The sequence below is a fragment of the Cheilinus undulatus genome, linkage group 22 (assembly GCF_018320785.1).
Source record: "Cheilinus undulatus linkage group 22, ASM1832078v1, whole genome shotgun sequence".
In the NCBI taxonomy this organism is placed as follows: domain Eukaryota; kingdom Metazoa; phylum Chordata; class Actinopteri; order Labriformes; family Labridae; genus Cheilinus; species Cheilinus undulatus.
In genome coordinates this window covers 23,821,419-23,893,507 of record NC_054886.1, presented here as the reverse complement: position 1 = coordinate 23,893,507, position 72,089 = coordinate 23,821,419, and the positions used below count along the sequence as shown (strand labels likewise).

At 37.9% G+C, this 72,089-nt stretch overlaps 1 protein-coding gene and 1 non-coding gene across 2 annotated transcripts; both read right to left on the bottom strand.

Annotated features, from left to right (window-relative positions):
• Positions 1-5,284: 5,284 nt before the first annotated feature.
• trnan-guu lies at positions 5,285-5,358 on the bottom strand. The gene has a single exon. It is a non-coding gene; the product is annotated as a tRNA-Asn (tRNA).
• Positions 5,359-30,280: 24,922 nt separating this feature from the next.
• Positions 30,281-70,855, bottom strand: vax2 (ventral anterior homeobox 2). The gene is made up of 3 exons (XM_041778957.1): positions 70,448-70,855; positions 66,147-66,334; positions 30,281-33,870 (listed from the first exon to the last, which is right to left on the bottom strand). Exons 1-3 carry the CDS (start codon positions 70,680-70,682, stop codon positions 33,373-33,375), a joined length of 921 nt encoding a protein of 306 aa, XP_041634891.1. The 5' UTR covers positions 70,683-70,855; the 3' UTR covers positions 30,281-33,372.
• Between the last annotated feature and the right edge of the window lie 1,234 nt (positions 70,856-72,089).

The window sequence follows — 72,089 nt, the reverse complement described above, 5'->3', positions numbered from 1 at the left end:
AAAAGGCATGTGAGACCCTCCGTGGCAAGTTGAAGAAAGTTTCTTTGGTCTGATGACACCAAAATGGTGCTTTTTGACCTTAAGACACCAAACAGTTCACATCACTACAAACACACCATCACTACTGTGAAGCATGGTGGTGGCAGCATCATGCTGTGGGGATGCTTTTCAGCAGCCAGCCCTGGAAGGCTTGTAAAAGGCACAGGGCAAAATGAATCTGGCAAAATATAGGAAAATCCTGGAGGACAATCTTATTTAGTCTGCAAGAGAACTAAGGCTTGGGAGAAGAATTATTTTCCTGCAAGACAATGACCTGAAGAATACAGCAAAAGCTACACAGAAATGATTTATAGACAACAAGGTGAATGTCAGGGTGGTTGCATCAAAGACCAGACCTCAATCCAATAGAGAATTTGTAGCTTGACTTGAAAAGGACAGTTCATGCCAGAACTCACAACCTGACAGAGCTTGAGTGGTTTTGCAAAGAAGAATGGAGCAAAATTGTCCAGATGTGCAAGCCTGACTGAGACCTATCCACACAGACACAGTAAGGTGATTGCAGCCAAAGGTGCATCTACTAATAATGACTTGAAGAGGGTGAATATTTTTACTTTGTAGAAATTGGATATCATTTTAACATTGGAGAGTTTTTCTGTAAAAAAAAGCCAAATTATATTGACCATGATTGATTTATAAAATCAATAAAAGTACAAAACATTCATGGGGATGAATACTTTTAAAAGCCACTTTCATTTTCATTGGCAAGCGATGAACATGAAGCCCAAGCCCATGACCTCTGACCTCCAAAATCAGTTCATCCTTGAGTCAAAGTAGACATTTGAGCATATTTAGAAGAAAATCCTTACAAGCTTTCTTGTTTTGCAAGAACTTCTCAGACTTACGGATAGACAAGTATCGGGCTCGGCAGTCGCCAGCGTAGAGGCATGAGAAAAAAGGCCTTCATTTTTTACATTTTCCTCTCTGGTCTGTTTCCTCCAGTCTCACTTGTTCTTACAAGATTACACTCCAAGAACAATGAACAAATTATACCTTGTACTCATATACTCCTTAACAAGCCAGTCCTTTACATTTTGTTTAATCAAGTATTCAGTCTTTATTTTGAGTCTAAGTAAAAGAATTAAAAGTGCTTGTTCTTTGACAGAATACCCTTTTTCATCATGTTAGATTAGCTTTTTGCTGATTATCATGTCACAAGCAGGATGAAACAGTTAATCAAGAGACATCACGCTCGATGAGAGTCTGAGGCCTAGTCCACACGTAGGTGGGTATTTTAGAAAACAAAGGTTTCTCTGTGTTTTCATCTTTCATACACCTCCTTCCAGAGGGAAGGTTTTTATAAATTCTGCTTACAGCAGGGGTGTCCAAACTATGGCCTGGGGGCCAAATGTGGCCTGGGGCTTATTTTTGACTGGCCCACCAAAAATTGTTTAAAGTAAATGAAATATGGCCCTCAACAGAGCATGAAGCTTGTGCCAGACTGTATTAATCCTCTTAGTTTCAACACAAGGCAGTGCTACCATGCTAATGCAGTAAACAAACATTTTGACAAGTTTTTATGTTTTTTTTTCAGGACTTAATTGAGACAACACTATAAACAGTAAAAAAATGACAATCAAAATAATAAAGATATCTTGATTTATAATGCCCTTTTGAATTACAGCAGCAAAAAACAGCACCAATGATGTTCCAGGGGCAGAGCCAGTGGTAGCCAGAGCCAACCAGGGCCCCGTGAAATCCTTAAGATTATTTTCTATGTGCCTTGTCAGCCATCAACTAGCCATTTAAGCACACCCAATCACTGAGCATATCTTCACCTACATTAGATTGGTTTTACAAACTTAAATATCAAGGTGAGGTATATAAGTGGCCCCACTGTCCTTATATATTTCTGTTTGTGACCCCCAATGGAAAAAGTTTGGACACCCCTGGTTTACAGAGATTATGTGAGGATGAGAAAAACAAAGTTCTAGGCTTGTAACGTCACACTGTGCGCTGGTTTCTCCATGGTTTGATGTCACTGTTGTGCATGCTGGTGTTAATGCTGCTAAATGGAATTTTGACTGTTGATGAAGAGAGACACCTAAATGAACTGAGGTTACTCCATTAATGACGGCAGCTTTGGACAAGACAGGTTAGAGGACTAACAAATGAAGAAGAACATTTGTTTTCAGCCTACGTTTGGATTGGGCCTTTTTGTTACTGCTGTGGTTCAGTCTTAGACACGAGGCAGCCAGTGCTGAAGATACTCACCATTTTTTTGCACCAAAAAGGGATACTAAATGAAATATGACACCCACTAAAGACCTTTAGTCTATGGGGTCCCCTAAAACCTGGAAATGTGTTAGCATTTTAGCACTTCTACTTCCAACATCATCTTGAAGTCTATGGAATTTCAAATCAGAATTCAGATTTTAAAGCAAGTATCTTGGGTGCGCAGATGGTTGAGTAGTTTAAGATGTTACCCATGTATGCAGGCAGCCAGGGTTCAAATCTGACCTGTGGCCCTTCACCACATGTCTCTTCACTGTCCTTCCTCTATCTAATACAGGCCTAAAAAATCAATCTTTAAAGTGAGCATCTTTTCAACAACATGAGTTTGTCAGGGACAAAACGAACACTTCTAGAGTGTTTAATCCGAAGTGTCCAACTCCTCTGACTAAGATTGTTGGTCACGCTAAAGAAGTCAGTCTTTTATCAAAGAGGTAAGAGTGCGATTAAATGTTAGAAGCTTAGTGGTGTCGTTGATGTCAGTAGACTGTGGCGTTGCTCCTTTGTAGCCAAACATCATAATGCATTTCATTCACCAGTGCTTTTCACAGCATTCAAGGTCAGCGTACACAGTAAAGTTAAAACAACACACATAAATATGTAACTAAACTCTGAATAAAAACATTGTGTAGGTCTGCAAAAGGAAAACAATGGGACTGAAAGTGTCTGTTTAAAAATAAAGGTTTTAAAGACAGGTGTGGTGGGAGGGAGTTCAGAGTCAGGGAGCAGAGTGGCTAAAGGCTCTAGATCCCATGTAGGTGAAGAGGACAGGTGGAAAAGTGAGGCAGACAGTAGACCTGAGAGTGTGGGAGGGTGTGCTGATGTGCAACATAAACTATTTACGCTTAAAAGATGATGAAAGTAGTGTTCATTTGTGAAGATAATCATGAACAAAACAAGTGGCATACATTTTTATTACCATAGAGTTTATGTTCAGCAAAAATCTCAAACTCACAGATACAAACACATGGTTTTTATGGAAGGAGCCTGTGTGATGCTAGTCTCCGAGCTGGCCTATGAAAATACATCACCTCTTCAGCACCCATTGGTCAGAGACATATCCTGTGATATTACTGCATTTTTCAAATGCTGAAAATGTTCAGTTAATCTCAGGATTTCTGTAGTTAATCATGATTAATCTCCCCTTTTTATCACATTGTGATAACACACTATTTTGCATGTAAACCAGTGGCGGGCAACTGGTGGCCCAGGGGCCACATGCAGCCCTCTTCTCTACTCAATGTGGCCAACAAGCGGCCCACAAGTTAATGAAAAGATAAGTTATAAACATGGACAAAACATGATAAATAATAATAAAAAAAGAAAAATTTAGATATTTATATAATTACAATTTATTACTGTTATATATTTGCAAGAAAATAGAGTTATAATTGACTTTAATTGTTGCTGCAGCAATCTTTATTTCCATCTCCATCTCCATCTCCATCTTCTTCCGCTTATCCGAGATCGGGTCGCGATTATTTAAACCATTAAATGTATTTGTATCAAAAACAAGATATGATTGTAAAATAAGGTTAATTATTACATTCATTTAAATCATTGCTTTAAATTCTCCAGGTTTTAATTTTTTATACTAAAATTGGTGTGTTTCTTTTCATGAAGAACGAAAAATGACAAAACTGAAAATAAATAGATAAATAAATAAAGAAATAAATACAGAAAAAAGTGCACATAAAAATGTGATACATCTATTAATATATTTATTGTTGCATTTATGGCTATATTCAATTATTTATTTATGTATTTTTACATTTACATATTTCCTCATTCATGTATTTATTTCTGCTTTTATTTATTCATTAATTTATGTAATTCCACACTTATTTATTTCCACATTTATTTCTGTATTTCTGTGTCAATGCTGGGTTTGACTAAAGGAAATATGTAAATTAGGTGGGTGGTCATCAGTTAACCTGAAGCATGATTGGTTACATCTCAAAACCAGGCAAAGGTAATTGATCTCTGTATCATCTACCCTTTTTGTCTCAGTGCCATGATCACATCGATGTAACCAATCCCACTTCATGTTGATGTGGGGAGCAGCCAACTAATTTACATATTTACTTTCTGAGCACAGCATGATCATTATGGACCAAAATTGAAAAGACTAAAAATAAAGAAATAAATGAATAAATAAAAATAGAAAGAAATTCATAAAAAGCAAAGAAATCTAAAATATGTATTATCTATGTCATTTTTTTTTAACCTCGCCAGACCCTTTTTTAATATATTTTTTCTTTATTTCTAAGTTATTTTCAGATTTATTTACTTATATATTTCTGTATTAAGGATTAGTTAGATTGATGCGATCATAGGATCAACGGTAGATGATACACAGATCGATTGTTTCTGCCTGGTTTTGAGATGTGACCGATCACGCTTCGTTGTGAAGTAAGAATCACCCACCTAATTTTTATATTTCTTTTACTCAAACCCAGCATGGACACAGAAATACAAAAAAATATGTGGAAATAAATAAAGGTGGAATTACAGAAACAAATAATTAAATAAATAAAAGAGGAATATTAATTAATTAATTAATTAATGGATAAATATAAAAATACATAAATAAATAATTAAATATTTCCTTTTATTTATTTATCCATTTATCTATGTATTTTTCTCTTCATATTTTGTTAATTTATTTATTTAGTTTTGTCATTTTTAGTCCATCATATGTTTTGAGATGAGAAATACACACTTCAAAACTGTCATCATTCTCTACATTTTCCTTGATAACAAAGTTGCACAGGCAGTGATGAAAACCAGTAGGTTGTCCATTTTGGTGGCGTGTCTCCATGCAGAAATCATTACTTGTCTCCCAAATGAGTGTCTCCACTGCTGCAAAGAACGAATAGGACAATGGTTACAGTGAGACATCTGCTCCATTTTCTCTACCCTTTGCCCCTCATCCCAGATAACAGGTTACACATTGACATGGCATCTTTGAGCATGTGTAGCTGAAAAAGCACTGCGTCCCTGGGTGGGCTCGAACCACCAACCTTTCGGTTAACAGCCGAACGCGCTAACCGATTGCGCCACAGAGACAACTACATGTTATTCATATCACCGTGGCTGCTGCAATATGTTGTAGTGGCTTGACTGGACAAAAAAGCATTCAATATATCACATTTTTAAAAATGTATTTAATAATTATAAACCTTAAATAATCGCAGGGATGAATTAATGCTGACAGGCCTTGATGTTATTTTTCTTTTTAAATATACTCAAAAGGACAGGGTAATACAAATACAGTAAAGGGGCCTATTGTTTGATAGTAAATAGTGTCTGTAAAAAGTATTTCACTCTCCTGTAACTGTGACACAAAAATTTTAAGCAATCAAAATGAAGGTCATGTTGGACAATCGTCGTAGTAAAAGCTGGAATTTGAAGGTTAGAGGTGGAGACTGGAGAAGGCCAATTGGCTGTACCCATTTCTCCTCCTCTCCTTCAATCTGTATCTCACCATCCTTCAGTCACAACATCCCTCCTCCCTCTCCGTGCATGTTCTCATAAATCCCATAAATCTAAAAATGTCCCCCTTTCATCCATACCCGTAGCATTTTCTCTTTCCCTCACTCAGTCCATCTTGGCCAGTGTTCTTTGATTTTTAAAGTCTCTTTCTTGCTTTTTTCTCCAACTCCCAACAGGGGTATTAACAATGTGTTAACATCGATATTTTCACTGTTATGTCTTCTGTTCCAGCACATCCTCTTTTCCTATTTTTCCACCTCAGTCTTTATTTACTCTTCATCTTTTTTCCTACATCTCCCTCCTCCTCCTCCTCGGTGCAGCTGGTGGGGCCCGTCCATTAGTCCTGACATGCAGAGGCACTGATTCTGTAAAGGTCTTGACCCCTCGCAGCGGGCTTCACCGGGGCTTAGTCCTTCACACTCACACATCTGCGTGCCCCGGGATGCCCGCCGCATGCATAACTTACTACACACATACACACATTTCTGCAGAGTAGATGTACATAGTGACACAAAAACGCAGAAATTCACACACACAACTGCGGCCTGCTTTCATCATGCGGATCAGACTTAACCCCTCCCTCGACAGCACCAACTGACTGCACAGCTGCTGGGTCTGTGAGTGTCTATGTGTGTGAAATCCTGCTTAATTGGACTGCTGCAGGCTTGAGAAAACCAACAGACACTCTCTACTTCTCTCTGTTTTTGTCCGCTGCTTTTGTCCACCTGTACTCGTTTGAACCTGAGCTTGTTTGTTTGTGTTCAGTGGTTGAACAGTAAACTTATACTTCAATCAAAGATCCTTGTCCTTTGATTCAAAGGAGAAGCAGCAGGTGTTCACATTTCTCCACATTTATCAGGTTTGTGCCATTCAAACATCAAAGGATGAGATCAAAAGGTGAGCAAAAAGTTTTTAATTCTTCACAAATGAAATTTAATGAATGAAATTTAGATCAAAACAGGCATGGAAACTAAACGAAGTACAAAAAAAAATCAATATAAATTTGGTCTTATTGATGCTGGAGTCCTTACAAAGTTACATTTTCCACTATTTGATGGTTTGAATGTGACATTTTTGCATGTTCACTTGAAACATTTCTCTAAAGGCACTTTATGGAGTTTTTATTGATCATATATAATAAATATAAGGCATATTATACATGGTATATTCAAAAAGTCTTCAGACCCCCTTCATTTTTTTCTGATGCTACAGTCAATTAAATTTATTAAATTTATTAAATTAAATTTATCTACACTCAGTACTCCATCATGACAAATTGCCAACAGATTTTTAGAAATTTTTCTAAATCAATTAAAAATAGAAAAAGGAAATATCACATGGACATCAGTATTCAGTCAGTTATAAAAACACTTGTAATTTGACTCAGGTGCCTCCAGTGATGGGTAGAGTACACAGTTACAGTACTCAAGTAAAAGTACTATTACTTAACAATAAGTAGGAGGAAGTAAAAGTACTCATTAAAATAAGTACTTGAATAAGAGTACATTAGTACTTTTTTTCAAAGACTACTCAAGTAGTGAGTAACTTCATGAGTAACTTCATTTTGTGCAGTTTATTAAAACGTTTTGCATTACGACATATTATTCAGGGGTAGTAATGTAAATTGCACATTGTCACAAATAAAGTAGCATAACTTGCCAAAAATAAAAAAAAAGACATAAAAAACTTAACTTAATACATAAGGCAGCAGTCAAATTATGTTTGTTAATCACAATTATGGGATGAAAAATTTAATATAAGGAGAATAAACTGACTCTTTCTCTCATAACAGTTATCTTATTTCTACATGAGGATTTTAATCTCACATACATGAATTTGTACCTTGTAGTTTTTACTTTTTAATCACATTATATTTATTTTATCATGTGTTAATGATTTTTGGCTAATATTAATGAAATTAATTTTATAAACTGGCCTCATTTTTGACTTTTTGCCCTTTTTTATTTAATTCTCATTTTTTAGCTCCAATTTATGAATTTTTATCCTGATTATCACTCAACAAATTTGGCCCACTAGCCCCACGTTATAACCAGGTTAGATATAATCACTGACGAGATATACCGCACACACGATATAGTGTCACCTACGACGTAACGTTAAATGCCAGGTAAAATCACATTTGTGGCAGAGTTGCAGAGGTGGTTGGACGTGTGACGTCATTTATCACTGAGACAACTGTGTCTTTACAGCCTGTAAGTTAAAACGGAGATTTGAACTTATACGTTTAGCTAACGAGCAGTGCAGTCATTAGCTTGCTTAGCTTACTTACCATATCGGGCTTTCTTAGATTTGACGTGCTATCTTTGAAGCTTTGGAGATTTCCACCGTTTTAGGTAGACACAGTAGGCAGCCCATTTATGTGGCTGTTGTTCCTCGTTGTTTGAAAGGCAAAGAGTCTTGATGTTGGGATGAACATGCTCCTCTGAAGGAGACGCAGGTATTACATCTTCAGCCATTATCTCCAACTGTTGACAGTTAAGGGGGAGGAGACACTCCTCCGTTTACTCTGTGGTGCTGAGGATTTTACCTCACTCTGCTGTGAGAGCTCAGCTGAGTGTAAAAGAAATACTTCGTGAAAATAAATAATAGACAAGTTAAAGTAGCGACCAGTGTATTACCAAATGTAACGGAGGAGATGTACTGTTTTTTAATCACAAATGTAACGAAGTAGGAGTAAAAAGTACCCTGTTCAAAAACTACTCTCAGAAGTAGGATATATATATATATATATATATATATATATATATATATATATATATATATATATATATATATAAAATTTATCAAGTACATGAAACGGAGTAAATGTAATGCATTACTACCCACCTCTGGGTGCCTCCCGTTTCTCTTAATCTTTGCTGAGATGTTTCTACACCTTGATTGGAGTCCACTTGTGGTAGATTGGTCATGATTTGGAAAGGCACACGCCTCTTCTTACATCTTACAATGAATATCAGAGCAAAAACCAAGCCACGAGGTCAAAGGAACTGAAGCTCCTTTGACCTCCTGGTCAAAGGAACAGATCTGGGGAAGACTACAAAAACATTTCTGCTGTACTGAAGATTTCCAAGTGCTCAGTGGCTTCCAATGGAAAGAGTCTGGTACAACCAGGACTCTTCCAAGAGACGGTGGCCGAACCAAATTGAGCAATTGCAGGAGAAGGGCCTTAGACAGAGAGGTGACCAAGAAACCAGTGGTCAGTCTGCCTGAGCTCCGGAGATCCTGTGTAGAGATGGGACAAAGTTCTAGAAGGACAACCATCACTGTAGCCCTCAACTGATCTGGGCTTTATGGCAGAGTGGCTCAGCAGAAGCCTGGCAAAAACTCCAAATGAAAACCAGTGGAGAATAAAAAGGAGGCTTTGAGAGGAGGAGTTGAGATCTCTGCTGGGACGGATCCAGCAGTAGTCCAACAGGACCCCCTGAAATGTGATTGGAAACCCTACAATCATTGACAATGATCAGCATTTTTCAATCACTAAGTATATCTTAACCTATACTGGATTGCTGCAAGCCTACTTTGCTGTTGTGGGCACGTAAGAAATGGACTTCAGGCCATTTTATGTTTTAATGCAGACGCTAGTCTGCATTAAAACATGAATATAATTAAATGATATGAAAAATCACAACTGTTTATGGAGCAAATTCTGCAGATTAAAGCCTATGACTTTTTATACATTATCAATGTCTTTATTATTAGTGAGGTTAAAGCTAAAATTAAGTTTTTTAGGTTCAGTGTGAAGCCCCTGAGGAGTGTGTCTGTAGGTCTCACATTTGTGTGCTCTCTCGTCAATCTGAGTAACACCCAAACATATAAAGCTCTTTTTTGTGAATGAAACCTCCAGACTCTGCATAGTTCCATGCTACACCCCCTTTTTCCCTCCCAGTTTATGTCTTTACTTCATTTTAGCACTGTTTCATCCACTGAACATCACCAGATTTCCTCTTTCATCTCAGTCATCACTCCCCTCCTCTCTCCCCCTCTCCCTCCCCCCTTCTCGGAGCCTGTCGCTTCTCACTGTAACTGGCAACTTTTCTTCTCTCCCCTTTTGTGGCGGGGACAAAGGGGGCCGGTGCCCTCTCGCAGGCTATGTTACAGGCTGTCACATGAGGCGGACACTCTTGGACGGCCCAGCGTTATCTGCTGTGACAACTCAGATTACTTCCACAGCCTCCCATCTGATCAGCACATCCAATTCAATTAGTGGCAATTAGTCCTGGTCCTCCCCTCCCCCTCCTCCCCCTCCGCTGCCACCACCCTCCTCACCCACCCGCTGCGTCTCTCCCAAAAAGCAAAGCTGCCGAGCTTTGAGCAACTCGCTCAACCTGGCAGGCTGGCTGGTGCACAACTTTGGAGCGACTTGTAGCCCCCCCTTCAGCTTCCAATTACCCTCGCACACACACACACAATGACTCATTCACACATTCATACTCATATTCAGCGGCAGAGCACATATTCAAAGTGACACATCACACAGAAAGCACAGTTTTCTGCACACAAACTCCCACAGATCCCATTCAGAAGCAGCACAGATGGGATGTACTGCCATGCAAGATCTGCACCTGAATATACACAGAAAAACAGCAGTTTTTACACCATTTGTACCTTCATCTTTTATCAATTCATAATGTACAACTAAAAGAACTATCTTAGGCAGGCCAAAAATATGGGGACTTTGCTTATGTTTTTTACTTTACCCTCAACTCAATTGATTATTTTAGATTCTTAAAGCTAATTTTTTTGGAATAAAATTTGGTGTTTTAGCGCTGTTTTTTTTTTTTTAAACACAAATTGCACCTTTTTTATGTCTTTTTCAAGAAAAAGCTACTGTACACTAGCAACTTGCACAACACCACAACCAAGTAAAGTAAGCTGCAAGCTTGTAAAAACAGTTGAGGAAAGATGCTAGAGAGGCTATATCAATGGATTGTTGTATGCTAGTTTAAAAACACAGAAAAGAGTCAGAATCTAGCTTGCAAAAACAGGAAAAAGCTGATGAATATTTCCCAGAGTAGTTGGTGGAGACCAAAAGTGGAGCTAAAGATACAGAATCACAAATTAATATGCGTATGCTAGCTGCAATGTACTGGACCGGTTAGTCACTAGCTAGTGAAAATAGAAGAGAAATTAAAAGTAAGGAAGCTGATATTCCTTTAAGTAGCTTGCTAAAGGCTAACATAGCACTCAAAGCAAGTGAAGTGTAGATAGATCTTTTATGTTATTTCTCTAACAGAATGTTAAACACAGTTAGCTGCTAGCTTGTAAAAGTAAAGGAACATTCAAAGTAAAAGCTTTCTGTTTGCAGGTACTGGAGACCAAAGATAAAGCTTTAAAGACTGAGTTAAAGATGTATGTTAGCTGACTGGCAACAAGCAAGCTAGCAGCTAGCTTGTGAAAATAGAAAAGCATCTAGCATCTAAATGCTAAAAAGTAGGATATTTCCCACTTAAGTTGATGGACACTAAATTTAGAGCTTAAAGAAATAACACAGAAATGTATGAATGTGGAATGCCACTCATAACAAAGAAGTAAGCTGCTAATTTAAAGCTCTATGAGACCAAAATGTTCTTTAGCTAATGAAAGTGATATTTCTTTAAGTATAAGGACAGGAAATTTAGCCATTAAGAGACTAAATACAAGAGAAATTTGTGTATTAGCGTCTTTTGCTTTGAATGCTCTGCTACTTTTACAAGTTAGCGGCTGACAGTGTTTATCACTCTGTATTTTCCCAAGCCACCTGCTTACTGTTTTCCCCAGTACTAGGTAGCTGTAAGCAGATGTTGGAGGCCAAAGATAGAGCTTTAAAGACTGAATTATAAATGTATGTAGGCTGCCTGTTGGCAACAAGCAATGTAAGCTAGCTGCTAGCTTGTGAAAATAGAGAAGCCTCCAGAGCTTGAATACTAAAGTGTGATATTTCTAAAATAAGTTAGTGGAGACTAAAACCAGAGCTTAAAGAAATAACAGAAATGTGTGTATCTGAATTGCCACTTAGAGTAACATAGAAGCTGTGATTTTGAAACTTTTGTTCGGAAAAGGTGTTCTTAAACTAATCAAGGTGATGTTCCTTTAAGTAAAAGAACAGAAGATTCAGATATATGACACTTTTGTTAGCATACTGTATTACAGTACACTTAGATGCAGTACAGAGCACTCAATTACGGCAGGATAGGTTGTCTCATATCGTGCACTGCCATTTTGCAATAACAGTATGTGATGATTTTTAACCAGACATCTATCAGATGTTAGGTGATCATAATAAAAATTTGACAGCTGTTGTCACTTCTCATGAATTAATTAAACTTGTATTTTGTGTTAACATGATACACTTCAATAAAACAAATGCAATTTGCCTTAAATGCCATTTTCTTGATTGAAATATGCTGGTGTTTCTAATAAAATGTCAGAATGCTAGTGCACTAGCTTACATATGCTAACATTAGCTAGTGCACTAGCATGCTAAATTTTAGCATTTTAACTGCCATACATGCTAACAAAGAATTCAAGCTGCTTTTTTCCCAAGTGCTCTGATAAACTGGATATCATGTGTACTTTCTGCCAAGCATCGAAAAAAAAGAAAAAGTTAACAGCTAGCCTGGGAAAATAGAGGAGCCCGCAGAAGCTTAGGAGCCATGTAAGCTATACAGACAAAGTCAGGTGTTAGCTTTAAAGAAAGGTGTGCTAACACAGTTAGCTGCTAACTTGGAAAATTAGAGGATCATTCAAAGTCAAAGATGCCAATACTTCTGTAAGACATTGGTGGAGAACAAAAAAAAATAGCCAAAGAGTGTGTCATTATTGACACACTCTGATTACTTAGCTGCCTTGTATGGCTAACAGCATTGTAAGCTAGCGACTAGCTTGTGAAAATAAAGTATTCTAGAAGCTAAATGGGAGATTTTTCACTTATAAACTGGTGAAGACAAAGAAATGTGCTGTCAGACTTAACTACAAAAACATTGGTAGCTGCCATGCACAATTGTAATCATCAGTTAGCCACTAGCCTGAGAAAATGCAGAACACAAAAGAATTAAACTTAGAGAAAATTTGAATTGGATGCTAACTTGAGCATTTCAACTGCCATACATAATAACAGAGAAGTGAGATGCTTTTTCAAGCTTTTACGAGAAACATGCATTCTTAAACTAGCTAAAAACTAGGTACTAGTTAAAAATAGCTAAAAGGCCATTCCTGCATGCTAGCCATCGTGTATATGGACAAAGCTACTAGCTTTTCGGAAAGACATTGTGATTGCAAGCTATTAAAGATTGTCCTGAAGGCAGGGGAGCTTAAAGGTTTATTTCAAGGCAGGAAAAACAGCAAAAACAAGCTGTAGTCATCAAGACCACCCTAAGCACTAAATACCCCTCCAGATGTTGCCTAACTTCTACTTTTACCATTCCTTTTTGCTGTTTATATTTTTCTTCAAAATGTTTTGATGAAGTCATGATACAGCTAACAGACAGTGTTTTTTCAAAACAAAAGTCAGTGTTCATCCAAACAGAGGGGGAAGTCATCTTAGCTTACAACAGTGTGCAGATTCAAAATTAAGCAAAACAAGTACCTGTTTCCTCAGAAAACCTTAAATGCAAATAGTTAACCTTGGCTGGGTTACTTGCAACGGTTATTTATCTAAGACTGGTTGGTGGAGGACAAAACTGAGCTTAAACAGTATCACAGACAGATTTGATAATGCTAGCTGTAACAAAACAAAGTTAGTTTCTAGCCTGGGAAAATAGAGGAGCAATCAGAATCCAAAGGGCGAAATATTTTAGTGATTAGGGACCAAAGAAAGAGCAAAAAGCTAATAAATTTTGGACTTAAAGAGTGGCAAAATACCTACAAGCAATTACGTGTTACTTGATGTCTTTTGACATCTACCAACCACTTGGAAAATATGTACCCAAAATGAGTGCAATAGGCTTTTTTTCAGCCTCCTGGTGGCCAACAAATACCTTTAACCCAAGGTTAAGGTACCAACATTAGTGATTCCAAACAGTCTTGGGACGCAAAGCCCTTTAGCCTCTATTTCATCAAAATAGAGCATAAAGAGGTCATTGCTGAGTCTTTAATTCTGAAAAAATGAGAAAGGAAAATGGTACCGGAAATATGTTTTCATCTCCCTCTAAGCATCTCACGACCCATGTTTTGGATTGAGAAATTAAACCGTTACAATAAAACAGAAAAACATTCAAACACATAAATGACTTGAGAGAAAATTCCTGAATATAGTCTGCACCAATGCCCTTCGTTTTGTGGGACCCCTTTGTGTGCCGCCCACCCGTTCTTCCCCCCCTTACTGTGGGTCCGCGCACACCTGGCCTTCACAAATTAGGGCCCTGGAAAACCAGCGAGCGGAGAGAAAAGCGGGATGCGTGGTGGAGCGAGGGGAAGGCAGCGGAGGGGAAGGCGAAGGGGGGCATTTGGTCGACGGGGTCTTTCAGCATTCCGATGGAGCAAAAAGTTAATGACGGGCCTTTTGTGTTGTGAGAAAGCCGGCCGGAGGAGAAGTGTTACAGGGAATCACGGCCTGTGCCAGTGAGCAGTGACAAAAGGGGGCCGGCCATAAGCTGCGTTGAGTTTTTACCATATTTATATCGCTTACATGGTCGCTTTATGTCACGCTGAAAAAGTGCACTCACCCATCCTCTCTTCCGCTAACAATATAAATTTGTTTGGAGCGGCAAATAATGAGACGACTTTGTTTTCCTGAGATGAACAAAACAAACACTGAAAGCACTGGATCAGTTCTTCGACTCGAGAAAAAATGTAAGAATTTTTTAGCATATATGAGATTTTTTTGGACGTATGTAATCATTTTCTCACTCCTTAACTCCCTCTCTTGCCTCCCTCTTTATAAAAGCCGCCCTAACACGCCCGCCTTCCCTGCAGGCCTTAATGCATGCTGACAGCTTCACTCTGTAATTGGTGATCACACCCAGATGGATGGTTCCTTAATTTGCTGTTCCCAATAAAGCTGCGCAGCTCAGAGGAAAAGGGGCAGCAGGGGGAGTCGAGCTGTGGAGTTGGTGCTGTTGGTGGGATCCTTGATTTGTTGGTTATGGATACAAGAGCAGTAAACACCAGAGGTTGCGGGCCCAACAGTTTGACCGCGCTTTTGTTTACACATCCGTTAGAAAGAAGAAGGCGGGTCCTCCACCTTACCCTCCTCCTCCTTCTCCTTTCCTTTCCCTAAATAATCCCGTTCTGAGCCCCTGCTTCGCTTCTCTCACTAGCTCCCTCTGTTTTCAGTCCAGGCCGGAAACGCTCTGCGTGAGCACTGGAGGATGTACCAATGTGTGTGTGGGCGTCTGGGTCTGAGCCGAGGAAATGATCTCTAGTGCTCATATGTGTCTTTTCCCTTTTTAATGACTAAACAGATTGCAGGAGTCCAAGCGAATGAAGTATGAATGGATGCTGATGAAAAGGTGAAGTTCTCAGGGTTATAGGTTATGATCTACGCAGGAACCTCGGTTCATGTGTGGTCGATTTGGCTCTATTAGAGAGGACACAAATAGGGTGACAGACTGGGTCGACTTAGAGACCCCCTGTTTCTAATGAGGGCAACCTGCAGTGACCTCAGGGGGCCGAGGGTCAAGCTGAGCCTGACGGGATGATCCAAGTGAGCGGTTGAAATCAGGATACAGAAACTGAACAGTTTTATATGAGATGAAAATGAAAACAGAAAGAATTTCGGAGTTTCATTTAAATTCAGACTTGATAAAAGTAAGACCAGTTTTATTTATAGAGTACTATTCATCTAGAGAGCAGCTCGCACAATTAAAAATTACATTGAGAATATAACTGGGCAAAAGCAAGACAATTAAAATACAGAGATATTAACCCCACTTCTGTAGAAGAGACACCTTTAAGCCGGACTGAAGTATGCTAAAGAAAACCTGGAGAAAGATTCTGCATACTGGAGGTGTGTCCTTTGGTCAGATGAGACCAAACCAGAGCTCTTTTGTCATAGAGAAGTTAGTATCTTTAGAGAAAGAAGGGAGAGGCGTATCACCCAAAGAACACCATCCTCACAGTAAAACAGAGCTGTGGGAGTATTATGGAGTGAGGATGCTTCAGTGTGTCTGGAACCGGGAATCTCATTAAGGGGAAAGGAACATGAAGAAAGAAGGATAGTGAAGATTCTGGAGGAAACCCTCAAGTAGTCAGCAGAAAAACTGGGTCTGGCTTGTCTTCCAACACAACGGACCAAACATCCAGGTGATGAAGTACATCCAGAAGACCAGCGTGGATGTTATTGACTGGCCTGCACAAAGCTCTGACCTAAATCTCATTGAAAATCTATGAGGGGAACTGTGGACTGAGGTCCAAGCCAGAAGACCATCATGTTTGGAGGTGGTTGAGAGATTCACCAAAGAAGAATGGGCTGGGATTTCTCAGGAGATGGGGGGTGTTTGGAAAAGCTGCGTTAAAAAATTCCTTTGTCTGTTTAACAGCACTTGGAAAATACTTAGGAAAACTGGAACTTTACTGAAGCAGAGTAACTACCGAAAAAAAAATTACTGGGAACATACAACCCTTTGAAGACATCTCCTGAATAAGAATAATTCAGAAGAGATGGGCCAATGATATTAGAACCAAAGAAACATAGAAAATATGTTTTCTAGCCTCAGTCGTTAGCATTCTTGCCGTGACCCATCATGTCTGTAGCTAACAAGATCATATTCAATCCTATTAACAAGGTTTCCTGAAAAATAAGTGAGCTGAAAGCATAATAAGGTCTGCTGAAGCATAAGTTTTTTGCCGACTCATGGAGCCAGGACTAGCTTGATATAGCCAGCTATAACTAGCAAGTCTTGCTAGCTTCCATCAGCACAACAGCTAACTAAAGTCACCAAGCAGTAAAATCTGGGCTTCTCTTTTATTAAATGAAGTCAGACAGAAATTTTCTATTGAATGTAAAAATAAATCAGCACTGTTAATATGATAATTAGATGCTTAGATAAAAAGACACGACCAGGCTAGTTACCACATGGCAGGTAGGCTGTTTTCCTCAGACACGCTGCCTTCAAATGGACCTGAGGTTGTGCTTTGAAGTCGTGTAGAGGAAAGGCAGGGCCTTCAAGTGGTAACAGTGAGGGAACACCATAGGCAACAGCAACATGGACGCCACAAGACAGCAGTTCTCCTCCTAGCTATCAGTATGAACATGGCAGAACAAGAGACAAGATGTCAAAGGTGGCATTCAAGATGAACATTTACCTCCTTTTGGGCACCACAGTTTCTAAAAACATCATCAAACACGTCACAACAAACACAATGAACAGATAAAATGTTTATATATTTATTCATGGTGGTAGTGTGGAGATTGAGGATCTTCTTTGGTCACAACAGCTAATGTAATGTGCTGCAACCTTTGCAGTGTTGACCTTTGCCCTGCAGATATGGAAGCTTCTGTTTGTTGTTCATCCTGGTGAATTGTTGTTGTTTGCTGGTGAAGACCGGAAAAGCTTGTCTCTGATGTCATCGTACGATGGGCAGGGGGTTAGAAAGTGCAGCTCCGTTTCAACCTACTGTTGGCTGCAGTGGGTGCACAGTCTTTCCTCTTTTGGGGCCCAGCTTTGTCGATGGCATCCTGTCCCAATGGTGAGGTTGTGTTAACCGAGTCTATACCAGATCAAACATTTCCTCAGCTGTGGATCAGTCACATGGTTGTGGACTATATTATATTATAGTTAATGGCTGATTCAGCTCTTTGAAACATGTCTCAAAGCAAAATCAAGTGAAAACATTCATTCATAAACAGAAAATATAGTTAACACAGTTTAATGAAGGGAGCAGATGAAATTCTTGATGGCGATAAAAGAAGACAATAGCTCAAAATGCTTTAGAAATGAAACCAGGATCAATCAATATGTGACTAAAGACACACTGAAGGGAGATGAACACCCTCAGAAAACTTCATTCATTTGAGACGAGTGCCCTTAAGCTTTCTATTCTCCCAAAGACTCCAGTGTAGCAACAAGTGACTGATATTCAGACATACAAGGACACACACTCTCTCTATTAAGATTGTCTTATACAAAACCTTAAGTACTTCCTTCGTTCCGTTCATTCTTTAAGACAAAATGGCACATTTTCCAACAACTGCACTCTGCTCATCACCCCAGCCGTTATTTTGAAAGCACTTCATGGTGCAGTTGAAATGTAATTAGCTATTGTGGATTTGCCTTGGATGCCTCACCCATCTTAAGGTATGTGGTGATAAAATATAAGAAGCTTTCAGTGCATTCATTAGTCGAAGAAGCACTCTTTACCCTTGTCTGAAGGATGAGGAAGAAAGTGAAAGATGTTGGATTTAAAAGCAGAGCTTATCAAGTTGTCTCTCTTAGAGAAAGTCCAAGGTTTGTTTGCGCTGGTTTATTTAATGGAGAAAGATCATTACTTGACAGACCAGGTGCATTGTGGCCTGGGAGACAAATGAAGGTGCTGCGTTGTGTCCTTGAGCTGTGGTCACTGTCTGGAAATCCACTGACCTAATCAAGGAGGATAGCGGCCTCCACAAAAGCAACCTCACACCCAAGGCCGAGCGTACCCAGACAATCTAAAGCTCTGTCCACTGATTTACAGCACAATGCAAAACAAAGCTAGGGCGCTCTTAGTGCACTTATTGCTTGTTTCGCATAATATCAAAGCCATCCTACCAGAGCGAAGGCTAAACAGGCATAAACGCAGAAGAAGAGGTGATGTGAATGTCGCCTCCTCCTGCGTTTAGCTTCACAGACTTAACAAGAGCCAAGAGGGAGGCGTCCTTGAATCCTGCCTTGACAGAAAAGTGTTAATTGAAGACTTTGGGTCTTGAAAAGAAGGTTTAGGTGGCAGAGGCACAGTCATCCATGAAAAAAAAGGAGCAGAAGGGCAAATACGACATGTAATCTCAACTTTTTGTGTCTTCAGCCACGCGTCTTTGTATGCAGAGGCAACATCCATTCAGCTCTGTGAAAGGTGGAGAAATTGAAAATGGGAACAGTGCAGGGATGTTTTGTCATGTGTGAACGTGCCTGTGTCACAATGCCACAAAACACGACTAAGATAGCTCACCCACAACTTCTGGCTCTAAATGCCCACATGTTCGTGCTGCATTAGCCCTTGATTGGACTGAAATACGCTTTAGAAATGTTTTCGTCCTGTGAGCTTGTCATTTCACAGCAACGAATCAGCAACCCCTCTGAATGTGACTGGTGAAAACAGCCAGCTGTAATGTAAAAGAAATATGTGTAATAAAACATTATATAAAGATAATATGGGGTGATAAAACTGCATCTAAAACCGAAACAAAAAAATTCTGTACTTTCTCTATTCTTCACATTTGATATATTATAAATATATAAGCACAATTATTGTAATAAATTACAAATATGTAAAATAACAAGGTTTAGTTATGTTTACCCTTTGCTTGTGAATGGTATTAGTCAGTAATTTTCAATCTTTTTTGTTGCCAAGGCACACCTAAGATTAAGCCAAAATTTCAAGGCACACCAAAACCATATTTATACAAAATAACCTCATACAGGCAGGCTACAGATTCAAATGCTGCCATATACTGTAACCGAGATCAGCTGATCGTCATTTATTCAGCACGCTATTGGTAAATCACACTCATGCTGCCATATTTAAACTGCTCTTGCCTGGCTATGCTTTGCTGCTCCTTCTGCAAGGCACTTTCTACAACCTCCCTCCACCCCAGCTCCTCCTTTATTCTGCCTCTGACTTGACGAGTGTTTTTATGTTGTCATGATGCCTGCTCTGCTTTTTGTTTTTTGTTTTGTGTGTTTTGTTTTTTGTTTTGGCTGCTTCTCTTCCTACCCCAGGCTTTCCTTAGCTGGGTTTCCATTACCCTTAGAAATTAGCAAAATCTAAATAGCGTAATAAAAAATGGTTATGGAAACACCTAAATTTCGAAAGACCTCTCAAATATCGCAAAAAGTTTTTACGCTCTCTTGATGAGGTTTTTCAGGCATTTCGATATAGAAATATATTGCAAAAGTGTAATGGAAACACTTTTTTCTGCATTTACAAGTCATGGGATGTGACGTACGGGGTCACATGACCAGTCACTCCGAGACAACATGGCTTGGTACGTGTGGACAGACGAGGAGACGAGACTTTTCTTATCATCATACTTATACCCTTATTCATGGCTTTTGCCATACATACCAACTTTACCTCTGTCTACCCACTGTCATCCGCTGCCTTCGTCTTTTGTTCAAAATTATCAAGGTAAACACCGTAGATGTAACCAAAACCGTACCAACACGCAACAGGTTTTGAGCATCAAGCCTCCTTGCAGCAGATTTACGCGAGATGAGATTTTACGAGAATTGCAAGGCCTATGCCCAAAACTCCCTTTAATGGAAACGCATACTTAATTGAAATTTAAGAAATATCACTTTTATTTTGCGAAAACTGTATGGAAACCCAGCTAGCGTAGGCAAAGGAAAGGCAGGAATGTGTGGTGTTCCAGCTTTATGCTTCCTATGTAGCATCATGGAAGGGCAGGGGGATCTCAAAACAATCATATGCATGAAAGCAATACGTGCAAATTAATAACTGCTTATAAAGAAACCAATTTGTAACCACACATCACGTGCGTTTCTTGACAAAGTGGTCTTGACTGAACTTAAGTTATTGTATAGTTGTAGTTATGAGGTTGTACATATTTCACTGGCACACCAAAACTTGGCTCAAGGCACACCAGTGTGCCTTGCCACAGCATTTGAGAACCACTGGCATAATTCACTAACACTTTGAAGGCATTTCTTCAATCTTTGCCCAAATGTCCACTCTGACTCAAGAATGAACTGAGATTAGAGATTTAAGATTTTGATGGTTAAAAGTCAGAGTTCAAAGTCACGGGCCTCATGTCTATCCCTTTTTTTGTAAATTTAAGAACTAAAGAATACTTTGGGATTTTCTCCAGACTTTGCCCAAAAGTCCACTCTGACTCAAGAATGAGCTGATCAGATTTTGCAGGTCAAGGTATTTGGGCCTCTATTTGGGCTATAGCAAGTCACTGTTTACATAACAACTTTTAAAATGGACCTCACTTTAGCAAATGAAGCATAATCTAATGTAGCAAACTTAGCTTTGTTGGCTTTAACTTTACTTTTGTTAGCTATGTAGCTACATAGCCTACATAGCTAATGTAGTGAATATAGATATGTTTGCTTTGGATTTAGCTACATGGCTGCATTATCTTTATAGCTAAAATAGCTTAATTTTTTAGCCTTTGCTGCCTTAGCTGTGTTAGAGTCTTTCATGGAGGAAAAGCTTTTCCCTTTAAGTAGACTGTTTTCTCAGCTTTAAATGTTTTGTCATCAGGATTTTTGACTTTTAACTTTGGCCTTTGGCCGGAGACAAAAACTATATATCTCCGTTTTGTTTTGAAAATGTTTTCTGTGAACACAAGATTGTTTCAGGAAATGTCTGCGTAAGCGCTGAACCACTGAAAATGCTGTAGTATATAGTATACCAAGCCTGTAAGTGGCACTGTAACGCTGCCACAGAAATGCACCCGAAAGAGAGAAGAAGATTATGGAGCACCCGTATAATTATAATTATAATATGTCTGCAGTTGGCTGTCCACATGGAGACCAAACTGTAGGCGTATACAGATTTGTTCACTCTGGGACCCGGTTTCAAGAAGTAGCATTTACAGCCTCCCGAAACGCCGTTTCCATGTGGATGAAACGCCAATACGACAAAAACTTTTCCTGAATTCATCTCCGCATGGACAAGGCCTTTAGGTAGCCAAACCTTCACTTAACCCTTATCCTAACTCTAACTGGAAGTTTAATCCGATTTTATTTTTAAAGTTTTAGCATCATTTTAGCTCTGACAGTAATGGTCTGCAGCCAGATTGTCTTGCTTAAAAACAGATTGTCTACAGAAAACACATCACCACTTCTTAGTAAGTTGTCATCTTGAAGTGAGAAATCATTTCTACCAGATCTCAACAAAATTTATATGCTAAATAATGCATCACCATGTCCTTCAAAAAGTATCTTTATGACAACATGAGGGAGAAAAGCTGTTAAAAAGGCATTCATTCTTATTCCTAGCTGCTTCATAGCACACAGCATGCAGGAATACCAAGCCATGACAAGAGAACTACAGAGTTATATATGGGATGTTGTTCAAATAAGAAGCAGTCAAGTAAGTTCTGATATTTGGTGCAGTCTTCATGCTCAGCACTGATGCACATTCTGAAGTGCAGCCCCTTGGTATCCTAAAGCCTGAATATAAACAGGTATGGAAGTAAATGATCAATAAGTTGAATTTTCCTTTCCACAAACCGACGATACACATGATTTAAGCAAAATAATCATGAGCTATAATTAGGTCAGATAGCCTTCCAGCCACCTGTGCTTTTCCCACTGTCATCCATGAACAACAGCAATAAAACCATTTTAATATTTCACGTGGACATTTTAAGCTTTTCCCTGTAAGATTTTTACTAGGTCTGTTTGGCTCTTAGGAATGCAGCTGTGAATCTTTTTCAGAGAGCTTAAGCCCTGACTCTTGTGTGAATCGTGTCAAAACAAGCAGACATCACTTAGTCCACGAGAGCTGAGAGAGGCGGGCAGGCTCGGGGGGCCTCTGCTGAGCTGTCCGGCCCTTAAGGTCACCTGGCAATTAACCTCTGACCGGGCAGCGTGTCCTCGCCCAGATTTTTTAACGTGTATTTCACTCTGTCATTTTGCACTTCCTCATCATTTCTATGCATGTTTGATCCTTGTCTTTTAACCTCTTTTTAAGGAACATTTTTCTTCAGGGTTGAAGTTTTTGGGGGCATAATTTGACTTTATATTCGATTGTGTGTGGGCAGGATAGCAACATTAGGAAAAAAATGTCCACTGATTTCCCTTTCAGATTATGTTAAAGTTGCTTTTATTGCACATAAAATCATAATCTTGACAATGAAATTCACATTAAAATAAACTCTGGGTAATTTTTTTCAGTTTTTTTGTCTTGTTTTCCTGCCATTTCTCTCCTTTAACCCCTTTCTTCGTCTGCTCAGCCAAACTAATCCAAACCCGCCCTCCCTACCTCCCTCTCTTCTCCCCCCCCCCAACCACGCAACCCTTGACCCTGCGCACCTCTTTGAATGTCACATGACCATGCAGGTGTGGAGGGGTCTCTGCCCTGGCCAACCCCCAATTAGTGACCCTAATTAGTGGAGAGGCCCCCCTGCTGGGCTGCTGAGCTGCTTTATAGGAGGAGGAGGAGGAGGGAGAGGAAGGAGAAAGGAAAAGGGGGGGAGGCAGGACAGTGAAGCATTCCTAAAGGTCTGCAGACCCTTCAGAATAAAACACAAACACGTATGGCGTGAGGTTCAAATGAAACATGGAGCTGAGAGTTCATCTGTTGACGTACAACAAACAGCGTCTGAGTGCTGATGTGGAAGTGATGTGAATCTTGCTCACACATACAGGACGGTAAACACAAGACCAGGAGGAAGAAGCAGCAGGTTCATATGGAGAGAGAATAATGTCTTCTTCACCCAAAGTTCAAGAGTAAAAGTAGACATCATGTAAAAAAAGGCCCTCATCCACAGTGTAACATCCACATAATGAACATTAGAAGATATTATGAACACAGGATGCATTAAAAGGCAAGGTTTTGTAAACAAGAAACAATACCATCTTTACTGTTGTGTAAGTAGGAAGTTTTACATAAATTCTCTGAAAACTGAGACTTTATCATAAACACCATCCAAAGTGGCCATTATTTTCTAATTTCCCCTCCTTGTGTGTCCTGTGTTGTTCCTTGTGATTCTGTTTAATTTCCTGGATTTGTTTTTCAGCATTCCTGTATTATTTAGCCCTTTAACCCCCCATGTGTTCCTTGTGTTGCATTACATTATCCCTGAAGTTTAGCTTCTTATGTTTCTTGTGTTCCTTGTGATTCTGTTTAATTTCCCACATTTACTTTAAAGTGTTCCTGTATTATTTAGCCTTTTAACCCTCCATGTGTTCCTTTTTACTTTATATCGATCTTGAAGTTTAGTTTCTTGTGTTTCTGTTTAATTTTCCTGCATATACTTTCCAGTGTTCATGCTCTATGTGGTCTTTAAACCCTCCATGTATTCCTTATGATAGTTTGTATCACTCCTGAAGTTTTGTTTCATGTGTTTCCTGTTTCTTGTGTTTCAGTTTAATTTTCATGCATTTACTTTACAGTATTCCTGTAATATTTAGTCTTTTAACCCTCCACATATATCTTCTGTTGATTTATATTACTCCTTTAGATTAGTTTCTTGTGTTTCCTGAGTTCCTTGTGTTTCTGTTAATTTTTCCTGTATTTACTTTCTAATGATTCTATATTATTTAGCCTTTTAACCCTCAATGTGTTCCTTATATTATTTTATATTACTCTTAGAGTTAAGTTTCTTGTGTTTCTATTTAATTCCTGCATTTACTTTCTAGTGTTCCTGCTCTATGTAGTCTTTTAACCCTCCATGTGTTCCTTGTGATACTTTATATTACTCCTGAAGTTTAGTAACTTGTATTTCCTTGTGTTTCTGCTTGATTTCATTGCATTTACTTCTAGTGTACCTGTTTTATTTAGTCGTTAACCCTCCATGTGTTCCTTGCGTTACTTAATATTATTCCTGATATTAAGTTTCTTGTGTTTCTGTTTTATTTTCCCACACTTACTCTCTAATGTTCCTGTATTATTTAGTATTTTAACCCTCTATGTGTTCCTTGTAATACTTTATATTACTCATGGAGTTCACTTTCTTGTGTTTCTGTTTAATATCACCGCATTTATTTTCTAGTGTTCCTGCTTTATTTAGTCTTTTAACCCTCCATGTGTTCCTTGTGTTACTTTTTATTATCCTCTAAGTGAAGTTTCTTGTGTTTTCTGTGTTCCTTGTATTTCTGTTAAATGTAGTCACATTTACTTTCTATTGTATTGCTCTATTTAGTCTTTTAAATCTCCATGTGTTACTTGTGTTGCTTCATATTACTCCTGAAGTGTAATTTCTTGTGCCTCCTGTTTTACTATTCTGTTCTTGTCCCTTGTGTTTCATATCTGGTTTTACTTCCTTGTGTTTGTACTTTGACTGCGTAAATAGACTTGTGTCATGACTGTCCCAGTGCCACCCTTAGTCTCGCCTTTCTCATGAAAAGAAGGTAAATAACAAAGCTATTTTAGTAGTAGATTAATAATGAATTCAGTTCTGTTTACGACAGTACAAAAAGTACAAAATAGTTTCAAATGCATGCAATTTGAAAATGCAACAGAGAGGAGATTAATTGTGATTAAGTTAGGGAATTTAGAGATGCATTACTCTCAAAAAATTGTAATGCTTTGACAGCACTAGTAATAAAAGTTTTTGTTTGTTTGTTTGTTTGTTTGTTTGTTTGTTTTTTTGTTTTGTTTTGTTTTTTTGTTTTTGCATTTTTCAACACATCAAAATCATCATAATAATAATAGTATTGGGGAAAATGCCTCCTTTTCTCTTTGCATCTTCTTGGGGTTATGTTGGTTGTCATTGCTGCATGTTTTTAAAAAATATTAATAATTTAATGACACATGCTGGTAACAGATTAAGTAGAAAGGCATAATGTAGACTTTGAAAATGCAGTGTTTGATATTCAATTGTCCAAACAGAAAGCTATGTGTATAAATGTTTAAATGTACAGCATTAAATGTTACTTTGTCACACTGTGGTAAATTTGACTAAATCTGTTAAAGATCACAAATCCAAACCAATAAAAACCTAGAAAGTTGAGTTTGGTTTCTTCTTTGCTGAAAATGTTTACAGCGTTTTCGTCCTCTGCAGCGGGGTCCTTCCCCTGGCTCGTCCCCTCCCTGATCTCCTCTAAAACAGGCCACCCATCTGGTCTCTTTTCTGCTGGCCCTCTCTCCTCTTCCTCGCTCAAATAAAGGTGCCAATCACTATAATTGGCACCCTGCGGATCAATTGTCCAGGCTCGGAGAAGAGCCCCTCACTGCAGTCTGGGTTGATGGGGGGGTGGGTGGGAGCTGTGTGTCCTGTGTTACCTTTACAGCTCAGCCCAACCTGCATGACTTGTTCTTTCTCTGCAGATTACTGCCCGATTGACGTGTCATTGGAGAAGTTTTCATAACTAATCATCGAAATGTGATTTAGCTGAAGAGCCTGTCAGAGCAGGTATGTGCCTCACACGGGCCTTGCTATGGAGGCCCAAAGTGTCCAATGTTTCACAGTGGTGAGAGAGAAAAAAACTTGAATCATTTATTTCATTTAAAGCATTACAAATAGCAGTACACTTTTTTCTTTAAGTAAAGGCTCTGAAATCTAAATTTTGCTAAAGTTAAACTGCAAAAAAGAATAAGCATCAAAGTAACATTAAAAAAGTATTCCTTATGCATTGAAAGGGCCTTCATGTCACACTGATACTTTGACGTTAAACATTATTTTCATTCTGCAGTTGCTAAAAGTGACACTTTTACTGCTGATTGTCCCACAAATATCCCTTGGGATCTCGAAAGTTGTATTTTACATGACCTAAAACTTTACAAATAATATAATCTCAGTGCCTTTTCAATGACAGTAAAGTTTATACTTATGTTGTTATTGTTATTGGTTTCTGTTTTGGAATATTTATCTGATTAAGCCAAACAGCCATTGTTAACTAAGGCAATAGAAGATAAAATAGAATTTTAGCATCTGAAGAGTGCAGAACCTGAGGTGAAATTTAGCAGTTTAAAATGCAAGGTAAAGTTTGACAAAAGTAATTATACCTGATAGCACTTTATTTAAGTGGGCCAAATAATGAGTAACTTAACTGTTTTAGTTGGTAATTACCTGGTAATAAGTTGGTAACACAATTTAAAGTTTGAGGATATACAAATTATAAAATTTCAGTCTTTAAACAACACTTCAAAGTGTAAGGAATGATGAGGAATAAAGAAAAAGACTTCAGCTGACATAAGTCTGTGGGTCCAGCCTAAAACTCTGGCCAGCAAATAAAGGCCAATATTGAAAGGTGATATACGACAATGTTGACAGCTGATATGGGACAATATTAACAGCTGAAATAGGAAAATATTGACAGCTTATGTGGGACAAGATTAAAAGCTGATATAGGCCAATATTGAAAGGTGATATAGACAATATTATAGGTGGATATTTACAGCTGATATAGGAAAATATTAACAGTTGATATAGGCGAGTATTGACAGCTGATACAGGTGGATATTTACAGCTCATATGGGCCAATATTGATGACTGTTATAGGCTGATATTGACAGCTGATAATGGGGATATTTACAGCTAATGTAGGAAAATATTAACAGTTGATATAGGCAGATATTGACAGCTGATATAGGTGGATATTTACAGCTCATATAGGCCAATATTGATGGCTGATATAGGCCAATATTTATAGCAGATATAGGCGGATATTTACAGCTGATATAGGCTATTTACAGCTGATATAGGCAGATATTTACAGCTGATATAGGCTGATATTGACAGCTGATATAGGCTCATATTGACAGCTGATAAAGGCTGATATTGACAGCTAATATAGGTGGATATTTACAGCTGACATAGGCTAATATTGACAGCTGATATAGGCCAATATTGTCAGCTAATATAGGCTGATATTTACAGCTGATATTGGCCAATATTGTCAGCTGATATAGGCCAATAGTAATGGCTGATATAGGCCAATATTGACAGCTGAAACAGGCAGATATTTACAGCTGATAGAGGATAATATTGTCAGCTGATATAGGCTCATATTAACAGCTGATATAGGCTGATATTTACAGCTGATGTAGGCCAATATTGTCAGCTGATATTTACAGCTGATTTAGGTGGATATTTACAGCTGATATAGGACAATATTGTCCGCTGATATAGGCCAATATTTACAGCTGATATAGGCAAATATTTACAGCTGATATAGGCTGACATTTACAGCTGATATAGGTTGATATTGACAGGCAATATAGGTGGATATTTACAGCTGGCATAGGCTAATATTGACAGCTGATATAGGTTTATATTTACAGCTAATATAGGTGGATATTTACAGCTGACATAGGCTAATATTGACAGCTGATATAGGCCAATATTTTCAGCTGATATAGGCTGATATTTAAAGCTGATAGAGGACAATATTGACAGCTGATATAGGCTGATATTGACAGCTGATATAGGCCAATATTGTCAGCTGATATTTACAGCTGATTTAGGTGGATATTTACAGCTGATATAGGCCAATATTGTCAGCTGATATAGGCTGATATTGACAGCTAATACAGGCGGATATTTACAGCTGATTTAGGCCAATATTGACGGCTGATTTAGGCCAATATTTACAGTTGATATAGGCGGATATTTACAGCTGATACAGGCTGATATTTACAGCTGATTTAGCCTGATATTTACAGCTGATATAGGCTGATATTGACAGATGATATAGGCTAATATTGACAGCTTATATTGGCCAATATTGACAGCTGATATACTCATATTGGTACAAATGTTAATTCACTTTTAAGCAACTTTTACTAATACCAATATCATGCTAATAACATTGTGCATCCCTACTTGTACATCCCAATATAATTTGAATGGACTTGTGAGGTTAATGTGTGAAGTACTCTTTATAAATGATGTAAAGAGGTTAAAAAAAGAAGACATTTTCATTCCTCATATGAGCTGTAAACAGAATCATATTTTAAAGCAGTGGTTCTCAACTGGTAGATCAGGGCCAAAAAGTTTCAGGTTCTCAAATGTGCACTTTAAAGAAAATTGGAATGACATACAGAAGCTCTAAGCAGACATACACTTTTATATTTCAATTTACCTGGTATTGCTTATAACAAGAGGATTTGTCTTGTGCTAGGGATAACTAAAGTTGTTTTCCCATGGTGATGTGGTAACTTCCTCAAGATCTCCTGAAAATAACCAAATTTACATGTTACCATGTGGAACACAATAAAATTAAATGGAGCATATACTACCAGGGCTCCTGTAATTATGTTTTTTTTTACATGTGTTTTTTGTTCTGTGTCTTTGTTCAGTCATGTTTGCTTCATCTAACATTCTGAATGATTGAATCATTTAAATGGTTGAACATTTCTGAAAATCTGAATCATTTATCCTTATTACATTGGTGTTGGTACCTGAAGTTAGACCTGCTCAAGATCAATGCTTTAAAGCACCATTTTAATAGGAGTCTGTGTGTTTGAAGCAGATTTATTAAAGTTTGTAATTAACGTTTATAATTGTGAGGAAAAAAGAACAGCAGGTGGTTGATTTCCTGATAACTTCAGTTTAGTAGAGAACATTACAAGTTTTGTGACCTTGGCCACTTTTTTCATCGCACCAGGATGAAATGGTTGATGAACCTGGGCTTTAAGAATACTTGTGCTGCATCATTTCACTTTAATTACAAAAAAAAAGTTATGGAAGAAAAAAAAAGGAAAAACTAAACACAACTGAAACTCAAATATTTTCTTTTGGGGAAAAAAGTGAGAAAATGATCATTCTCTGACCAAAACTTTTTAAAATAGTGGCATATTTACAAATAAATCCTTGCCTTTTTTGTGTTGGCTGTATTTGTGCCATTCCCACTAAATTCTCAATTCTTTTTGTAAAGTGCAATTTTGGAATCTGCTTTAGTTGGGAATGTTTTGCTTCTTTCTCAAACATAGCCTCCCATAAGTCCTTGCTTCCTCCTTCAGGAATCTCATTTAGAGCTTTCTCTTCTTTGACTATTGCAGAGAGATGTTTGCTTCTTTAACACAAAGATCAGGGTAAGTGATGAAAACATAAATAAATAAATAAATAAGTTTTGAGTGCTCTTTATACGGCAATTGTTTGTCCTAAAAGGATTTTTTTTGCCATGAAAATATGACACCCCTCTATTCCATCTATTTAGTTATTTCCAGGTCTCATATTTTCATCCAATTAATGTCCAAGGGCACGTCCATTCAGCATGTTTGTGCCAAACTCCACACCTAACACAAAATGGTAGATATTTAAAAGTAATGGCTCCACAGAGAGACCTGAAAAGGTAAAATGCCCACTGCATTGATCTTTTATTTTAATCTCAACCATGATGGGAAGGACGAACATGCCAAGGTTTTTTAATAAAGCAAAGTTCAAAATCCCTTCAGTGGGAACAGAAAAGCTTTGACATAGAAATGTCAGGCATGTTTGTACAATTTTTAACTGATTACACTGAAAAAATACTGGATAGCGTTTTAAAAGCTTCTCTGGTTCATTATACAGAATATTTCTGCTTTTAAAATATTCAAAAAATGATTAAATATCTGTGATGTTTATGCCATAAATGCAATGAAATAAAGAACAGACCACAGGAGGCAAATTACATAGACATATATTTATATGCATATGAATAAAAATACATATACATATTGTACAATATCTTGGCCGAGCGTGAAAACAGCTCTTTCAGCCCAGAAACAGAAGTAAGCCTCTTTAAATAAGTGCAAAATGTTAATGAGACAAAGAACTGTAAAGCATATATAAAGTCTTCTTTTCTGAATCTTCCTTCGCAGTTTGTGTTTTTTTAATCCTGTTTAAATCACATGGAGCAGACATTGAGATAACGTGTGCAAAGACCCATTCATATATATTCATATAGAACTTTATATATATGTACATAGAGTTTATTCAGCATAAGTAGAAGCTGGTGCTGTTAAGTTATTTTTACTGCTTAAAGAAAAGACGTAATGGCCCTTTGCAGGACCTTGGCTGTGCATAAAAAAAGTTCAATTTCAAATAAAAGTTCCACACAATCTCAAAGGACTTAACCCTCAAAACAGAAATCATAAAACTGGAAGTGAGAGCCACAAGAAGGCCTTCAGAGATGGTGGCGAACAAGTGCAAGATGTCACAGATTGCACAAAGCAACAATCAAAAAAACTGTCAGAAAAAGAAGCAAAAAAAGAAAGTGAAAGAAAACCCCAAAGGCTGTGTTTCAAGGCTTTACAAAGCATCTCTGTCGCCTGCAGAAGTGGCGTTATCTCTTACACGATACAGTAACTGCAGATTTACATGAACACCACCGCACAGTGACAGAAAATGGAGTCAGTGCTCAAGACAACACTGTGTTTTGTAAATGCTTAAATGCCTTCTGCTTACATTTCCTGAAAATTTGATCAAGTAAGAACAGTTTTGGGAGCCACTTTCTTAAAACCTGTAAAAAAAAAAAAAAAAGTCCAGCTTATAAAGGGGTTAAAGAGGCATAAAACGCCAGAGAAAAAGACCCTGATGTGAGTAAAAAAAAAGAAAAAACGAGGGTCTGTGAAAGGGTACATGAGAAGCAGAGCCTCCTGACCTCTCAGCTCCATCTCCCTGCTCAATATTTGATGCCCTGGCATGTGAATTATGGATGGTGCTTATAGAAAATAATACAGTGTTCAACAACAGCACAGGTACAGCGCTGCAAAGAGCCGTGAGTGGAGAACAGGTTTTTTTCCTTGCGGCACTGCCGGGTCTAAACACAACAGCAACAAATCACCTGCTAGCAAACAGAGCTACACGGGTGCAAAAAGGCCCCAAAGAGCCGACAGAGTTTTTTTTTTCATCAGGCTGAGGTCAGAACCTGCACACAAGCGATAAATGTATGTGCAGCGAGGAAACACACCTCTGCTTGGCGTTTACTTTTAAATTGATGTCAGAGGAATGTTCATGTTTCTTTTAATGGGTGTCGGCCGACCTCTAAGGAACGTATTAAACCTCACAATGAGACGAAACCTACGAATAAATAGAAAGATGATGAAATATGAGGTGGAAATAAGAGGAAGCATACATAGAAGTTTTAAAAAGAGGCAAAAAAGAATTTAGTTAGCGCAAATTGGGGGCAAAGTGGGAGCAACTTGGGGTCAGGCTGCAGTTTCCATATTAGCTTTGATTTTCTTTGGGCGACAAAGAAAACTGGGAAAATTTCTCTATGTAAAGAGAGAAATTTTAACTCATTACTACACCTGATCTTTTTAAAGCATGTCAGCCCAGTGGGAAGTTTTAACTTGGGGGAAATGTCACCCAAAGTGGGCTTACTTTAGACGCTAAGGTCAAACTAATCAAAATGTGGCTAAAAGGAGAAAATGAGGGTGTTTATTCTTAAATAGGAGTTAACTCATTGATTCAGACTAATCTTTGAAAGCTTATCTTGATTTAACTTAGGGGGTCAAAATTATATAACGGAGGGAAAGATCTGGGAGGAAGTGTGTTAAATCCTACTAACATAAAGTGCTTTCAATGAGGGGGAAACTGGCTAGCGTCTAGAAATGGGGCCAACTAAAACAGGATGACAAATATCAATTTAAAGAAAATAAAACAGCAATAAAAGAACTAATTTCTGCATGTGATACTGCAGCTTACTGCAGTCTAAAAATGTGCATAAAGTAGAAGATTCCTGTGTGAAAATACATCCAGATTCCTTGTGATAATGGACAATTTGTGCCCGACTTAAAACCAAGAGAAATAAGAAAGTGTTTGAGGTAAAACAGCAGCAAATGTTAGGTTTTGTGAGGCTTATTTTAACTCTACATTATCATCCCATTAAGGGATGCAAAAATGATTACTTTTAGTGTAAAGATGGTAGAGAAACTCCTTAACTAGAGCCAGAACATGTTTGGTTTTTTTTTCAAAGATTTTCAAGATTATTTTCAGTAATCCCAAACAAACTGATGATGGAGAACAAATAGCAGTAAATGTGGACAGATGTTCAGAACCTGTGAAGAAAAGGGTTTAAATGTCATCTCTCCTCAGTGATTGGATGAATTATGTGAGCTTCATCCATAAATGCTTTGGCAGAATCTAACCAGCTTTCTCTTTTTCTTCTTTTACGATAACTTATCAGATCTAGATATGTGATTTTTGCACAATTTAGCCCAGATCCTACCACATTATACTTCTTACACAAACACAACCAAATAAAGAATTTACAAAAACTACCGCTGGACACCAAACACGCTGATATTTAAATGCTACGATTCTTTTTTTTTTTCTTCAGTGTTTCTTCCGTTTGTGAAAGCACATCAACTAAAATCAAACATGGCCACTTGTACAGAGAAAATGTACCGGAATGTGTACAAACTGCTTTCTTTGAAAATCCCGCTCAGCTCGTTCAGACGCTGATTCAATCTGAACGTCTCATGTCAAGTATTATTTTTTTCCTGAACAGTAAATGAAGGCCTGTATAGAGAAAAAACACACGCACAAACTCACTGGACACAAAGTGAAGAGTCACTTAAAACCACTGCCAAGAGAGTGGAGATAAAAACATCTGTCTGTCACACGTACACACAGCATTTCTGCAAAATTCACAAGTTTTGTTTCTTTTTTTATGTGGGAAAGTCCGTCACATCGAGTCATTTTCATTGCTTTGTGTCAGTGCTGTGGCACAAAACAGTGCCGCGAGAAAAGCAGCCCTCCTTTTCACAAGTCTTGTGATCCAGGGTGTTTTCTTCGCCCTGGGTGCTGCCTGTCAGGTATCAAACAGGCGGTGAAGGAGCGCTCTTACAAGCGCCAACCCCCGGCGTCCTAAAAGACAAACGTATAACTTAAGAAACTGTCTTCTTCCCTCCCAAATCTGTCTCCTTCCTGTCCAGCCGCATGTACGGCTCAAAAGCTGAGGATCCACACCCATAGGCGGATGTCAGTTCGTGATGAGCGCCGCCCAGCAGTGGCATTGAAAAGCACAGGGAGTGTGGCGGAGGGACGCCAAGCCGCGGAGAGGGCGGGGCGCCGCCCAGTGACGGCAATGACAGTCCGAAAGTCCCTCCTGGTAGGGAGCTGGGGGGAGTGCTGCTGCTGATCCCCGGAGAGGTGGAGGAGCCTCCGCCAGGGCTGCTCAGCAGGGAGCCGTTAGCCGGATGTGGAGGAGGCCCAAGGAGGGAGTTAGGAGGAGGGGCGGGGCCTGACAGGAGGCGGCCCTGCTCCAGGAGGCGCAGGATGTTGCAGGTAGCTAAGGACTCGTTGGTTGTGGAGGAGCGTTTATCTGAATCCTTGGTGGTGTCTTTTTTCTGTTTGGTCCGCCGGTTTTGGAACCAAACTTTGACCTGAAACCACAAGAACAGAACAACATTAGGTTAGCATTTGTTAGCATCATGCTAGCAGAGTTAGAATGAAATGCCAAGAAAGCATTACAAAGTTAACTCTAACACAAAACATGGTGAAATCAGCATAAAATGTTTGTCAAGGCCGCCATAAAAACTCACAGACAGCTAAGTGGATGAGTCAGGAGTCATCACAACCCTGGAATATCAACTTTGACATTTCTATTATTTCATTCCTTGGACTTACTTTTCCCCTGGATAGGTTCACGTCATAATCTTTGATCTACTTGAAGTTTCTTATTCTTTTTCAAAATAAATGCAGGTCTTTTTCCAAACAGGAAGTTCATTACCCTTAGTTAAAAAAATCAAAAATAAAACAAAAACATTTTCAAATGCAAGATGATTGAATTTCATAATGCAACAAAAAGATGAGATTGTGATTAACAACAGAAATTCTGAGATTAATTGCATTTAAACTTTTGGATTTTTTGACAGCCCAAATACTATCCATTCTAATTAAAACTCCCAAATACCATAAATGTATTAAAATTTGGCTCTTTCAAAAAATAAACCTTCTCTTCTTGAAATAGTGGGGGAGGGAATAATGTTGATGATTACGTCTTGAGTTAATGCTATAGGTGGGCCATTGAACTCATGAGAAAATTCAGTGATATGGGGTGGGCATATCCATGCTAGGCCCCCTACAAAAGTTGGGAAAAGAGAACAGAGGAAAAAAGAAAAGAAAACTAACAAAAAGAATAGAAAAAAGAAAAGAAACCCAACAAAAAGAATAGAAAAAAAGGAAAGAGAAAGAAAAACAATAAAAATAGGAAAAAGGAAAGAGCAGAAAGATAAAAAAGGAAAAAGAAAAGAAGAGAAAAACAGAAAAGGCAAGGAAGAGAAGAGAAAAAAAAAGAGAAAAAGAAAAAAAACAGAAAAGAAAAGAGAAAAAGAAAAAGAAGTAAAAAAATAAAAAGGAAAAAGAAAAGTAAAAAGAACAGGGGAGAAGAAAGAAAAAAGAAATACAGAAAAAAGAAAAGAGAAAGAATAGAAGAGAAAAAAGAAAAGAAGATAAAGAAAATAAATAAATAAAATAACTAAAAGAGAAAAACAGAAGAAACGAAAGACAGAAGAAAAATAATAAAAGATAGAAAAGAGAAAAGACAAAAGAAAAAAGAAAAGACAAAAAAAGGGGGAAAACAGAGGATAAATTAAAGAAAAATTATAGAAAAAGGAATAGTAACAACAGAAATAAGAAAAAAGAGGAAAAGAGAATAAGAAAAAAGAAATGAGAAAAAAGTAATTAGTGAAATGGGGGGGATAAGAAAAAGAAGAAATACAGAAAAAGAAAAAAAATGAGTAAAAAATTTTAAAAAAAAGGACAAATGAAAGAAAAAAGAAGAGAAATAAAAGAAAAAATTAAAAGGGAACAAAGAAGAGAAGGGAAATAAAAGAAAAAGAACACAAGTTAAATAAATAAAAGAGAAAGAAGAAAAAAATAATGAAAAGATAAAAAAGATTAGCTAGAACAGATGAACACTGGCTATTGATATCTGCTAATGTCACATTATTTGCTCTAGACCCACGTATGTCTACGGGGCTGAAATCATTCATATGTTAAACTAATGAAATTCTTCAAATCTGTAACTTACATAGAATTTGATGTTAATAACATTTTGCTACAAAGTAAACATTACAGTCAGTTATAATGATTAACCGCTTCAGCTGAGGTAAATTATCTATCAAAAGATAATAAAAGCTCCCTTAGGAACTTTGGTTTTGCACCGATTTTGGCGCCACCTGTGTCCCTGTATAGCTCGTGCTTTCTGAAGAAAAGTTTAACCCTGTTTTATTCAAACAGATTAAAACATCATACTGTGCTGTCTGAAGCTTTGAGTCCAAAAATGATTAATGAATCATTCTGATGGCTTTGCATGCAAACAATATCAGATATTTTCTGGTTTCAGTTTTGTAAATGGAATCTTTCCCCTTTTGTTGCAGTGGAACAAAAAGTGACGATTGTCGATTTTGAAGCATTACTTTGATAAAGAAACATTTGAAGATGTCACTTTGGGTTCAAGTTATAAATCTCAACTTCAAACTGTTTCACTTTTACAGGGCCCTGATGGTTCCAGCTCATCCTGACATCCTCTATCTTCCCATACCCCAAACGTGTGTGACTGACTGCTCGGTGACCTCTTCTAGATGCATATCTATTCGGTAGCATGTGAGCGCTAAGAGCACGCAACACCTATAGCAGTGAACCATCCATACACGCAGAAACCCGTGCAGAACAAGAAGCGTTGCTGTAATCCCCCGGCACCTGCCATTGGATCAGATCTGTTGTTTTCCTGTGCACATTTGATCATGGTTGGTCCAACACACTTTACATCATCTCACACTTCATGTATCTAACAGGCTAGAAATGCACATATGGGGATCAGAAGTCATATCATGGAAGAATGGGAATATTAGTGCAGATACAACAGAGAGCTGAAAAATAGAAAGAAAGGCTGACATGTGTGCAGGAGTCTCGAAGAAGCCCTCATAAATGGAGAAATGTTTGGGAAAAAATTAATTCCCCCAAACGTAAACTACTTTAATTCAATCCATTCGCTCAAGAAGAAAAAGAAAGTAAGATTGCTGTCCTAAATGACAACGAACTCCTAACAGTCCTCTTTCACAGCAGATAAACCTTCGTCACACAAGGCATCACGCTACCAGCAGCAGGTCGAGAGAAGCTTGCTGAACTCTGCCTGTCCTTGTCGGCCATGTTTAATTGATGCGAGAGCAGTGTAGCTTTAATGTATAGCGTGTGGAAAAGTTGGGGTTGGGTGGGATGTTGATTGGAGGGCACAGTGGGGTCACAGCAGATCGCTGCACGGAGAGGAATCACACACATGAAAAATGTATAAAACACTGACCGAGTTTCAACGTGGAGCTGCTACAGCAAAGCATGCAGGGGGCCAGATTCACAGCTGGGTGTGGGGAAATTTCAATAAATGTTGGGACTTTTTCTTTTTTTTTTTCACTGTGAGAATGTGTGGGCAGTGTAAATTTAAGAACAAAAGTTTAGCTCATTTTTGTTGGATAAATCAAAGTAAAGAAGAGGGCTGACAAGGATTTTAAATCTAGATAATATACTAGTAAAAGTCTAGTAAAATATGAAGAAGTAGACATCAAATAATCAGGTTGTAGTAGTAAAAACTGCAGCCAACTTTGCATCATTGAATCAGTGTAGATATACCATGTGTTGCCAATGTATTTACGCAATTCTAACAGCACTATCCCTCTGTTGAAACAACCTTTGGGCTTAAAAATATGACTGAAAACTGCTATTGTATTTGTAAAATATTATTGTATGGAAGCATATTACATTAAATTGAGAAAATACCAATACAATTCATGTTTTCAGTTAACAAGATTATAATCTCAGAACCACAAGTTAGGATTTAAAATAAAAGATATATGTGTATATATACATATATTTTTATAGATTTATTTTTGGGCCTTTTGTGCCTTTATTAGATAGAGGAGGACAGTAGATAGACTTGGAAACAGGGACAAGAGAGTGGGGAGAGAATGGCGGCAAAGAGCCATAGGCCTGATTCGAACCCTCGCCACCCGCATACATAGGGCATGCCCCAAACCATTCAACCATCTGCACACCCCAAGATATATATATATCTAATATAGCCAAGCATGCAGAACGCGGCATCTACAGATTGACTGACATGGGTGACATAGGTACCAGATGTGTACGGACTGACAGATTTGTCGCCTTCTGGTGGCCTGGCAGATTATATGGCTGTGATGGCATGTCACATTACCATTGGTTGGAATGACAAACCAGTTAGTTTGCCACAAAACTAACCTTTAAAGCTAACTTTAGGGTCATAACACTATTCATACTGTTACCTAGGAAATGAGAAACATTTTGAAAAAAAAAAAGACAAAAAAAATCTATTAGATTTACAGTGTCTCAAACAGCCATGACTCCCTGTTTGCTCTTGCTTTCTGTCAGAAGGATGATGTGTGATAATTAGGGTGCAAGGACCCTATTGAAATGCAAGAAATTATCCCTTTTATTATTATTATTTTGGCAAATGCATTGTATTTTTGGAGGCCTTATCACGCTCCAAAACTCACCAAAAATGACAAAACTCAAAAGCTAAAAATCACTGTATGAATCATTAAAAAAAAATCTGTCCACATTGTGGTTTGTGACGTCACAGAAGGTGCAGGGCCCAGGACAGATCTCTCAGCCTGGACACATCTGGAACCTACACCGGGATGTTTTGCCACTCAGGAGTGCTGGCTTACTTCACTGGCCGAGCCTGGAGCTTCTCAACTAACAATCACCAACATCAATTTCTTGCCTTTGAAAATTCCCAAAAAGTAATTTGTGTATTAATTATTTACTAAAAGTCTATAAAAACGTCATCACTGTTCTGAAGTTTGAGACATTAAAGTCAAGAGTTGAGCGGAAGAGCGATCTTTTTTCAAGGTGGAAGTCAGAGATATAACATGTTGTAAATGACTAAAAGTGACTATTTAACCACTGAGTTATCACTTTTATTGACTACTTTTATTGAATTCACAAACATTTTATCCCTTTGCTTTTAAAGCTTCATAAGTCAAATCATCTTAATTTCTATCATCATTTTTTGTGAGTTCCACCCTTGAGGCCTCTTTCCATAAATCAAAATGAAAATGTTTGAGCCATTAATGATGAAAGAAAAATAGTCAAAATTAATTAATGAAATAAAATTTGCCACTATTTCCTTAAAATTGTATCAAATCAACCTTAAATAATTGAAGTCAATTCATAATTTATAACTAAATTTGTTTTTATTCAAATGCATTTTTTTTTATCACTCCATTATTCAATTCAGATTAATTTTTATCACTTCCACTTTCATCATTGAATTTTTGTCAAGTTCCAAGAAGTTCATATTTCAGCAAAGATTTCTCGATTTTCATTCCTCATTTCAGTTGAATTAAAAAGCTTTGCTGATGTCAAAGTTTCAGTTTCTTAAAGGTGAAAAAAGGAACAAAAACTGAGTTTTGAAATACAAAAATGTGGATAATTTCAGCAAGAACATAACATTAAAATAACTATATAAATTTAAAAATATGTCAAGACCATTTCTCCTTTCATGAAAAATATTTTCAAGGATCCAACACTGGTTGCCCCCACATTAAGAATTTTCAGATCTGAAAGACAACTTCCCTGAAACCTTCTTTAGTCCTAAATAATGGATGGTTTCTCCACATAAAGACATTTTTACCCTTTCTATGACCTTTTCTTCTTCTTTCTCACGCCCTCATTTCTGTCTTTTCTCCTTTTTTTGGATATGTGACCAGAGTACAAATGATCAGAGTGAAAGGCTAATTCTGACTTACAGTACTGACACAGGCGCTTGGTATCAGCCAGGTTTGCATTCTTTGATATATTGATCTCGGAAATAAAAATCCTGGTGAGATTTAGTATGACACATTGGCCTTTGTAATTCAGTTAAATTTAAAAGCTGAAGCAGACATTGACGACCTGATTCCTTTTGCAAAGGAGAAATTTGTTTTGACTATTTGTCTTTTGCCACAGCAGGATGGCAGAGAAACTCCGGTGAAACATGAAAGAAGGGTGAAATGTGGGCTGAGGAGGAGCCTATGGCATTTTGGAGGGGATCCAAATGGACTGAAGCACAAAGGCAGGTCTTTAAGTGCCCTTATGGATTATCTGTGGGATATCCCCTTTTTTAAAAAACAATTTTGTTTAAAAGATGCCAAAAGATTGCTGATAAAATGCCTTAACCTCTTATTGATGTCCATTTCAGTTGAAAGTTACAGGTGTAGTCAGCAAAAGGGCAGAAAATCCTCACAATATAATATACACCATTAATAAATGGTGTCTGATATCTCTGCATTCATTAACCCTCATATGACTTTATGAGTATCTGAACTCTTGTTTCTTATTATATGTTGGACAGTGGGGGGTCCATAAGCTAGCGGGGTGATGTGGAAAAGGAGCCTCAGGCTGAACTCCGTATGGGAGAGATGGACATAACCACCGGCTACCAGCGATCCATTCAATCACTCTTTGAAAGTAAAAACGTCATTCATAAGATGATCCAGCTATTCCGGTCAGCAATTGAATATGATGAATCCAGCCGATTTTTCTGTTTTGAATTCATTTTTTCAGATCATTGACTGTGAACATGCTGAAAATACTCATATCAAATGACAAAACACTCAGGCCCTTTTCCCTCACTCATTTTCATCTCCTAACAAATCATTCAAAGTTAATTATGCACACGTAGGACTTTCCATTCAGCCTCTTAGATATTTCGTAGAATTGAGTAATCTAATCCCTGATAAATGGGGACTGACAGCAGGCGACTTAAAAAGAAACTCCTGAAACAGCAGAGACGTGTCAGCCTGAGAGGGTCTGTAGCTTTAATTCGATCAAAAAAGTTTCATAATCGCTTTCCTTGATTGCACAACAGGTGGACGTCACACCTGCGTAAATGCAGGAAGAGAACAGACGCAGCACAGCGTTCATGTGATGGGAAAAGGTAACCATCTCACATTTACAGTGGGTGAAGTTCATGACCTTCCGCTCTGACGGTCGAACTTCAAAGGTGTCGATTCTCGTCGAATTGAGGGTTGAAAAAACAAGGTGGGTTAATATCAGAGAGGTTCATGGTTTTAAGTTTTTAAACATATAAAGACGTAACAAACCTCAAAGAGCCTCCCAGCTTTTTATCTCCTTTCTATTTTTTCAGAGCCTGTTTCAAAGTTAGAGATAAACAAAGCTAATCTGACCTCTACATTAACAACTCAAAGCTTGGTGCACCACAACAATCATTTAGCTGCCAAGTTCCTAGTCCAGAACTTCACAACGGACCACAATATTTCCAGGACTTAAGTATTCTCTTTGCATGAAACTGGAAATGTGTACAAGACTACATCCAACTACTTAATGTCTACTTTTTTGTATTCTTAGTGCTTGATTCTGACTTGAAAGTCCAAAATAATGGACCATGATACAAAAACTGTATTAACAAACATTTTAAATGCTTTGTGCAGACATAGGAAGCTACATTTCTCATTTATATTTACTTTTTATTGTATTGTGAAACACCTACAGAGAATTACCATCTCATTCCTTAATATTCCAACTATTGTTGGCATTTTTTCTGTGCAGGTTTATTGCATTACATGAAAAATATTTGATTGAATGAGTGACAGTCCTTTTCTACTGTGTTTTCTGAGTGTATTTTTTTCTAATCAAGCTCACCCTCCAACGCCCTTTTCCCCAGTATCTCCCGATGTTTCAAACCCAAGAGTCAGGCCATGTTTGCTTCCTTGAACAATCCATGCAAGAGCTTCTGATGGGATTTTGAGGTGAATATCTCAGGAAGGGAAAATCATTCAGAAAAACAAAGGAAACAAAAACTTCTTGTGAATGCAATGCCATCTTCTTTTTCAATGCTTGGACCAAAACTGTAGTGCTTTCTTGAAATCTATGCTATTGGTAACCTGACACGCCAGATAGGAACCCTTCAATACTAAGCATTTGGAAAGGGCAGAGGATTTGGAAAAAAAGAAAAAAAAAAACTCAGAGTGAGATTGGATGAACGTTCTGTCTCATCTTTATGGGCCACTCAGAGCAACAAAACATGTGACGTAGTCGCCAGCGAGTTGTGCCTGCGCCCCTACCGAAGGAGTAAACTCCATTAGAGCTACATAACGTGAATTATGGCGATTGTAGACAAGTCAGTACACAGCTGTTGTCGTCTTTGAACAACAACTCAATGCTGCTCTTTTTTCTTCTTTTAACAAAGAAATGTCGTCAAGTTCTGATAAAACTGGCACTTTAGCAGCATCCACGCTGACCTCTTCCACCATTATTACACCAGCCTCTTGTTGCTGCTTGCTTACATCACGACTCCGTTGGCCGAAAGTACTGGCCTTCGATGCTGATTGTTCCTGTTACTTTCAGATGGGAGCTTTCAAGATGGTTTCCCCAGTGAGAAACATGGAAACGGGCATATCCATCTGCTTTGCACGGTTAATATTTCATATCAAAGTTGTTAATCTTACTACATTCCATATCATGCTGCTAACTATAACTCGTCATCCAGTTAGCGGCATGGTCAGCTAACACACAGTCATACGGTCTTGGCAAAATCCACTGCAAAAGTTCGATTTCTCCAACATACTCATGGCCTATTCTGGACAAAAATATCTCTGAATCCCCGTAACAATAGGTATGTAGAAATGTGGCACAAGTATGTGAATCCCCTACTTTTTAAAGCTTTATTGCAAGTTTTAGCTAAATGTTTTTCATCTGTTTTGATGAAAGCTTCACTATTTGGTGTTCTCTTATGGTGCCGTCACAATGAACCTATCCAGTGACTGTAGAAAATACTGAAAGAAGCCAGAGTGATGCCAACCAGTTGGTTACTGACGAGGGACTGTGTGTTCAACTTTTTTTGGATTGACCTAGTAACAGACAAAAGGGTGGAACTGAAGTGGATTGTAAGCTCTTTGACAAAACAGCTACATTATGCTACTATTCCAAAGAAAGAAACCTGTAAATATGTTTATATCTGATTTTTAAAAAAAGCCTTCAATTTAACATGGGTGTTTATGTAACTTGTGGTGCTTCTGCAGCCAGCCACCAGAGGATACTCTTGGAACTGCAGTGTTATGCACTTCTGTATTGGCTTCATTTTTCGCCCACAGATGTTGCTGTTTAGAGGTGGTTCCTCTTCTGCTTACTTGCTGTTTTGAACTGACAAGTACATAGTGTTTTTATAAAATGATAGACCACAACAGTCGTTTCAGGAATTTCATACATCAAGGGAGAAAAGCTGTTTAAAAGTGGTGACACCTTCCTGGTTCACAAAGCCAGCAACTCGCATCACATTCTGGGTTGCTTACAGTGCATGGTGTTGCCACTTTTGAACAGCTTTTCTCCCTCATTATTTGGAATTCATCCATGAAACACGAACAATGGTACTGTTGCAGAGAGCATGTTTAATTGAAATCTGCAATCCAAAATAAAAATAAAGCAGCAGAGGTAGGTGGAATGTGATGGTCTGCCACAACCCAGGTTGGACAGATTCAGCAGGGCTGCAGTGTTAGTGCTCTTCTAGCAGCATTTTCTTGAAAAGAGTTGTAAAACCCAATGAATTAAAAAAAAAATACAGAGAACCATCACCTGCATTGGCAGTGATCCTAAGCTTTAAAGCATGTTTAAGCTCATTGGTTAGCTATTTGGCACTGAAAATATATTGTTCTGGTTCTTCTGATTCTCTCCTACCATCTGTTTCAGGAGTTTCAGCTAATTCTTCAGCAGTCTGACTCAAACTTTCACTATTTTGTGCTTCCAGAGTTGTGTACATTAAAAAGATAAATAAAATCAGTTGTGTACTACCACCTCAGTGCCAAAAGCAGACACAGTTAAGCACCTAGCTTGTAGAACAAGGAGGATTTGGCTGCTATAGAGCTAGATATTCTCGCACAAGTGTCCATAGAAGATGGCATAATCCCCAACATCTATCAAACTCCTCCAAAGCCCCACACATTCCTCTCTGTCATCTGTAGCGTGTTAACACTGCACTGTTCGTGCAGCTTGTGCCCGTTGGTGTTTATCTCTGCCACATTGCCAACGTGCTCTCACGTACGTTTAGCAGCACTTGTAATCCAAAAGTAGCTGTCGATTGTGTGGAGGTGGAATCAGGTCAACCCGCGTTAACCACAGTATCAGTGCTCGGTAAAGGCGGGCTCAACAGGGGGCCGGAGCAAGTGAGCTCATAGTTTCAGCTACTGACCACGACACAAATAATGAGATCGGAGCAGATCTTGCAGCTCAGTGAGAAATACTGACGCCAGCAGGTCTTACTGTAAAGAGAAGGGATAGAGGAGATGGAGATAAGAGGGAGGAGGCAGGAGAGTGTAGAGATCATTTCTCCCACTTATCCTCCGTCTATTTTTAGTTTAACTCACACATTGCCTCTCTTTAAGATCCCACTGTCTTTTACTCATGCGCCATCGCCTGCCAAACACTCACATCCCATAAAAAGCTTTCACTACAGATGAAACCCTCAACCAATCCCTCGCTTTTATCCTGAAAAGTGGGCGTGGCTCTATCTGTTCACATCCCAGCCCTCCTACATGACCACTGGGAAAAAAAGGAAAAGCTCTGTGGTGTTTTACAGGGATTTTATTAGAGTGGTAAAATGATGGAGAGAGAAGAAAGCAAAGCTGCCTTTGGTACATCTACACTATTGGATGTAAATCCTTTTTAATGGGATCCAGGGTTCAGAGCTGGGGCAGAGATTACCGAGGGAGATCTCCAGATGACGTGACCCATGTTTGCCCCGGTCGCACCCTATGCAACCACGCCCAGGTGCACCCTGGTTTGGCTGGGGTGAGGGTGGGATGTGGAGGTCAGGGCAAAATGAAAGTGATGAAAGAGCTGGGAATTCAGCCAATCAAGTTTACCTTATGAAAAGACTAGATGAGCTTGCTTTTGCTGTAATTGCACATTGTATATCAAAATTTACTGCACATTGTTTACAACAATCATAACATTTCTTATGGGCATTCAACCAAGCATAAAGAGAGGTTTTATAGTTAGAAAAAGGTCTGATGACCTCTTTTTTGGGTACTACTGCACATTTTTAACAGCCATCTCATTACATATATAGGTCAACCACATGAGATAAGTAGAAAACAGGGCATGCAGTACAGCCATTGCCCTTTGTTGTTGTCTTTTGTACATTTTTTTTGTTGATCGTAAGCCAATTTAAAAGCAAGAAACACAGACAGCAAAGGAAAAGATTGATTTGAATCTCAACTATTACTCTCAACCATAAGGTTAACCTGCATCAATGCCCTGCTTTCAGAGTTCCTATTAAAACCTAAGAAATGATGGGTGTATCATAAATGTGGTTTCATTTTTTAAAAGGCTCAGTTAACACCTTAAATAACTGGGTACTCCAGTATTCAAAACACTTTTTGAAATGAGAGTAAATCGTGCATTTGTTAGGGACTATTTTCATCAGTGGATGAATACACGCTTGATGCTATAGTGAATGTTAAGGCAGTTTATGTGGGACTGACTTGAAAACTACCATGTCCACAATAATTATAAAGCAAGGTTATGCCATTGAGTGAAACAATGTGACTCTTTGAGTGTTTTTAATAGTTTTTGAACAACAATGGAGCTCTATGACACATAAGATTTATCCAGCTTTGACTACTCAGTCAATACACCTAAGTCGGATTATTTCAGTGTTGGTTTTGGGTTTTGTTTTTATGAGATTGTTAGGAAAATTAGCAGAACATGGAATATCACCTGATTTAGGCTTGCTACTGGGCTGCAGCTGCTAAATTAGTTCACTTCTTTAAGTACCTTATATCCAAAAGATTACACAATGATTATGTATTGATATCTGTTCATGATCAGGTTTTTGGGTCTTCACATGTTGAAGTGTTTGTGGACTTTGTTCACTTTTAAAGCCCGATTTAAAGTGGATTAACTCTACTGTAGACATATTTATGACATTTTAACCCACTTCCTGCACCAGACCCACCAGCTTAATGGTAAAAGTTTGAAACATACCAAATTTTGGCACCAATATTTGAACAATAATATAAAAATAGATTTCAAATGTAAGCAAACATTTTTTTTGCCAAACCTCTTTTACCAGTAATGGTATTCTGATGATTTTGCCCCAGAGAGATATACGTTATGATGAGTTAGAGATGTGTAGTTTTTGGTAATATCCTACAGGGTTTGACTAGAGGATCTGGCTACAGACCCTTTATGGTGGGACATTTGGCTACAGACCTCTGTGGTGGGACATTTGGCTGCAGACCTTTATGGTTGGACATTTGGCTGCAGACCTTTATGGTGAGACATTTGGCTGCAGACCTCTATGGTGGGGCATTTGGCTACAGACCTTTATGGTGGGACATTTGGCTGCAGACCTCTATGGTGGGGCATTTGGCTGCATACCTCTACAACTGACCTATGGCTAAGCCCCGCCCTCAAACGCGATGAGCCAATCACAGTGCGTATACCACTCCAATACACTGGGACATCAGCTGCCTGGACGTCCACTGAAATGAATGGGAGAAAGTCAGTTTTCGTCCGGTTATATGAGTTTTTTTTTTTTTTTAAGATTTTAAGTTTAAAAAATGGTAAAATGGTGTTCATGGGGTACATGCAACTCCAACACAAGGTATCCTGAGAGGCTGGGTGACGGAGTGTATTTTTTACCCTTTCCTAAGCCACATCTAAACCAAGAAAAGTGTCTTCTTTGGATAAAAGTTTTGCAGTAGACCACAACATCAACTCAACGTGGATAAAATTAACAACATCTGTTCTAAGGTAAGCCAAAATCGTATTTGAGGCAACATATTGTGACTTTGCTTGAAAGACATATAGAGTTATCTTTAACATCTCTAACAGCTAAATTTAGCCTAACGTTAGCACCTAGCTGTGTTGTTCGTTGTGTCACGTTGTTTGTTGGGAGTTTGTTGGCATTTTTTTTTTTTTGTTCTATTTTTTGTTCTTTGGTGATTGTACATCATTGTTAGCTGTTGTCCTAAGGGCTCTGGTTAAACTAATGTTAACTTCTGGAGCTTAGCTTCATTAACTTATCTGTAATAGCCGAGATAACAAAGGTTGGCAAATGTTATGCTGAATGATTCAGTGTAAATACTGTAGCACCAAACTAACGGAGAGACATTGGTAGAGATGGTAAAAAGGTTGTTATATTTTTGTCATATTCTGAGCCAAAAACCTTAACGTCAGTGGTACTTGGATGCTGATCCTCTATCTTGTGGTCTGAGATTGTGATGGCAATGAGATGCGGTTTATCACGTTTGCACTGGGACCTGTAAATTTTGGCTTGTAACTGAAGCTTTTTATCGACCTTCTCGACAATAAAATGATTAATATATCCCTCCAATGCGTAGTTTAGACCCTTTTGGTGACTTCTAGATGATATGTGATCTTTCTGTCTCCAAATATCATCAATGGCCTCCAGTGAAATGTCTCCTATTGTGACAACTGCAATAGCGTCTGTCAGTGAATGTTCATTGTTTGTCCGAGTAAGTGGAGGGGGCGTGGCTTAGCCATAGGTCAAGTGGGCAGCCTCAACCGTGGGGCAGGAAGTGATGTACTTTACCCAAGCCGGAATCAGAATGTTGTGATGAATCATGTATATCTTCCGCTGTCAGAGGTTAAAGTAAGTGGCTATTATTCACAACAGCAGAAAAAAATAAAAATTACTGAGGGGAATATACCTAAATTTAACACACAACGAAATAAGGAAACCCAAGATGGTTAGGGTTAGGAACCCTAACCCTAAAGGTTAGGGTTAAGGGGGATAAAATCAAAAATAGCACACCATAAAATAAGGAAAAACTCAACAAGGGTTAGCACATCACTTCCCAGCCCACAGTTGAGGTCGCCCCATCATAGAGGTCTGCAACAGATGCATCTTAGGTTTTAGGCCCTACATCAGGGGTTGGCACCTTGCAGCATGGGGGACATGTGCCCCTGTCCTCACTGTGCGGCCTGCAAGTACATTTCTTTAATTTCAGATTTTTTTTTGGGAGGCTTTCCATGCCTCTACTCAGAGAGGAGGACAGCAGATAGAGTCAGAAACAGGGACGAGAGACTGGGGGAGATATGCGGGAAAGGAGTTGCAGGCCCGACCAGAACCCAGGCCACCCATGCACACGGGGCGCGTCCCAACTACCAGGCCATCTGTGCTCCATAAGTCATTTTCTAGTACCAACAAACTGTAATCATGAAGAACATGACATCATCTGCCAAGAAACTGTTTAACCTGCACAACGCTGTGCGTGATTTTGTCATATAAAATAAAATATTAATTGATCTGGGATTACTGGATTACCAGTACATGTGTTGATCTTTGCAAGACATTAGTTAAGAAAAATGACTGTTTCTGTAAAACTCTTTTATGAAGCATTACTAGATGGCAATGGGGGAAAAGGAAGTTTAAGACAAAGACACTTTGGAAATGGTGAAATCACTGTTCATTTCATTGAAAAGTAGCTCAAATCCACTTTTATTTTGTTAAACTCATTAATTCAGAGATTCTATTTGCATTTGATCTTAGAAATATAGATGATGGTAATATAAATTTGATGAAAGGTACATATTTGCTATTTTAGTTAGGTTATAAGTTATTAAAATACCAAATTGGGAGTAACTATTAGACTGTTTCTAAAAAAAAAAGAAGAAAGAAAATGGCCCTCAGGCCGTGAAATTAGAATTTACCGCTTGGTAACCAAAGTTGCCTACTGTTTGTTGACTGAAATTGGCATTTGTAACATTTTGCATGCTAGAACACAACCTTAGGAGAGAACAAAGGCCTAAGCAGGAGCATTTTTTAGATTTAGCTATGTAAAGGTGGTAAAAATCAATGGCGATCTGGATTATATATTAATAAACATCTTTCATTTCTAATAATTAGAGGTGACAGAAAAGGTCTGTTTGTGCCAATAAGCTTTCTGATATGAAATTTGATTTAAAACATTTTAAAACTACTTCACAGTGAAACAATTGTGATTTATAACTCTGTCAAAGGCCCAAACTTTCTCTCATGCCATCCAGGAAAACTATCTGCCATGTAACTGGATGAGAAATTTTGGAAGTCCCGCCCAAGTATCCATGTGAAATGCATCCTATTGATGAAGCTGCTATGAAGCATGGGTTATGGAGAATAAAAAAACAGATAGAGGTGGGTTATCACTTATCTGGCAAAGGACAACACAAAAATGGGTTGGGTAAAAATGAAAGGATGGGGGTTAATGTTGGCAGGGTGGGATATATTCAAGGTCAGGGAGAGATGATCAGGCTGCATGCATGAATACACAGGCCAGTCGGGCAGAGGTCAGCCAATCAGAGGCCTGGGCTGTGAATCCAGACAGCTGTAAAACAGAGCGGCAGGCAAACTGGGCTAGAGGTAGAAAGGTTAAGCCAGATCAAGACCCAGCGTACAGATCAACTTGGCATCCATATGCGTCCGTTCAATAAGCTCCACTGTTTTCACGCAACACGCAACCGATACTACGTTAAAGATGAGGAAATTGAAATATTAATTTTCTTGTCTGTTTGGTTGTCGAGCGTGAGTCCTGGATGTTTATTGATCGTTCGATTTTAATCACTTTCATGCTAATCTTTACTGAGTTAAGCTATAACATAAAGCATATAAAGTGATAAAAAATCCCTCCTGTCTGTGTGTTTAATACCCATAATGCAAAGTGAAATGCAGGATTGTAAAGTCTTTAAGAAGGGCGCAGGGTGACCGTCTTTCACACTTTCAGTGACCCCTCCGGCTGCTCCGTGCTCCCACTTTGACCCCGTTTAGACCCCCTGATCCCAGGCATGTGATGATCTGCAGCACACAATGAAAACTTTTTTTTCCCCTCTGTGGAGGTTGTACCAGGCAGACCAGCGGCCGATGAACTGTATGTAACACACAAGCAGCCATATGTAGAGTTCTGGACCAATGGCAGCTAGTGTGTGTTCAGCTGTAGTCTGTAGGACGGACGAGTGGTCGTAATTATTAAAGCGACTAAAAGAGTTTCAAGAGAATGAGCTGAAACAAAGACCTACTCAACTGTGTCTAATGTATCAACACCCCAGACTTCAATTTATACTCTAACAGAAACTATTTCCAACATCACAACACGTTAGATTTAGTTTTCAAAAATGGCCCTTTTCAATATGCAGATTTTTCAGAAAAAAACTTTTTACTTCTGGATCAGTGACGCCATTGAGCCACCAATTAATGCTTAATGCCACCGTTTTGACAAATTCTTTCATTAAAATTTGGGTTAAATTATCAGACTTTCATCATAACATGTTTCTAACAATAATGCTTTAAAATGCTATTTTGAAAAAGAGTGAGCCTCTTCTTTTTGAAGTTTTAAAACAACCATTTCTGAATCAAATAACCAATCAGAAAGCTTACACTAAACTAGCCAACCACAGAAACTCTTCAAGGAGATCTTTCTTTTGCTTGGCAACATCTTGCTTCTGTTTGTTTTTTCCACTTAAGGACATTATGTTGCTTATTTACACTTTGATTTCTAAAAAAAAGAAAAAAAAGAAAAGAAATATGAAAAATATTACTTTATTAAATTAGAAGCATCAATGAACAGTCTTAAGAAAACATAAGGAATGACTACTACCTTTTTTACTAAATAAATTCTAACTCTTAGGGTGTTTTCACACCTGAAAGTCTGGACCAAGGTCTGTGTTTTTGTTGCATTGTATACATTTGGTTTGATCTGTTTGGGTTTCACACTGTCATTATTGCAACCGGACTAACAGACTTTACATGACCTACATGATATCGTCATCAACTACGTGGTTTGCGTGTCTCTGTAGTTTACACTGATTGGTCATTTGGCCGCCGGGCGTCTGACGTCAACAAGTTGAATAAGTAATGCGAGTCTTGAATGTTGTAAACAATGAATGAAATCGTCATTCCTACCATCATATTATTGTTGATTTTCTACTACCGAAAGCGACAACGTGAAGAGCTGTAAATAGGGCTGGTCTGAGTTCATCTTATGAGTTTTATCATTAGATGACAACTTTATCATCATTGACAGGAAAGGAGAAGAAAGAATGCAATCCTGTGAGCCACTGCAACACCCAGTCAGGAACTGCGAAGGTATGTGTTGTAAAACTCTTGAAAAGATGAGCTGTCAATAGTGAGGTATAACTTTATCTACAATTTTATGAATTTTTCCATGCTTGCACAATCCCCATTTAACATAATAATGGAAACTTCTACTCCTCGCATAATGTAAAGCAGCTACTGTTAGCCCACCCTGTCCAGGCTGCTGGTTAATTTCAGTCCATGAGATTTTGTGGGCTCTTCCGTGGCTCATTGTGTTATGGTGATGGATTTCCTTTGCCGGTAGTCATGTCGTAATTTCCTGTCATTGATACAAAGGTCCGAACCTTTCCAAATAATGCTTTCACACTGGGCATGAATCAGACCATCGTTCCGTTTGGTCCAGACTGAGACCACCTCTTTTGGTCGGACTAAGGTGCGGCTGTTTGGTCCGGACCAGGGGAGGTTTCACACCTATCATTTTGGTTCGGACCAAACAGAAAAGTCCAAAAGTCTGGACCAAATGACGTAACTGTGAGAGCCCCCTTAGTTGTGTTTTGTTAGCTTTCTTCTGAAATATTTATTTATTTATTGGGGGGGGGGTGTTCAGATAAAAAGTTTGACACTTTATATGTTATGTTGGGGTTTAGCTCAATTTCCATATTTAAAGAGGTGCCTAAAAGCATGTTATGAAAAAATGGTTGTTATATTAAGTTAAAGCTTCATTTTACACCTTTTTGTATCAGTTTAATCCCTCTGTGTATTTCATTTGCAGTTAATTTATAACTACTATGTGTTTTTTTGGCAAAGTCACACAAAAAGCTCAATTATGAACAACACAGAAAAAAACAAAAACAGCGAGTCGAACTCAAAATAGGGAAGGGGATGCATGTTGAAATAGACTGGAAAATAGTAGCCTCTTTTGTGTTTTACAGTATTCAAGTAAGTAAAATAGTAGTCAAAGAGGTAATTACAACTAAAGAAGTAAACTGGGATGTTTTTGCCAAGGGTTGACTGATTATCAAGCCAATAATCAAGGCCATTATTTGGGGCTGATGTGGATATTTGACCAATTGTATCTGTTGTATCAGCATGTTATTTTATTGATAACCAGTATAAAGTTATTTATTAAAAAGAGCACTACTTTTGCCCCACATGAGCTGTTGTGTCAGAATCATCCGTGAATAATAAATATCATTTGACCCCTTGTTTTTACAACACACAATTACAAGCTGTGAAAAACTTGTCCATGGTCACATGGACTCAAACAGATGTCCATTTAAATCAAATTTTGTTGGCAAAAAGGGTTTTAGTTTTAGTTTTCCGTTTCTCGTTTTCTCCTTTTCTAAAAGAAATGATTAAAACCGTTTTCATCAAACAGTTTTTGTGTTTTGATCAAAAAAGGAAGCTCAAAGAACAGAACACTTGTGATGTAAAATTCTTTTTCTGAATGTCTGACCTGCTACAGGTGTTGTGAAAAAAAAAAGAATGTTACATCACCACTCCCATTCTTTGATCTTCTTTTTTTGTTCAAAACATAAAACAGTAAGATGAAAAACAAACCATTTTTGATTTGTTCAATTCTTTACGAAAAAAAAAAAGACAGAAACAGTTTGTTTGAAACTGTTTCATTTTGCAATTTATTATTAACTGCCTGAAAGATCTATAGGCAGTTTCTTTTTCATTTCTGTTTTCCTATTTTCAAACCGTAATTGGGAAACAGCTTGTTGCTTGATTTTGTATTTTTTTTTACTCCAAATTAATAACCCATTGGCTATGAAATACACTGTCTGAAAAGTTACACTTTTCCTTATTTACTTAATTTGTAAATGATCCATGTGTAAAATTAAGACATTTAATGCATACGACCAGAGTGAGTTTAATCCTTATTTTGTCTACAGTCCATATTTTACTTAACTGTAAAAAATATATATACTCTAGGGTTGACATATGTCTTTTAATGAAGGTTGAAACTTGGAAGTTGGCTTCTTTGTATGCTTGCCAGGTCAATTTATAGAACACCATCCATATATAAATTGATTAAAAATCAAGTTCTACAAGATTATTTTTTTAGTTTACATTGTTAATAACTTTTTTCATACATTCCCACTTTTTCTTTTTTCTGTCTTTGGTAAGACTGTACTTATGTGCATTTGTGTTTTATTGTGAAGAGTATGTTGAATATGCTCAGGCTCTAGAGAAACTGATATGTAGATATGACTTTAATAGTGCTATTTGAGATTCTAGAGACTAAAAGTTTTTGTGGTTGTTCAGCAGAATTTGCTTTGTGAATTGTCTCCCACAGGGGTTTTTGGTGACTAAAATTCTTTTACAAATCTAGGCTGACATAAGCACAAGGATTACAAAACAAAAGTTCAAAAAAAGGTCACTGTTACACAGCTGCACCCTCTCCTAGTGTGGTTCAACAGTTCAGTGTTGCTCTCCACTATTGGCACAACAAATTGACTATTTCTTATTCCAAACATCAAATTTTTTTATGTTTTCAGATTTGTCCCCATAGAACATCGCATTTAACTTGACCCCAAAGCCTCGAGACCCACCCGCCCACCTGCTCCTCCATCACCTAACGCTGCTCAAATACACCGCTCTGCTCCACTCCTCCATCACCACAGCACATGTCCAGCCAGGTTCATCCAGGGGTTAACCCCGTCTTATAGCATCGCTGGTAGATATGGCTGCCTAATCCTCCTTAGCGTAAAAGCACTTGGGTCTGTTATGAGGCCCACCTCTCTCTCTCCACCCCTCCCTTCTCTCTCTCTCTCCCACCAGGTTTGGATAACAGCCCCCACCTTCACCTGTCGCTCACTGTAATGTTAGAGATGTGCAACAGAAGACGCCAGCAGGTGTTTGAATGTGGTCCATGACTTTTCCTGCATGTCACCCCGCAGATACATGAAAACACCTGCAGCATTTGGGGAGTTTTGTTCTTTTAGGAATCAGATTTTGGGTTTTGTTTTCACAGCTGGAAAGAGAAAGACGCAGGGGTGTTCAAATTTGAGAATGCTTTCTGAATTCTGCAGCTAAATTTGAGATTTTGAAATGCATAACCTTCTTTCAAGGTTTTTCAAGCTTGTGCATGCAAAACGGGCCGCATATTTGCTCATTTTGTAAGCTTGTTTCTTTAATGCCTTTCCTAACACATCTCTGTTTTGCCCTGTTAAGGGTTTTTAGAGTTATTTAAGGTAATCTGTCAGATAAATTACTTCATGTCAGATAAATTACTTACACCTGTTGAATGACAAAGTGCACGTTTGACCTTTGTAAGCAGATTTGTCCCGGAGACATGTATTTTTTTTCTTGTTGACAGGTTGCTTTGGAGAGTTCGTTTGGACATGGCTTGATGTTCCTATTAAAAGGAACCATTTTTTTTAAGTAATCTGCAAGGCAAACTGCATTACTTCACCTTTGAGTACTGACTTTGCGTTTGGGTGTTCCTGTGTCCACAAAGTGAAAACCTCTTGTATCTCATTTTGCTGATTTTCCTGTTTTCACATCAGTAGGAGTATTTTGTCCTCCATATGTTTAGAAAATTACACCATCCTTCACTTCACACACACAAAAATCACACACTTCAGTGTGCCAGAAGCTGATGAAACAAGTCAATTCAATCTGAGAGAGTGATTAAGGACGAAGGCAAAAAAGGGACTTAATTGCTGCGATGCACTTCTGATTATCTAATCAACTGATTAGGTAATCAGAGCCTCACAGGTTTCTCACTGACCATCAGCGCGTCAGACAAAAGTTCCTGTTCTTTAGGTCTCCACCAAGTTAGTCCTTTACAAGCCCAACATTATAACAGAGAGCACAAAGAGTGTAAGTGTCCGTCTGTCTGTCTGTCTGCCTCCCTTCCTCTCTCTTTCTCTATTCGAAGTGTTTGGACAATCCTCGCTCTGTGTTCCCCGCCTAGCTGCTGCATCTGCGCCGCTATACGTCATGGCCGGGTCCTCGACGCGCCAGACGAGCGGCCAGATACCGTCTGTCTGGGCCGTCATGGAGAACAAAACACACAACGAGGACATTCACTGTACGGAGACGCATAAACGCTGCTTGTCGTCTTGTCTCAGATCCCCTCGGCCTTCGGAGGGAAACACAGAAAGTAGAATTCTGAGCGACTGGTCCGATTCAGAAAAAGTTTTCTCTTTTTAATGATTGGAAGTACACGTATCAAGGTGACACCTGTGTCTGTTTACCACTTTAACATTAGCATAACTGTAAATTTACTTTCCATAAATGTTCCTAGATCATATTTTCATAGTTATTTTACCATAAGCTTTCATTTTATTGGGAATAAAGCAGGTTTCCTCTTTTATATATGTACTTGTTTCTATTTAACACTAAAACAAAGCCAGAATGATTAGTAAATCCTCAATTTACATCCTACAGAGTTCCTCTAGAGTTGGGGGAGTCTTTTTTTAAATATAAAGTTTCTCTTTAAATCTGTTGAAAAACAAGAATGTGCTCCTGAAATTATTTACTTTGCAAGGGCAAAACTATGGCTCTTTCCTCAACTAAAATTAAGAAATTTCTTCTAGATATCCTCCAGATTTCCTGCCTTATGTGCCAGTTTTGTCTAGAAAAAGTTGTGGTATAAAAACAAGCCAATAGTGTGCTCCCTTCACATTGGCACGATAACTGTTTTCACATCCTTCTCTCGCCATATAAATTCTTCTTTATTTACATTTTAACATTTTTATGGCTGTAAGCTGTTGTTCTATGTTAAGTAAAACAGATGTTATCTTCAAATGGGTGAAACAATTCACTTGGCATTTCTATTTACTATAACAAGGCCCAAGCTACCAGATACCATACAAACACCTCTAGTAATTTGGATGTTTTTCTAGGGGTGGTGGAAGTTTTGTGAAAAAAAAAAGTTGCTCTACGTAATGTTTGAAAAGAGGAAGCCAAGAATGCCTGTATATATTTACTTCGTATATAATGGCAAAACTATTCGACTTTCCAAACAGGATTAGCGATGCACAATAGTAGATTTTTGCAAAATCTAATATGCCAGTTTGGCTGATAAAGATTAAAAAAATGGCAATTAAATATAGTTCAGAACTAAGTTTCAAGTCCTTAAAACACACGATTTAAACTTTAAGAATTGCACATTTCATGGCTTAAAACATACATTGAACTGTAAGGAATGATGATTAAAAAAGAAAAAGACATGTCTGTTGTCCCAGTCTTTTTTACAGCTCATATCTGCTGATTCCCGTATCATGTCGATAATATGGTGCATCCCTAAACAGGACATTATGAAATTGCTTCTTGATTTTTTGAGTTGGATTTGAGTTTTTTTCTTGCAACGTTTGTTATACTCATTTTGGAAAAAATCAGGACTTGTCTTCACACCCAAATAGAAAAACATGACAAAAGAGTGCTCCTTTTACTTTTTTTCCCCAGTAATGATTCTTCTATCGTTACTAATCGTATTTATTTTCATCATATAATTATTTCTTGCTGGCATTTCTGGATTTTTCTAAACAAAATTAAAAAATACTAGCTTTATGGATAAACTGGTGCAAAAAAAAAGGCCGTGAGTTTGTGTCTGTGTCTCTTTTCAAGTCTAAAAAAAAAGAAAAAAGAAGAAAAAAACATATTTTTCTTTATCAATACCATATAAATGCTTCTCAATTAGACGGAAATATTTTTTGTAGTGTTTTTTGTATACCTATTATTTTATATTGCAGTTTCATATTTTTTTTTAGTAGGGATGTATTATATTAGCAGTATGATAACGATATTTTCAGATATTAGTGAACATTCTTTTGGCAGATTTGAATATTTCAGCAAATTATTGCAACTGATATTTTGACTGTAAAAATCCACCTATATCAGCTGTAAATATTGGCCCATGTAGAAATGAGTTAGTGGAGTTTAAGGATAGATGGACAGACCTACGTCAGCTGAAGTCTTTATCTTCATGAATCATAATTCCTCTGATGTAAAGTCTGTTTTAAGGGCTGAAATTCATTCATTTGTTCATCCTCAAACTTTAAATTATGTCTTTTAAGGACTAAAGTTTTAGGTCTGAACTACATTTCAACATCGGTATCAACTAAAATTATTTTGTAAAAAACTGGCATATTGGATATCGGCAAAAATCAAAATTCGTACATCCTTAACTTTTACTATAGAGTAATTTTGGAGTAAACTCCTAGGATGATGTCAAAGCTATGCCTTTCTAAATCTATATTATAGAAACGTTTGCTGATATTTCTGGATTTTCCAATAGAATGTGGTGGTCCTACTTTCAAAAGGGCTCTTTGTCTAATTTCAACAAAAAAGCTGTATCTTCCTTTATATATACTATTTAAGGCTTCTTGATGATTTTTGGGCATTTTCTCTTTAGGTAGTTGTCTGATTTGAAAAGGTAAAAGCTAACTTTTCATACTGGTTTACAAAAATTTTCAAGTCCTATAAAAACACCAAAGCAATTCTACTTTCCTGAATTTAGAACATATAAAGGCTTCTAGTTAAACTGGTTGTGCACGCCACTGTTAACCAATAAAGTCATTTAGATTTAACAGCTTTCACATGAATCACAAGTGACTTTTTTAATTCCCTTTTTCTCTGTGTTCTTGTGAAGTTAAGAAATAAAACTATTTTTTCATCTGTCTGAGGTCAGCGGCTTCACACTAAGGTGTGTTTCAAAATCATATCAGATACAACAGTGAATGTTTCTCCTGGAGCTGAATGAGTAAAAGACGCTGCAGTGGCTACACATTCTGAGATAGAAGCTTAAATCCATCATTTTAGTGAGATTTATTGGGTTTGCTTTTTGGCAGAGTGTGTCCCCTGCAGGCTTCCATACTGTCTCTTGAAGCATCAAAATTAGTGACGCGCAATTTTATTAACATGATATTGGTATGGACAGATAATAGTTCAGCTTTATCCCTATTGGCAGCTAGGATAATCATTAATGAAATATACAGCCGATATATCGGCTGTACGTATCGTAATGTTGTCGGGATATACAACAAGGTGGAGCTTCACATTTGTGGTGTTTGAATCAGAACGGACAGACTTACCTCTGCTGAGGTTTGTGTCTCTTTTCATCCTCAGTCCTTAAAGTTTAAAGTATGTACCAAGGGCTGAAGTTTTAGAAACAGCATTTTTGCACTTAAGAAGAGTGTGTTTTTTGTCTTATTCTAAGCACTTTTATGACTGTCTCAGTAAACCATCCAAAAAACCTGTTGTATAGTTAGGAGATTTATTTAAATTGAGAGGATGAGCTGTACAAAAAAAGGGTCGCATTTTTAAGTGCTCTACAGAGCTCTTTGGTACAGGGATGACTGTGGCACTCAAACAGGCAGATAAAGCTTGGTTTTACTGTCATCGTTACAAATACATTTTGTGTAATCTTAATTATTTCTTTGTTTTTCATTACTAAATGTCTATATTCTATCATTTAAAGCATAAACAAATTTTGTGTGCCTTGATTTCTTTTTGTTTCAAAAACAGTCATTCTATGACAGGAGAGACTTATTATGTAGAGAAAAAGCATGCATGATAATATCGGTATCGGCTACAATGAATCTAGAAATATCAGTATAACCAGTGGTGTAGTGGTGTGTGCAGAAATGAGTATACTCTTAATTTTTATGCTCTTTAAAAGTGGGTAAACTGTTCATTTTAAAGAGGGTAAACACAACATGTTAAAACTCCAGTTGGCAGCTAAATATACCAGTAAAACCTAAATATTTGTATACAAAGCCCTGAAAATTAAACTGAAAGTATACTGACAATGCGTTTTATAACAACTGTGTTTCAGACATTCAGATTCCAGCACAAGCTGGATTGCATGGCTTTTCCTCATCTTGCTTTTTATTAATCAACAATGACTTCAGAGCCAACTTGACAAAATAAAAGCCTCACTGAAGTGAGGAATTGGCATGACTCTGAGAAAAGCGAAGAGCTTGTTCTCGAGCAGGGGTGGGCCACATGCAGCCCCCATTTTTACTCAATGTGGCCCGTGAGTTAGAACAAATTATTGCGACAATCCACGCCATCCAAGTTGCCTATCCCTGCGAAGGAGGAACTTGTGTGGGTATAAAAGCCTCTGAACCATGTTTCAAACACATAAGAACAAAGTTCTACTACAGTAACTAACAGTAACTTTAAGAGCCTGAGAGACATTTACAACATCCAAAGCACAGAGACACCCAACTCTGTATGATGTTTTTTGCAGGATTTCAACGGCAGAATTTTCATTCAATCTCAAATTGAGGCTAAATAAGACTAAATTGGTAATTCTCATCTTTTTAACACATTTTCTGCAACAAATCACTTAATCTTGTGTTAAGAGAATACACCACTTTACAGTAAAAGTCCAAACAACTATTCTAGTATTTATGAACACATAATTTAAAATCATAACTTGCTGGACTTCCCTAAAATTGGTTTAAAAGTTTGTTACCTGTTTACCACTGGCACAAAATACTTCTATCATGGTAAAACCAAAAATAAGTAAATAAGCCTTCCTTATATCCATCACCCTCGTGCATCAAAACACAACAAAAAATGGTGTTAAGTCTGGTTTTAACACCTGTTTTCCCCTCTATAAAAGCACTACACAAGCCCTGCTGTTGGACATTACATTTTACCAGCTTTATACAGAGCGTGAGGCCTTTTAAAACGTTTAAACCATCCTACCTATAAGCTATATCCTGACTATACATTCACTCAATGTCTAATCGAAATCCGGTTTGACTGTGTCATCAAACAACTGCGACAAATCAGGCAAACAAATGCAAACACTCGGCCACATCTGCACATCGTTCAGCCAGCTTTACATTAAAGATTAAACATGATTCGTCTCTCCCATTTGTGGCAGGATTAAACCAGTTTAACACAGCGCAGAGACCATTAAATCCATAGCTTGTCCACGGACGAGCTGCAAACAACAATGGACTGATACAATGGCGTTAGCTAGACGTCAGCTGCACTCAACTCAGGAGGACAGAGAGCTTTAGGGTGACCACACAGCATGGAGTACTAAAACCTGTAAGAGTCACACTGATGGAGGAGTCAAAAACAATGTTTGAAAACTCCCCTTTCTTTGTGCTTTTAAAAAAAAAAAATGTAAATGTAAACAAAACAGATGCCAAAATGCCAAAGTACAAAGACAATCAACTTTAAAACATAAAACAAGTGTGAAATTAAAATTCATTTATCATTTGCCATTACAGCCTTTCCAGGATACAAAGAAAATCTGTCATTAAATGTAATACTTGAAAAAATTTTTTTCAAGACTCTCTTCATACATGTTAAGAACCTATTTTGATTGAAGGATAAAAACATGATATAAAAATGCAAGTTATTTGTGTGTGTGTGCAGCATGCAAAGTAAACTTTCTAGGAGTCTTTTGAGGAAAAAAAATGAGAGAAGTTCACTACCTTAAAGCAGCTGGAAGGTCGGATATTGTCTTAACTTAAGCGGCCTAAATCTAGTTATAGTCATAGTACAGTCATAATAGCCACTTTGCTGTTAAAGCTGATAAGCTATAGCTCACTACAGTTGAGTTCTATTCATTTTAATAATTTGTTTCTATATGTCTAGATTGGCTGAGAATTCTTCCAGCATACAATAAAGTAATACCAGCACATCCTAATTCATTGATCATGTGTTTCATATTATATAGATAAGCCTACAACTTTGTTTGATGAATAAAAACGTTTTATGTTACAAAATCTAGGGCCTGATAGCCTTGCATGTAAAACTTTTTCATTCTTTTTAAAGGCCTTAATTTTTGCAAAATTGATTGATCAACTTTTTAGACTTTTTAAGTCTCCGTAGACACCTTGCTTTTACCTTTGTTAAATTAGAGTATAATTAAATGAATGGGAACACAAATAAGTCCAAGATTATACCTAAATTATCAACACACCATACCTTTAAAAAAGGAGCTCAAAAGTCGCTGGAGTCACTCTGACAAAGGTTTTGCAAACAGGAAGGGAAAACAACAAGAACGTGTTCATTTAAACTATGTAGCTGCCAAATAAAGAAGCTCACAAGGCTAGCTTTAGCCTAAGTGAAGCAATTTTGAACTTAACGGCAGAATGAGCCTGTAAACGTTCATACTTATCAAAGAAAGATTAGACATTTTATGAGACCGTAATATTATTGTTTTGAAGTAGTACTAGACTTCAAATAAAGCTAGCCTTCACGGGCAGAAACCGACACATACCTCGAAAATGAGGGCTGGTTACTCCTCCTTAATCTTTCTAAAAAAAAAAAAAAAAAAAAAAAAAGAAAAAGAAAAAGAAAAATAGAAACAACTAAGAAGAACAGAGGGCTCCCACAGAGATACTTCCTCCTGCTGTGTGAGCCACCTGCCGGGGCGGAGGGCTACCTCGAAGCCGGTAACTGGTTACTTAGCAACGCGTTACCAGAAGTGATAACTGTACTGTACGTACCAAGGGTTAACGGTTGACGTTGCAGCGTGGAGACAAAATAAGTTTGTTTTGGCGCCAGTTTGCACTTAAACATTTGAATGTGGTCGATTTATTTTTATTAAATCTACGTTTTTATGTCTTCAGTTGAAACTTGTGGTCGAATACGAGCTTAACTCTGCGAAATTTGTGCTAAATGTGAAGTCTGGACGATTAAACTCGGACGTTAGGGAGAATAAAACCGTACAAAAGAGGCGTATTTTACAGAAGTATAATTCAATAGCAGCATAATTCAATAGCAGCAGGCTGTCAGTGTTCGTCATGAAACGACAAGTATTTTGTGGAACTTGTTTCAAAAGAAATTTTATGGGTTAGAAATAGTTTGCCATGTAATTTATTGCAGTAAAAACGCTGTTTTTCCTTGTGGTGCTCAAATACCAACGCTTATTTCGTAGTGAGTTGGGTTCAGAATTTATTCTTGATTTTTTTTTTTTATGTGCCCACTTTAGGTATATAAATTTCATATTTGCAATATTGTCTTTTAGCTCGAGCACAGTAGCTTCCTGTTGTTGTTAAAAACCTATGCTGTCTGATGTAAATAAAGTTTACATCTTGAAAAATCAATTCAAAAGCTGGAATCACAATTAAACTTTGCCCAAGTATCGTAAGAATAATGAAAGTTGGAATCATTAAAGATCTGAGTAAAACAAGTTCAGTGTGAGATAATTTAAAGATATCTGACATACATAGTAAAATAAAATAAGCCTATGTGTTTTATGTCGTTTTAAGCCTCCGGACAGCCGCATAATTCTCAGGACTAAGTTTCTACAACTCTGTGTTATAACGGTCTAATTGAGGTTTTCTTCCGTCCACTTGCGTCTCTGCGTTTGTGTGTGTGTTTGTGTGCGTTTGTGTGTCTCCAATGTGTGCTGCCTCATTGCGTGATCAGTTTGAATACCTGACCAAACTAATTGGAGTTACTCCATGGGTCAATGACCAAATCCCCAAACATTGTTAAAAAACACTTAACGATCCAACAACCTCCCATATTATTGTAATTAGTATGTGTGTTTCAGTCACAGATAAAGAGGCCTGTCACATTTGGACACGTTCAGAATCGGGCTCTGTGAATTTTTAATTGAGATAAACTTTACACAAAGTTTCTTTAAACAAAAGGAGATGCACGGTTGTTTGTGTTTTTTGATAAAAACGTTCAAATTGTAATTTTTTAACACAAATTCTCCGCTGAAGCTGAATGCTGTATTATTTTCGATTTGTTTAAATAATTTTGGAACAGAAATGGTTTCTTTGACAATGCGGTTTTTACTGAAATCGAAATGAAATGTCATTGCTGAATTAATTTCACTAAAACTAAATTGAATGAATCTTGAAATCTTTTCCAAAGTCAAATTTTGTACCAAAACAATAATTATTTAAAAAAGACTGATATTTGGAAAATAAAATTCCCCACAATGAAAAAAAACTTTTTTGAAACACAAACTTTAGTCACAACTTGACAAGAAGATAGATAGATAGATAGATAGATAGATAGATAGATAGATAGATATTCAAAGCCCATGTCTCTTCTGAATACTCTTTTTAAAAACGAATAACAGAGATTTAAATAGCCTATAAACACACTTTGCTATAATGGAGTAGCTTTTAAATCCTGCGACCTTTAATTTGAAGATGAACATCAAACTACCTCCTGTGAAAGCCTTGAGCAGCGCAGTAAAAAAAACATCAACAAACACCGCAAATCACGTCAAACTAGCCCAAACAAGTCTCTTTGAAAGCAACTAAAACTTTGAGAGCTTCTATGTTTTTTTGTGATTTGTCCAGATTAGCCTTGAATGATGCATTCGCTTAAAAAATATGCAAACGCCAGAAATAAAAGAAGATAATACGAAGAAAAGAAAAGTCCTCTAATGCAAACTAAAAGCCTTTCGATCACTCTTAAAAGCTGCTTCAATGGTACACAGCATTAAGGGGAAATTCAGAGCATTGGGTTTAATATTTCACAGCCATTACTGAAAAGAGTATTTACATTTTGTTCTCACTTTGAAGGTCACACAGTTTTTCTCTCAGCCAATCGTGTGCCGCCCTCACAGCGTCTCCTCACAGCAGCAGGAAGCTCAGGCCCTCCCATTAACACCCCGAGTGTCAGCACTAATGAGGGACACAGTGGCTGCTCTGTGTTCCCACACACACACACACACTAACACACACACACATCACCTCTATGTTTGAGTGTGTTATTTTGTGGTTATTATAATGTTGGCCTCCTTCAAAGTGGCGCGTAAAGTTCCAGCAACAAGTGTTTTTACACAAGAGCTGATTAAAGTCTGCAAAGATCAAAAGGCCTACAGAGCTGCTGCTACGTGCTCATAATCTGCACAACATGAATAAAAGGGTTGATTTTGAACAGAATTCATTTATATTTCACAGTATTTTTCGTGTCTCTATCATATCCGTCTTATTATTATTGAAAGTCGCCGTTTTATACATTATCTATCCTGTTTACGAGACAGAAAAGCAAGCAAAACTGCCCTATTCTGAAAATGATTGTTTTCCACGGACGCATTTATTAAAAAATAGCGACGCAAGACAAAAAAATGCACATATATGCTTGCTTCGATCTAAATAACGATATCACGGCAGCAACAAAAAATAACTTTGGAGGGAAAAATAAGTAATCTCCCAGAAAATAAAATATATGAAGCTACACAGAAAACATCAAAAAGCTTTTGAATCATGAATCGAAAAATTGAGTCAAAATGCAACACTAATGTGGTTGGAGCGCCATAAACCTACTTAATTAATTTTCTTTGAATATTTTCTTCACAAGATGGTAATGTGGTCTTTATTTATTTAAGTAATCATCGCCTGAATAAAAAAAAATAAAAAATTATAATAATACAGAAAAACGAGCCATAAATCCTGAAATAAAAAGAGTAGAGATCCCATTCACGCTATAGCATTCTTTTTACGTCAATGCGTCAGATGTGACGCTTTAAACAAACACAGAGGGGTTGGGCTCACTGCGCTGGAGGAAAATTTGAATGAAGAGCGCGAGCTGTTTGACAGAGCCTTGAAGTATCTGCATTAACGGACCAACGTGCTCCTACGTCGTTCCAACGCGGCTGTAGTAGTCTTAAATGCATAAACATTGCTGTTTTTATATGGGCAGAAAATGAAAGATTTCAGATAACGTTCATATTCAAGAAAAAAAAAACGGTTAAAAATGTCATTGTGTGGGTCGTCCTTGATAGCAACACCAGATGCAGCGTTACACCTTTAACTTCCACCCTCTGATGAAAGCGTCCTTATTGAGGTTGCATGAGTCACAGGCATTGACTCATCTATTGGTGGTATCAGGCAAGTGTTTAAATTTTTCATACGTGGACATGGTGAGATATTCTTTAAAAGCATATTTATGTGATAACGTCGCTGAATTTTGGAAAAAAAACTGAATGTAAAGTTTTACTTTTACCACATGTACCCTCCACACACAATCAAGGCCTTCTGCACGTGCACAAACATTCATGGCCTTTTATGTGTAATATGTATTTGTGAGTCTTTTTTAAAAATAGCTACTCCACTGAAAAGAGAATATTCAAGGTCAGCCATAAGATATGCTAATTTAAGAGCACCACTTGGGGCTGTTTTTAGGCGGGACAATGTTTCAACTCCTCATCTCTGATTGGCTAAGAGGTAGGGCTGGGCAATTCATCGCAATTTAGGTTAAATCACAATATGTCCTACTGCAGTTTTCAAATTGCAGAGTGTGCAATATTTCGTTGACCTGAAATGTGTTTCAAAATACCACTTTAATAGTTTTTTTTTGCAACAGAGATGTTCTGTACTACACATCACAACATTTAATTTTGTCTTGAATGGTTTGCAAAAATCCTACTGTCTAGTTTTTGTATATCTCTGTCATTAAAAATGAGAACGACATCATTCAACGATTCATAGTAAATTGGCAATAAGTAAAAATATTCGCAAATACTTATTTTTTCAAAATTGTTTAGCCTTTTTTTTAATGAAGTAAATAGTGTGCTTGTTATAATGTAAAACGAGTTATTGTTTTTAGTAGAGAAATACATCCAATGAGGAAAATTATGAAAAAATGGCAGATTAAATCACAATCGCAATGTTGGAGAAAAAAAAGGCAGATTATTACTATAAAGAGAGAGAAATTAGAGGACTAAATTTACATGTGACAATACATCTTAGTAATTTACTTATTATAATGAAAAACCTCAACAACATTGGTTGCTCTTATGACATGATAAATGTACTGAATTTAAATATGTGCTACGTCCAAGCTTAGGCCCGAACTAGCTAGGCCTGCTGATGGCAAGGCTACTGCTACGTCAACAAAAAATCTTCCCCATTTTGTTTGTACTGGTAGTTTTGTTTTATTCTCACCATTTAGGTCATGATTTTTTTTCCCGAACTTTAGCATTACGTTCAAGACAGCACTACCTCCTTCTAGCTTTAGCATATATTTTTGAGCTAAAAAATGGAAAATGCAGCGTAGATGACCTGGGGGTTAGGTAAAGCCCATTGTCACAGGCTGCCCAGGTTCAAGTCCAGCTTGTGGCTCCTTTCCCACATGTCTCTCCCTCTCTCTCTTATCCCTGTCTGACAGTACTCACTGCCCTCTTCTCTGAATAAAGGCATTAAAAGCTCAAGACACTGTACTTTTATTCTAAGTGACTAATAAAATGAGTCAGAATACAGGAAGTCCAGTTTTTGAGGTCTAAAGGTCTTTAGAGAGGATTCAAACCCTTACTTAGCTACCAGTGGCTGCAACTAGCTTAGTTTCCGATAAGGCTGCTCCGTTTTGAATAAAAAACTCTGGTGATGGCCTTTATGTCACACTTATATTTGATTTTCTTACTTATTGTTAAAAAATCTTTTTTAGCTGTTTTTGGTTGTCTTTTGATTTTTTTCTCTTTTTTACAAACATTAGCGTTTTCTGGCTTGTTGCACCATTTCCCCCTTTAAACCAACTATTACGAGGACACATGGCCAACCTTCAAGCTTGAGATTCAAGACAACAAAAGACTAAATTTGATGGCAGAAAATCGAGTTTTCAAGTACAATATTTAGTATGGAGCGACACCACACCTACTGTTTAATATAAACTCTGAGACAAGCTCGTTCTTACCTGCGTTTCTGAGAGATTCAGCTGTCTCGCGAGCTCGGTGCGCTCGCGGCCCACGACGTACTGGCACCGCTGAAACTCGAGCTCGAGTCGGTACAGCTGCTCGGCCGTGAAGGAGGTCCGCGTGCGCTTGGGCCGGTCCAAGTCGAGTCCCTTTGGCAGGACGATCTCCCTGATGGTGCCCTTGGCGTCTGTACGAAAAAGAACCCCAACAGTCTCAGTTAATTTGCGTTTGACACCACTTTGTCCAAACGAAGACTATAAACGATGGCTTAAACGTAGGATTGCATTCGGTGTAAGGATATAGATAACAGATAAACACACCTTCTGTTCAAGCTCGAGTAACTACAGGCTACGTTAAGAAAACTGATGTAATATTAATATGAGCTGTGCTATTGGCTAAAAGCTTCACAGAGAAAATAAGAGCTTTTATGAGGTAAACAATATACGTGTGTACTTTCCATAGAGAGGGGGTGTTTATTTCATCCTTGTGTGCTGTAGACCCCACTAAACACAGCTGTGTAGTGAATAACACCCAACAATTCACAGGCCAGACACCACTCTGTAAATCTAAATGAGTGGGTGCTCATGCCACATCTTATGAAACAGATTGTTTATTTGATTTATATTTAAGGAATGTTGAGATTTTTAAGCAACACTGCCTGCATAATGTTAATCGCCGTGGTTACAGATACACAACAGTTTTGCGTGCTTTAAATTAAAGAATATATATTGTCTTTTAATGGTTTTAGACTGGAATTTAAATCCTTAATTCAAAGCCATGACAGTTTGAAGACTCCACTGGAAACTTTTGACCGATAATAATCGTGCGTGATAAAACTGCCCTCACAATGTGAATTCTGCTCTTTTGCCAAAATTTCTGAGCACATTTTGTCCGGTTAAACTGTTGAACTATTCACTCTGTTCCAACCAGAAGTGACGCACATAAAAGATGGCACCACCTTATTCCCCTGCCTGACATTTAGTTCATCCCAAAGTAGAGAGACAACGTGATCGGGGCGTCAGTGTCGACTGTTTCACTTCCAAGTTATGCGTCATTGTGCACCCAAAACAAGAGCAGAGTGCGCGTGGCTACACATTCCCATTAAAACGTGGCATTTTGTCACGCCTTTGATCTTGGTTTTTATTTTTATTTTTATTTTTTTAGATTCCTCATTGATGTAAGTCTTTATTCTAGTACTATTTTTACTGACTTGAATCTGTTGGCATGCGCTGTGCCTTTAGTTTTATTTGATTTATTAGGATTTTGTTGTTTCTATAGTTACACAAGTTATTTTTGATATGAAATACAGAAAGCCAATTAAAAAATAATATAAACGAAACCTTGAGATTACAAGTTATGCAATAGACTGTATTAAATGTATTACAAATGTAAAATAAAAATTAGACGGAAAGGGTAATTTCGCAGACAATTTACTCCACATAGGATCCTGAAGATAATATGTCCACACTCACAAAAAAGAGGAAAAAAGCAACCTCATTTTTATTCGTTATAGATTTTAAAAGGTGTCTTGTTCCCTCAATATTTGCGTATTCTGGCTGCACTGTAACAGAGAATATATGTTCGTATTTATCACATTGAACAGAAGCGCAGGCCAGACAAGCCTTTCTCTTTGTCCAGGGTTTTGACTTCATAAAATATGCAACCGAATAAAATATGAAGAGGCCTGAATTAAATATGAAACATAACTGATAGAACCGAACATCCATGGATCCAGGATTCTATAAGGGGGACAACACCACAAAGGTTTTTAATTTTTTTTTTTTTTTTTTTTTTTTTTTGCATATTTGTAATAATATTTGTTTGTTTAAAGTCAATATTTGACTTGTTTTTTCTCCTTCTGATTGAGCCATTTTAACATGAGATGATTGGGGGGAATAAATACAGTAAGTGAAGTGAAGGAGACTCAATGCGTAAAATGAAAACTGTGCCATTGTCTGTAACAGCAGATTGATTCAATTGATAACCGATCCATATGTATGGATTAAACAGCTATTTCGGCCTCATAGTTACAGGCAGTCGTTCTCAAGTGTTCTGGTATTCGCTACGTAATGAAACATGCCTCAGAGGTCTCCATCTTTACGCACGCGTAATGGCCATGCGTAATGTGTCACCAGGCAGGCTAGACTCCGCACCAGTGATTCCACAAAATCCTCCAAATACATAGAAACACAGTGGGGAAAATTAAAACGTTCCCTTGTTGTAAAATATCAGCTCAAAGTGCAGCAAGAGGAGAGGGGGCAGCGGTTACACGGCAGACCCGCTGACCTCTCGGTGACCCCTGCCTCTGTGCTGAAGGAAAAAAGCACCCCTCCTGTATCAAGCTTTAAAAACAAATCCTGACACTGAAGGCGTCGTTTGCTACGTGCAGAGGACTGAATGCAAAAAAAAAAAAAAAACCTCTCTTCTTGTGCTTCTGCAGGCCTCTTCCGCCTCTGTTGGACAACCTTTACAACCAGCGACTCATAAAAACACAACAACGACACAGTAGACATGGTTTATTGAGAATATAGGAACACCTGCCAGCCTACAAGGGCTTATGTGAAAAATAAAGAGTTTTGTCTTGTTGGCTGTATGGAAAATATTCTAAATATAAAATAGAGCCCTCTCATACTGTTAAAGCAACTATCTAAACAAAAGTGTATGTTATAAAAATACTGGAACTGAACGATGCTTTGGACACGCTTGTTCAACATGACCATAATCATATCTGCAGATACGTCTAATATGTTAGCTCATTTACATTTTTTCTCTCTTGCCTTCTTTTTCCATTGACAACTCTACTCTTTAAAATTGTTCTTGGCTGCATAAATTGTATTTTTAGCTAAACAAGCTAATTCTGTGCGCCTAGGAATTAAATACTTTATTATAAACCCAAACTGTGCAGACAAGAAATCACTCAGTCTAGGGTACGTTAATATACGCATATAACCGCGGGTTAATAGGCCGACATATTGATTATTTCCCCAGCAAAAAGTTGCACAACACTGTAAGAAAAAAATACCAAAAGTACTGAGCTGAGCTTTTATTTTACGCGTTTTGTGAATGGGATTATGCACGGGAAAAACCGTGCAGTGTACTCTGTTCCTGGAAAGCATTACATTAATTTAGCATCAGTATGTTCTAGTATGAAAAATCCCTTTACGTAACAGTATATTTAAATTTTACTTTTTTTTTAACGCCCTTTATTAACAATAATAACAAAAACCTAAATGAAAACAGCCTTTAATAACCTACGTGAATGTAAAGATATTTATGTGTTTTTAAATGTTTACTGACATTTTACTGTGCACTCTTTTTTTTACAAATTGTTTTCAAATATAAATTCAAAACAATTGTTTACGGATACACGGGTACTTAAAGTTAAATTCGACTTCTTAATAATCTAAAATTACAAAAACAAATAAGTAAAAAGCAAACAAAGTATTTGTGATTTTTAAAATGTTTTTAAGAGTCCCAGTGTGACTCAGAGGGCTGCTGGCAGGAGGGCGTGGACTCCTCTGAATTAAATATTATTCTCATGTACATGAACATAAGGCTGGCACACAAAGGCAATCAAGTAGCCCCACATATACACACCCAAACCCAGTGATTAAGAGTGGCTATCAATGGAAAGCTACGTGATATTTCACTTAGCTACTACAAACGTCAAACTAGCCTCGAGGTGTGAATTTATGCTAATAATTATGAACACTTTGCCATTGTATTTTACCTTATAATTGAGCTATAATGAGTCAGTTTTAATTAACTTGCAATGTTGAAAAATTTCCATTAAAATTTCAAGCATAGAGAAGTTCTGACAACTGCTGCAAACATTAATTCAAATAGGATTTTACGTTGTTCTTAAATTGAGTATTTTGCAGGTGCGGTCTGGTGTTACAGTCATTTTGGCATCACGGAAGTGAAAGTAGCCTATTGTTACCAGGCTGCCCCAGAGGTGGAGTATTGTTGGACACTAGTTTTGAAATAAGAAGGCACTCCTTGAGTTAACGACACTTTTTAAAAGTTTACATACATTATGATTTCACTTTTTTGTTTTTGAGTATTTCAGACATACGTTGGGCATTTTTAATCAAGAGAAATGAGGGAAAACAAAAGACAAAATTTAACATATTACATCTCTCATTATTGTAAATTTAAGAGGGATAACAGAGTACTAATGTTGATGTCTCGTTCTGCTAGTCAGTTTAAATAGCCTGGCTTTCGTGGAAACCAGCATAAATTTACCAGTGTAAGGTCTACTTTTCCACAGTTTTAAAATATTAGTATTTTACTCTCTTACCTCTCACTAGTATCCTCCGGCAGTAGTCAGGGTCTACTCCCAAAAGTTTGTCGTGCCCGTCCTCGCTGGACGACGTCGGCGTGGACGCTGACGTCCCCGGGGTGTCGGTGGAGCTCTGAACCGGGGACCTGCTCCCTATCTCGGCGCGGCACTTTGTCTCCATCCGGTCCGGACACAGCGGGTTGGGTCCACAGCGGTGGTTCCCATCGCCCATAGTCGTGGTCTGATCAAACATCTACAAAGTCCTCTCTGAAGCTTCTCCGTCTGTGTCTCTCTCTGCTGCTTCCTCTTCTTCTTCTTCTATCCTCCTCTTCCTACTTTCTTCTCTTTGCAAGTGTTCTCCAGAGACGAGCAGAGCATGCCCTCCTCTCCTCTCCCTCCAAAATTAAAAAAGTAGATCCAGTTACAAAGGAAGCACGCGGTCCTGGAAGGGAGCCGGCTTCAGGCGTCGAGACATGACGCGAAGGGGGTCCGGAGTCCAAAACCAAAAGAGGCAAAGGAGAAAATGTGAGGAATTATAGCAGCAGCAGCCAGGAGGAGCAGAAGAAGAAGTGCATGGTGTTAGGTTATCACAAGGGGGGCAACGAGATCTATGGAGGAGCGGGGAGGTGCCACAAACACACACGTGAAATGAGGCGGTGCACACTGTCACACACTTACAGACACACACTGGAGAAAAATACAGCGGTTAGAGCTGAGTGTGGTGGAAACTAGGGGGGAAGTTTGTCCAGGTTTGTCCTGAGGTGCAGCCTGTTACTTCAACCCGGGTCACCTCCGCGGATCCTTCACTGAACTACCACATAAAAGGGGTCGTTGCTCTCCAGCTGCAAGATAAAAAATCGTCTTTGTGAAAGGGAATGTCGGGAGAAGGGACACCTGCACCTTGGTGCACAATGAATGTCCAAACAGTTTAATTTAATTTGACTCAAAGCTACAACATCGCGGTTGTAAGAGCCGGCAGATGATACTCTGCCCGCACCAACACAGAAGCGATGTTGGTGTGTGGATGATATTTGTGGTGACACGGTACACTTTACAGAAGGCAGGAACACCGACACGTCACTTCCTGTACAAACACAACGCTCGCTGCTGATTGGTCAGCCGGCAGAGGCACGTTTTGATAAGAGGATGAACGGCGCTGCAGAGCAGAGCGACGAAGACATGACACGATGGGGGGAAAGAGACAAAAAATAAAAAACCAGCCCGGGTTTCCCCACAGCCCTGAACACTGCCAGGGTGTTTTGCTTCATGTGCTGTGATTTTCGCCAAAAATCAATGTGAGGCAGAAGCATATATCGTTAATATTTGGTGCATTTTAGGGCATAAAAACGCATAAATTGCCTAAAATTATCCACAATTTCTAAGCAACGTGACTATAAACAGACCAAAATATATTTAAAAACTTAAAGTTAGGGCCTAAATATCAGTATTTTTTAAAAACTAAATACAGGATAAACATGTCACGTGCTAGTTTGGCTTTTCTATGTAAACAGAAAGCCTACAGCGCTTTTTAAACAGCTACACTCAGCTTCTTTAATTGTTTTACATTAGAAAAAAGTCAGTTTATTTTTGCCTCTCTGAACCTGGCCTGTAAGGATTTAGGAAAAGTCTTGGATTGTAATGCTTCTCATAAAAGATGTGA

Coding starts and splice junctions, on each gene's coding strand:
- vax2 (XM_041778957.1), bottom strand. CDS start 70,682: ATGTTTGATCAGACCACGACTATGGGCGATGGGAACCACCGCTGTGGA. Junction 66,335..70,447: donor CCGGAGGATACTAGTGAGAG/GTAAGAGAGTAA, acceptor TTTTTCGTACAG/ACGCCAAGGGCACCATCAGG. Junction 33,871..66,146: donor TGAATCTCTCAGAAACGCAG/GTAAGAACGAGC, acceptor TTGTGGTTTCAG/GTCAAAGTTTGGTTCCAAAA.